This window comes from Podarcis filfolensis (genome assembly GCF_964270895.1).
Source record: "Podarcis filfolensis genome assembly, chromosome: W".
Lineage (NCBI taxonomy): Eukaryota > Metazoa > Chordata > Lepidosauria > Squamata > Lacertidae > Podarcis > Podarcis filfolensis.
This window is the reverse complement of record NC_139619.1, coordinates 31,144,454-31,216,054: the sequence shown is the minus strand read 5'-3', so window position 1 is coordinate 31,216,054 and position 71,601 is coordinate 31,144,454.

The following is a 71,601-nucleotide window of genomic DNA, read 5'->3' as shown; positions in this document are numbered from 1 at the left end:
AGCACTTATTCTAGCTCTATTTCAGGCTCGGCCTGTGTGTCAGCCTTTGTCTCTGTTTCACGCTGTTTCTCTGTTTCAGGCTCCGACGCTGTTTCAAGCCCTGTATCTGCCTCTGCCTCTGTTTCAGGCTCTGGCACTCTATCAAGCACTGTTTCTGGCTCTGGCTCTCTTTCAGGCTCTGGTTCTGAATTAGGGTTTTGTTCTGGCTCTGGCTGTGTCTCTGGCTCTGGCTGTGTCTCTGCTTCAGGCTCCTACGCTGTATCAAGCACTGTATCAGGCTCTGCCTCTCCCTCTGTCCCTGGCTACGTTTAAGCGTCAGGCTCAGTTTCAGACAGTGTCTCTGTTTCAGGATCCAGCACTCTATCAAGCACTATTTCAGACTCAGGCTGTGGCTGTGGATCTCGGCTGTGGCTCTAGGCTCCGTCTGTGGCTCTGTCTGTGGCTCTGGCTCTCTTTCAGGGTCTGGTTCTGAATGAAGATCTGGTTCTGACTCTGATTCAGGGTCTCATGATGGCTCTTCCTCTGCCTCTGACACAGCTATGTTTCAGAGTCTGGCTCTCTTTCAGGCTCTGGTTCTGAATTAGGGTTTTGTTCTGGCTCTGGCTGTGTCTCTGGCTCTGGCTCCAGCTCCAGCTCCGGCACTGTATCAAGTACTGTTGCAGACTCAGGCTGTGGCTGCAGCTATGTTTTGCGCTCCGGCCCTGTATCAAGCCCTATTTCTGGCTCTGGCTCCGGCTCTGGCTCCGGCTCCGGCTCCGGCTCCGGCTCCGGCTCCGGCTCCGGCTCCGGCTCCGGCTCCGGCTCCGGCTCCGGCTCCGGCTCCGGCTCCGGCTCTGGCTCTGGCTCTGGCTCTGATTCATGGTCTCCCTCTGACTCTGATTCAGGGTCTCGCTCTGGCTCTGGCACTCTATCAAGGACTGTTTCAGACTCAGGCTGTGGCTGTGGCTCTGCCTCTGTTTCACGCTCAGGCTCTGTTTGAGGCTATGTCTCTGTTTCAGGCTCCAGCACTGTATCAAGTACTGTTGCAGACTCAGGTTGTGGCTCTAGGTTGTGGCTGTGGCTGTTGCTCTGGTTCTGGCTGTGGCTCTTTTTCAGGCTCTGGTTCTGAATGAGGGCTTGGTTATGGCACTGATTCAGGGTCTCGCTCTGTCTCTGGCTGTGTCTCGGTTGCACCTCAAACGGTGGTTTGTTGTTGTTGTTGTTATTTTCTTTCTGGGGTGGGACAAATGTTTAGTTGGGGCGGGGATCATTTTAAGTTTAGCATAATTGTTTCTTGCTTTGTTTTTCTTTTACTATTTTTTTAGGTTATTGTATAGTTTGTATTTTGCTTTTTAAGGGGAAAGGGTCAGGGCTGCCTGGGAGGGGGCCTCAGCCAACAGAAGGGCTGGGGCAGGTTCCCTACGGGGGGATGTATTGGAACACCCAATCTCTATTATCGCGGGTGGGAGGAGCAGTTGCGCTAAGACCAGACCACGTCTTTACCGAAGATCTGGTTCTGACTCTGATTCTGATTCTCTGATTCTGGCTCTCTATCAAGGGCTGTTTCAGACTCAGGCTGTGGCTGTGGCTGTTGCTCTGGTTCTGGCTCTGGCTCTTTCTCAGGCTCTGGTTCTGAATGAGGGCTTGGTTCTGGCACTGATTCAGGGTCTCGCTCTGGCTCTGGCTCTGGCACTCTGTCAAGGACTATTTCAGACTTAGGCTGTGGCTGTGGCTCTGGCTCTGTTTCCATTCTTACAATGGAATGTACACAAAACAATAATCCTTTCTATATAAATTTTCCAATACATTCTGAAAACATAATAAATCCTTAATTGTTGTCCACCTCCTTTTAGTTCCTTTATCACTCGAATGCTAGCACGGAGTCAAAACTATTATTGTATTTTTGAACATATCTTGTATAATATTGCGTCTTTATTTTCCCATAATTAAGATAGCCATGCCACCCAAAACGGGTGTCATGACCTTCTAGATCTAAAATATCCCAATTTTTTAAATAAATACCAATCTTTCAACCAGAGAAGACATGAGGCTTCGTAATATAGCTTCAAATCCGGTAACCCGTAGCCACCTCTTTCTACAGTATCTATTAATATCCCATGCTTTACTCTTGGTCTTTTACCCTTCCACAAAAATTTAGAAATTTCTTTTTGCCACTTGTTGATACCGCTGGTCTTTCCTGTAATTGGAATCGTTTGGAATAGAAAGAGTAGCTTCGGTAAAACTATCATTTTAATTACCGAAATACGGCCCAGGAATGATAAATTTAACCTTGTCCGCGTCTCCAACTGTCTTTTGATATCTTTCCAACAATTGGTATAGTTATCTTCATATAAGTTAATATTCTTTGGTGTTATCCATAATCCTAAATACTTGATTTTGGGGTAGATTTTAATGTGTAATATTTGTTCTAATTCTGCTTTTTCATCTGGCGACATATTTTTAACTAATAGTTTTGTCTTGTTTAAATTCATTTTGAACCCCGCAACTTTACCGTAGCCATATATTATTTCCAACGCCTTTCTTAAACTCTGTTTTGGTTGCTCTGTAGTTATAATTATAAATCGTCAGCAAATGCCCTCATTTTGTAACTTCTATTTCCCAGCATAATCCCTTTTATTTCTTTTTCTTCCCTAATTTGTTTACATAAAACTTCCAATGTTAATATGAAAATTAAGGGGGCTAGTGGGCAACCTTGTCTGACCCCTTTACAGATTTCACACTCCTGTGATAAATTTCCATTGATTATGATTTTAGCTTTTTGTTTTGATTATATTGCTTCAATCCCTTTTATATACTGTATACCAAAATCCATATGGTGTAATAGACCTTTCATAAATTTCCAGGATACCCTGTCGAAAGCTTTTTCTGCATCTATAGCCATTAAGACTGCCTTCTTTTCTATTCTTAAGTCTAAATACGCTAATAAGTTTATAATGTTTCTAGTGTTGCTATAAATGTGCCTCCCGGGCAAAAAGCCAGCTTGGTCATTGTGTATCATCATCTGGAAGACTTTTTTTGATCTTTCGGCTAAAATATTTGCATATAATTTATACTCGTTATTTAGAAGTGCGATAGGCCTATAGTTGTTAATAAGTAGATTGTCCGTTCCCTGTTTTGGAATTAATGCAATAAGGCTGTCTTTCCAGGAATCCGGCATGGTTCCGTCTTTTAAGATACTTCTTAATGGGTCAGACAGTAAGTCCTCAATTTTTTTATAATATATTGCCGGTAGGCCGTCTGGCCCTGGTGGCTTTCCTATCTTTGCTTCCTTAATTGCTCTTTGAATTGCATACGATGTAATACGGGCATTCGACAGTTCTTTTTGTTCTTTAGTAAGTTTTGGAAGACAGTTCTGTTCTAAATGTTCTTTAACTTCTTCTGTTGTTTCATTTCCTTCCTTATAGATTTCTCTAAAGAATTCGAGAAATCGTTTCTCTATTTCTTTAGGGTTGTTTATTATTTTGCCTTCGCACTTAACTCTATTTATAAGCCTTTCTGCCTCTCTCTTCTTTAATTGCCATGCTAATAACCAGGCTCAGGTTCTGTTTCAGGCTGTGTCTCTGTTTCAGGCTCCGGCGCTGTATCAACCACTGTTGCAGACTCAGGCTGTGGCACTATGGCTGTAGCTGTGGCTCTGGTTCTGTTTCAGGCTCTGGCACTGTATCAAGCACTGTTTCAGGCTCAGGCTCAGGCTCAGGCTTCTGCTCTTTATTAGGCTTTGTCTCAGTCTTTGGCTCTAGCACTTATTCTAGCTCTATTTCAGGCTCGGCCTGTGTGTCAGCCTTTGTCTCTGTTTCACGCTGTTTCTCTGTTTCAGGCTCCGACGCTGTTTCAAGCCCTGTATCTGCCTCTGCCTCTGTTTCAGGCTCTGGCACTCTATCAAGCACTGTTTCTGGCTCTGGCTCTCTTTCAGGCTCTGGTTCTGAATTAGGGTTTTGTTCTGGCTCTGGCTGTGTCTCTGGATCTGGCTGTGTCTCTGCTTCAGGCTCCTACGCTGTATCAAGCACTGTATCAGGCTCTGCCTCTCCCTCTGTCCCTGGCTACGTTTAAGCGTCAGGCTCAGTTTCAGACAGTGTCTCTGTTTCAGGATCCAGCACTCTATCAAGCACTATTTCAGACTCAGGCTGTGGCTGTGGATCTCGGCTGTGGCTCTAGGCTCCGTCTGTGGCTCTGTCTGTGGCTCTGGTTCTCTTTCAGGGTCTGGTTCTGAATGAAGATCTGGTTCTGACTCTGATTCAGCGTCTCATGATGGCTCTTCCTCTGCCTCTGACACAGCTATGTTTCAGAGTCTGGCTCTCTTTCAGGCTCTGGTTCTGAATTAGGGTTTTGTTCTGGCTCTGGCTGTGTCTCTGGCTCTGGCTCCAGCTCCAGCTCCAGCTCCAGCTCCGGCACTGTATCAAGTACTGTTGCAGACTCAGGCTGTGGCTCTAGGCTGTGGCTGCAGCTATGTTTTGCGCTCCAGCCCTGTATCAAGCCATATTTCTGGCTCTGGCTCTGGCTCTGGCTCTGGCTCTGGCTCTGGCTCTGGCTCTGGCTCTGGCTCTGGCTCTGGCTCTGGCTCTGGCTCTGGCTCTGGCTCTGGCTCTGGCTCTGGCTCTGGCTCTGAATGAGGCTCTGGCTCTGGCTCTGATTCATGGTCTCCCTCTGACTCTGATTCAGGGTCTCGCTCTGGCTCTGGCACTCTATCAAGGACTGTTTCAGACTCAGGCTGTGGCTGTGGCTCTGCCTCTGTTTCACGCTCAGGCTCTGTTTCAGGCTTTGTCTCTGTTTCAGGCTCCAGCACTGTATCAAGTACTGTTGCAGACTCAGGTTGTGGCTCTAGGCTGTGGCTGTGGCTGTTGCTCTGGTTCTGGCTGTGGCTCTTTTTCAGGCTCTGGTTCTGAATGAGGGCTTGGTTATGGCACTGATTCAGGGTCTCGCTCTGTCTCTGGCTGTGTCTCTGTTGCACCTCAAACGGTGGTTTGTTGTTGTTGTTGTTATTTTCTTTCTGGGGTGGGACAAATGTTTAGTTGGGGCGGGGATCATTTTAAGTTTAGCATAATTGTTTCTTGCTTTGTTTTTCTTTTACTATTTTTTTAGGTTATTGTATAGTTTGTATTTTGCTTTTTAAGGGGAAAGGGTCAGGGCTGCCTGGGAGGGGGCCTCAGCCAACAGAAGGGCTGGGGCAGGTTCCCTACGGGGGGATGTATTGGAACACCCAATCTCTGTTATCGCGGGTGGGAGGAGCAGTTGCGCTAAGACCAGACCACGTCTTTTCCGAAGATCTGGTTCTGACTCTGATTCTGATTCTCTGATTCTGGCTCTCTATCAAGGGCTGTTTCAGACTCAGGCTGTGGCTGTGGCTGTTGCTCTGGTTCTGGCTCTGGCTCTTTCTCAGGCTCTGGTTCTGAATGAGGGCTTGGTTCTGGCACTGATTCAGGGTCTCGCTCTGGCTCTGGCTCTGGCTCTGGCACTCTGTCAAGGACTATTTCAGACTTAGGCTGTGGCTGTGGCTCTGGCTCTGTTTCCATTCTTACAATGGAATGTACACAAAACAATAATCCTTTCTATATAAATTTTCCAATACATTCTGAAAACATAATAAATCCTTAATTGTTGTCCACCTCCTTTTAGTTCCTTTATCACTCGAATGCTAGCACGGAGTCAAAACTATTATTGTATTTTTGAACATATCTTGTATAATATTGCGTCTTTATTTTCCCATAATTAAGATAGCCATGCCACCCAAAACGGGTGTCATGACCTTCTAGATCTAAAATATCCCAATTTTTTAAATAAATACCAATCTTTCAACCAGAGAAGACATGAGGCTTCGTAATATAGCTTCAAATCCGGTAACCCGTAGCCACCTCTTTCTACAGTATCTATTAATATCCCATGCTTTACTCTTGGTCTTTTACCCTTCCACAAAAATTTAGAAATTTCTTTTTGCCACTTGTTGATACCGCTGGTCTTTCCTGTAATTGGAATCGTTTGGAATAGAAAGAGTAGCTTCGGTAAAACTATCATTTTAATTACCGAAATACGGCCCAGGAATGATAAATTTAACCTTGTCCGTGTCTCCAACTGTCATTTGATATCTTTCCAACAATTGGTATAGTTATCTTCATATAAGTTAATATTCTTTGGTGTTATCCATAATCCTAAATACTTGATTTTGGGGTAGATTTTAATCTGTAATATTTGTTCTAATTCTGCTTTTTCATCTGGCGACATATTTTTAACTAATAGTTTTGTCTTGTTTAAATTCATTTTGAACCCCGCAACTTTACCGTAGCCATATATTATTTCCAACGCCTTTCTTAAACTCTGTTTTGGTTGCTCCGTAGTTATAATTAAATCGCCAGCAAATGCCCTCATTTTGTAACTTCTATTTCCCAGCATAATCCCTTTTATTTCTTTTTCTTCCCTAATTTGTTTACATAAAACTTCCCATGTTAATATGAAAATTAAGGGGGCTAGTGGGCAACCTTGTCTGACCCCTTTACAGATTTCACACTCCTGTGATAAATTTCCATTGATTATGATTTTAGCTTTTTGTTTTGATTATATTGCTTCAATCCCTTTTATATACTGTATACCAAAATCCATATGGTGTAATAGACCTTTCATAAATTTCCAGGATACCCTGTCGAAAGCTTTTTCTGCATCTATAGCCATTAAGACTGCCTTCTTTTCTATTCTTAAGTCTAAATGCGCTAATAAGTTTATAATGTTTCTAGTGTTGCTATAAATGTGCCTCCCGGGCAAAAAGCCAGCTTGGTCATTGTGTATCATCATCTGGAAGACTTTTTTTGATCTTTCGGCTAAAATATTTGCATATAATTTATACTCGTTATTTAGAAGTGCGATAGGCCTATAGTTGTTAATAAGTAGATTGTCCGTTCCCTGTTTTGGAATTAATGCAATAAGGCTGTCTTTCCAAGAATCCGGCATGGTTCCGTCTTTTAAGATACTTCTTAATGGGTCAGACAGTAAGTCCTCAATTTTTTTATAATATATTGCCGGTAGGCCGTCTGGCCCTGGTGGCTTTCCTATCTTTGCTTCCTTAATTGCTCTTTGAATTGCGTACGATGTAATAGGGGCATTCGACAGTTCTTTTTGTTCTTTAGTAAGTTTCGGAAGACAGTTCTGTTCTAAATGTTCTTTAACTTCTTCTGTTGTTTCATTTCCTTCCTTATAGATTTCTCTAAAGAATTCGAGAAATCGTTTCTCTATTTCTTTAGGGTTGTTTATTATTTTGCCTTCGCACTTAACTCTATTTATAAGCCTTTCTGCCTCTCTCTTCTTTAATTGCCATGCTAATAACCAGGCTCAGGTTCTGTTTCAGGCTGTGTCTCTGTTTCAGGCTCCGGCGCTGTATCAACCACTGTTGCAGACTCAGGCTGTGGCACTATGGCTGTAGCTGTGGCTCTGGTTCTGTTTCAGGCTCTGGCACTGTATCAAGCACTGTTTCAGGCTCAGGCTCAGGCTCAGGCTTCTGCTCTTTATTAGGCTTTGTCTCAGTCTTTGGCTCTAGCACTTATTCTAGCTCTATTTCAGGCTCGGCCTGTGTGTCAGCCTTTGTCTCTGTTTCACGCTGTTTCTCTGTTTCAGGCTCCGACGCTGTTTCAAGCCCTGTATCTGCCTCTGCCTCTGTTTCAGGCTCTGGCACTCTATCAAGCACTGTTTCTGGCTCTGGCTCTCTTTCAGGCTCTGGTTCTGAATTAGGGTTTTGTTCTGGCTCTGGCTGTGTCTCTGGATCTGGCTGTGTCTCTGCTTCAGGCTCCTACGCTGTATCAAGCACTGTATCAGGCTCTGCCTCTCCCTCTGTCCCTGGCTACGTTTAAGCGTCAGGCTCAGTTTCAGACAGTGTCTCTGTTTCAGGATCCAGCACTCTATCAAGCACTATTTCAGACTCAGGCTGTGGCTGTGGATCTCGGCTGTGGCTCTAGGCTCCATCTGTGGCTCTGTCTGTGGCTCTGGCTCTCTTTCAGGGTCTGGTTCTGAATGAAGATCTGGTTCTGACTCTGATTCAGGGTCTCATGATGGCTCTTCCTCTGCCTCTGACACAGCTATGTTTCAGAGTCTGGCTCTCTTTCAGGCTCTGGTTCTGAATTAGGGCTTTGTTCTGGCTCTGGCTGTGTCTCTGGCTCTGGCTCCAGCTCCAGCTCCAGCTCCGGCACTGTATCAAGTACTGTTGCAGACTCAGGCTGTGGCTCTAGGCTGTGGCTGCAGCTATGTTTTGCGCTCCGGCCCTGTATCAAGCCCTATTTCTGGCTCTGGCTCTGGCTCTGGCTCTGGCTCTGGCTCTGGCTCTGGCACTCTGTCAAGGACTATTTCAGACTTAGGCTGTGGCTGTGGCTGTGGCTGTGGCTCTGGCTCTGTTTCCATTCTTACAATGGAATGTACACAAAACAATAATCCTTTCTATATAAATTTTCCAATACATTCTGAAAACATAATAAATCCTTAATTGTTGTCCACCTCCTTTTAGTTCCTTTATCACTCGAATGCTAGCATGGAGTCAAAAGTATTATTGTGTTTTTGAACATATCTTGTATAATATTGCGTCTTTATTTTCCCATAATTAAGATAGCCATGCCACCCAAAACGGGTGTCATGACCTTCTAGATCTAAAATATCCCAATTTTTTTAATAAATACCAATCTTTCAACCAGAGAAGACATGAGGCTTCGTAATATAGCTTCAAATCCGGTAACCCGTAGCCACCTCTTTCTACAGTATCTATTAATATCTCATGCTTTACTCTTGGTCTTTTACCCTTCCACAAAAATTTAGAAATTTCTTTTTGCCACTTGTTGATACCGCTGGTCTTTCCTGTAATTGGAATCGTTTGGAATAGAAAGAGTAGCTTCGGTAAAACTATCATTTTAATTACCGAAATACGGCCCAGGAATGATAAATTTAACCTTGTCCGTGTCTCCAACTGTCTTTTGATATCTTTCCAACAATTGGTATAATTATCTTCATATAAGTTAATATTCTTTGGTGTTATCCATAATCCTAAATACTTGATTTTGGGGTAGATTTTAATGTGTAATATTTGTTCTAATTCTGCTTTTTCATCTGGCGACATATTTTTAAGTAATAGTTTTGTCTTGTTTAAATTCATTTTGAACCCCGCAACTTTACCGTAGCCATATATTATTTCCAACGCCTTTCTTAAACTCTGTTTTGGTTGCTCCGTAGTTATAATTATAAATCGTCAGCAAATGCCCTCATTTTGTAACTTCTATTTCCCAGCATAATCCCTTTTATTTCTTTTTCTTCCCTAATTTGTTTACATAAAACTTCCAATGTTAATATGAAAATTAAGGGGGCTAGTGGGCAACCTTGTCTGACCCCTTTACAGATTTCACACTCCTGTGATAAATTTCCATTGATTATGATTTTAGCTTTTTGTTTTGATTATATTGCTTCAATCCCTTTTATATACTGTATACCAAAATCCATATGGTGTAATAGACCTTTCATAAATTTCCAGGATACCCTGTCGAAAGCTTTTTCTGCATCTATAGCCATTAAGACTGCCTTCTTTTCTATTCTTAAGTCTAAATACGCTAATAAGTTTATAATGTTTCTAGTGTTGCTATAAATGTGCCTCCCGGGCAAAAAGCCAGCTTGGTCATTGTGTATCATCATCTGGAAGACTTTTTTTGATCTTTCGGCTAAAATATTTGCATATAATTTATACTCGTTATTTAGAAGTGCGATAGGCCTATAGTTGTTAATAAGTAGATTGTCCGTTCCCTGTTTTGGAATTAATGCAATAAGGCTGTCTTTCCAGGAATCCGGCATGGTTCCGTCTTTTAAGATACTTCTTAATGGGTCAGACAGTAAGTCCTCAATTTTTTTATAATATATTGCCGGTAGGCCGTCTGGCCCTGGTGGCTTTCCTATCTTTGCTTCCTTAATTGCTCTTTGAATTGCATACGATGTAATAGGGGCATTCGACAGTTCTTTTTGTTCTTTAGTAAGTTTCGGAAGACAGTTCTGTTCTAAAGGTTCTTTAACTTCTTCTGTTGTTTCATTTCCTTCCTTATAGATTTCTCTAAAGAATTCGAGAAATCGTTTCTCTATTTCTTTAGGGTTGTTTATTATTTTGCCTTCGCACTTAACTCTATTTATAAGCCTTTCTGCCTCTCTCTTCTTTAATTGCCATGCTAATAACCAGGCTCAGGTTCTGTTTCAGGCTGTGTCTCTGTTTCAGGCTCCGGCGCTGTATCAACCACTGTTGCAGACTCAGGCTGTGGCACTATGGCTGTAGCTGTGGCTCTGGTTCTGTTTCAGGCTCTGGCACTGTATCAAGCACTGTTTCAGGCTCAGGCTCAGGCTCAGGCTTCTGCTCTTTATTAGGCTTTGTCTCAGTCTTTGGCTCTAGCACTTATTCTAGCTCTATTTCAGGCTCGGCCTGTGTGTCAGCCTTTGTCTCTGTTTCACGCTGTTTCTCTGTTTCAGGCTCCGACGCTGTTTCAAGCCCTGTATCTGCCTCTGCCTCTGTTTCAGGCTCTGGCACTCTATCAAGCACTGTTTCTGGCTCTGGCTCTCTTTCAGGCTCTGGTTCTGAATTAGGGTTTTGTTCTGGCTCTGGCTGTGTCTCTGGATCTGGCTGTGTCTCTGCTTCAGGCTCCTACGCTGTATCAAGCACTGTATCAGGCTCTGCCTCTCCCTCTGTCCCTGGCTACGTTTAAGCGTCAGGCTCAGTTTCAGACAGTGTCTCTGTTTCAGGATCCAGCACTCTATCAAGCACTATTTCAGACTCAGGCTGTGGCTGTGGATCTCGGCTGTGGCTCTAGGCTCCGTCTGTGGCTCTGTCTGTGGCTCTGGCTCTCTTTCAGGGTCTGGTTCTGAATGAAGATCTGGTTCTGACTCTGATTCAGGGTCTCATGATGGCTCTTCCTCTGCCTCTGACACAGCTATGTTTCAGAGTCTGGCTCTCTTTCAGGCTCTGGTTCTGAATTAGGGTTTTGTTCTGGCTCTGGCTGTGTCTCTGGCTCTGGCTCCAGCTCCAGCTCCGGCACTGTATCAAGTACTGTTGCAGACTCAGGCTGTGGCTGCAGCTATGTTTTGCGCTCTGGCCCTGTATCAAGCCCTATTTCTGGCTCTGGCTCTGGCTCTGGCTCTGGCTCCGGCTCCGGCTCCGGCTCCGGCTCCGGCTCCGGCTCCGGCTCCGGCTCCGGCTCCGGCTCTGGCTCCGGCTCTGGCTCTGGCTCTGATTCATGGTCTCCCTCTGACTCTGATTCAGGGTCTCGCTCTGGCTCTGGCACTCTATCAAGGACTGTTTCAGACTCAGGCTGTGGCTGTGGCTCTGCCTCTGTTTCACGCTCAGGCTCTGTTTGAGGCTATGTCTCTGTTTCAGGCTCCAGCACTGTATCAAGTACTGTTGCAGACTCAGGTTGTGGCTCTAGGTTGTGGCTGTGGCTGTTGCTCTGGTTCTGGCTGTGGCTCTTTTTCAGGCTCTGGTTCTGAATGAGGGCTTGGTTATGGCACTGATTCAGGGTCTCGCTCTGTCTCTGGCTGTGTCTCGGTTGCACCTCAAACGGTGGTTTGTTTTTGTTGTTGTTATTTTCTTTCTGGGGTGGGACAAATGTTTAGTTGGGGCGGGGATCATTTTAAGTTTAGCATAATTGTTTCTTGCTTTGTTTTTCTTTTACTATTTTTTTAGGTTATTGTATAGTTTGTATTTTGCTTTTTAAGGGGAAAGGGTCAGGGCTGCCTGGGAGGGGGCCTCAGCCAACAGAAGGGCTGGGGCAGGTTCCCTACGGGGGGATGTATTGGAACACCCAACCTCTGTTATCGCGGGTGGGAGGAGCAGTTGCGCTAAGACCAGACCACGTCTTTACCGAAGATCTGGTTCTGACTCTGATTCTGATTCTCTGATTCTGGCTCTCTATCAAGGGTTGTTTCAGACTCAGGCTGTGGCTCTGGCTGTTGCTCTGGTTCTGGCTCTGGCTCTTTCTCAGGCTCTGGTTCTGAATGAGGGCTTGGTTCTGGCACTGATTCAGGGTCTCGCTCTGGCTCTGGCTCTAGCACTCTGTCAAGGACTATTTCAGACTTAGGCTGTGGCTGTGGCTCTGGCTCTGTTTCCATTCTTACAATGGAATGTACACAAAACAATAATCCTTTCTATATAAATTTTCCAATACATTCTGAAAACATAATAAATCCTTAATTGTTGTCCACCTCCTTTTAGTTCCTTTATCACTCGAATGCTAGCACGGAGTCAAAAGTATTATTGTGTTTTTGAACATATCTTGTATAATATTGCGTCTTTATTTTCCCATAATTAAGATAGCCATGCCACCCAAAACGGGTGTCATGACCTTCTAGATCTAAAATATCCCAATTTTTTTAATAAATACCAATCTTGCAACCAGAGAAGACATGAGGCTTCGTAATATAGCTTCAAATCGGGTAACCCGTAGCCACCTCTTTCTACAGTATCTATTAATATCTCATGCTTTACTCTTGGTCTTTTACCCTTCCACAAAAATTTAGAAATTTCTTTTTGCCACTTGTTGATACCGCTGGTCTTTCCTGTAATTGGAATCGTTTGGAATAGAAAGAGTAGCTTCGGTAAAACTATCATTTTAATTACCGAAATACGGCCCAGGAATGATCAATTTAACCTTGTCCGTGTCTCCAACTGTCTTTTGATATCTTTCCAACAATTGGTATAGTTATCTTCATATAAGTTAATATTCTTTGGTGTTATCCATAATCCTAAATACTTGATTTTGGGGTAGATTTTAATGTGTAATATTTGTTCTAATTCTGCTTTTTCATCTGGCGACATATTTTTAACTAATAGTTTTGTCTTGTTTAAATTCATTTTGAACCCCGCAACTTTACCGTAGCCATATATTATTTCCAACGCCTTTCTTAAACTCTGTTTTGGTTGCTCCGTAGTTATAATTATAAATCGTCAGCAAATGCCCTCATTTTGTAACTTCTATTTCCCAGCATAATCCCTTTTATTTCTTTTTCTTCCCTAATTTGTTTACATAAAACTTCCAATGTTAATATGAAAATTAAGGGGGCTAGTGGGCAACCTTGTCTGACCCCTTTACAGATTTCACACTCCTGTGATAAATTTCCATTGATTATGATTTTAGCTTTTTGTTTTGATTATTTTGCTTCAATCCCTTTTATATACTGTATACCAAAATCCATATGGTGTAATAGACCTTTCATAAATTTCCAGGATACCCTGTCGAAAGCTTTTTCTGCATCTATAGCCATTAAGACTGCCTTCTTTTCTATTCTTAAGTCTAAATACGCTAATAAGTTTATAATGTTTCTAGTGTTGCTATAAATGTGCCTCCCGGGCAAAAAGCCAGCTTGGTCATTGTGTATCATCATCTGGAAGACTTTTTTTGATCTTTCGGCTAAAATATTTGCATATAATTTATACTCGTTATTTAGAAGTGCGATAGGCCTATAGTTGTTAATAAGTAGATTGTCCGTTCCCTGTTTTGGAATTAATGCAATAAGGCTGTCTTTCCAGGAATCCGGCATGGTTCCGTCTTTTAAGATACTTCTTAATGGGTCAGACAGTAAGTCCTCAATTTTTTTATAATATATTGCCGGTAGGCCGTCTGGCCCTGGTGGCTTTCCTATCTTTGCTTCCTTAATTGCTCTTTGAATTGCATACGATGTAATAGGGGCATTCGACAGTTCTTTTTGTTCTTTAGTAAGTTTCGGAAGACAGTTCTGTTCTAAATGTTCTTTAACTTCTTCTGTTGTTTCATTTCCTTCCTTATAGATTTCTCTAAAGAATTCGAGAAATCGTTTCTCTATTTCTTTAGGGTTGTTTATTATTTTGCCTTCGCACTTAACTCTATTTATAAGCCTTTCTGCCTCTCTCTTCTTTAATTGCCATGCTAATAACCAGGCTCAGGTTCTGTTTCAGGCTGTGTCTCTGTTTCAGGCTCCGGCGCTGTATCAACCACTGTTGCAGACTCAGGCTGTGGCAGTATGGCTGTAGCTGTGGCTCTGGTTCTGTTTCAGGCTCTGGCACTGTATCAAGCACTGTTTCAGGCTCAGGCTCAGGCTCAGGCTTCTGCTCTTTATTAGGCTTTGTCTCAGTCTTTGGCTCTAGCACTTATTCTAGCTCTATTTCAGGCTCGGCCTGTGTGTCAGCCTTTGTCTCTGTTTCACGCTGTTTCTCTGTTTCAGGCTCCGACGCTGTTTCAAGCCCTGTATCTGCCTCTGCCTCTGCTTCAGGCTCTGGCACTCTATCAAGCACTGTTTCTGGCTCTGGCTCTCTTTCAGGCTCTGGTTCTGAATTAGGGTTTTGTTCTGGCTCTGGCTGTGTCTCTGGATCTGGCTGTGTCTCTGCTTCAGGCTCCTACGCTGTATCAAGCACTGTATCAGGCTCTGCCTCTCCCTCTGTCCCTGGCTACGTTTAAGCGTCAGGCTCAGTTTCAGACAGTGTCTCTGTTTCAGGATCCAGCACTCTATCAAGCACTATTTCAGACTCAGGCTGTGGCTGTGGATCTCGGCTGTGGCTCTAGGCTCCGTCTGTGGCTCTGTCTGTGGCTCTGGCTCTCTTTCAGGGTCTGGTTCTGAATGAAGATCTGGTTCTGACTCTGATTCAGGGTCTCATGATGGCTCTTCCTCTGCCTCTGACACAGCTATGTTTCAGAGTCTGGCTCTCTTTCAGGCTCTGGTTCTGAATTAGGGTTTTGTTCTGGCTCTGGCTGTGTCTCTGGCTCTGGCTCCAGCTCCAGCTCCAGCTCCGGCACTGTATCAAGTACTGTTGCAGACTCAGGCTGTGGCTCTAGGCTGTGGCTGCAGCTATGTTTTGCGCTCCGGCCCTGTATCAAGCCCTATTTCTGGCTCTGGCTCTGGCTCTGGCTCTGGCTCTGGCTCTGGCTCTGGCTCTGGCTCTGGCTCTGGCTCTGGCTCTGGCTCTGGCTCTGATTCATGGTCTCCCTCTGACTCTGATTCAGGGTCTCGCTCTGGCTCTGGCACTCTATCAAGGACTGTTTCAGATTCAGGCTGTGGCTGTGGCTCTGCCTCTGTTTCACGCTCAGGCTCTGTTTGAGGCTATGTCTCTGTTTCAGGCTCCAGCACTGTATCAAGTACTGTTGCAGACTCAGGTTGTGGCTCTAGGCTGTGGTTGTGGCTGTTGCTCTGGTTCTGGCTGTGGCTCTTTTTCAGGCTCTGGTTCTGAATGAGGGCTTGGTTATGGCACTGATTCAGGGTCTCGCTCTGTCTCTGGCTGTGTCTCTGTTGCACCTCAAACGGTGGTTTGTTGTTGTTGTTGTTATTTTCTTTCTGGGGTGGGACAAATGTTTAGTTGGGGCGGGGATCATTTTAAGTTTAGCATAATTGTTTCTTGCTTTGTTTTTCTTTTACTATTTTTTAGGTTATTGTATAGTTTGTATTTTGCTTTTTAAGGGGAAAGGCTCAGGGCTGCTTGGGAGGGGGCCTCAGCCAAAAGAATTGCTGGGGCAGGTTCCCTACGGGGGGATATATTGGAACACCCAATCTCTGTTATCGCGGGTGGGAGGAGCAGTTGCGCTAAGACCAGACCACGTCTTTACCGAAGATCTGGTTCTGACTCTGATTCTGATTATCTGATTCTGGCTCTCTATCAAGGGTTGTTTCAGACTCAGGCTGTGGCTGTGGCTGTTGCTCTGGTTCTGGCTCTGGCTCTTTCTCAGGCTCTGGTTCTGAATGAGGGCTTGGTTCTGGCACTGATTCAGGGTCTCGCTCTGGCTCTGGCTCTGGCACTCTGTCAAGGACTATTTCAGACTTAGGCTGTGGCTGTGGCTCTGGCTCTGTTTCCATTCTTACAATGGAATGTACACAAAACAATAATCCTTTCTATATAAATTTTCCAATACATTCTGAAAACATAATAAATCCTTAATTGTTGTCCACCTCCGTTTAGTTCCTTTATCACTCGAATGCTAGCACGGAGTCAAAACTATTATTGTATTTTTGAACATATCTTGTATAATATTGCGTCTTTATTTTCCCATAATTAAGATAGCCATGCCACCCAAAACGGGTGTCATGACCTTCTAGATCTAAAATATCCCAATTTTTTAAATAAATACCAATCTTTCAACCAGAGAAGACATGAGGCTTCGTAATATAGCTTCAAATCCGGTAACCCGTAGCCACCTCTTTCTACAGTATCTATTAATATCCCATGCTTTACTCTTGGTCTTTTACCCTTCCACAAAAATTTAGAAATTTCTTTTTGCCACTTGTTGATACCGCTGGTCTTTCCTGTAATTGGAATCGTTTGGAATAGAAAGAGTAGCTTCGGTAAAACTATCATTTTAATTACCGAAATACGGCCCAGGAATGATAAATTTAACCTTGTCCGTGTCTCCAACTGTCTTTTGATATCTTTCCAACAATTGGTATAGTTATCTTCATATAAGTTAATATTCTTTGGTGTTATCCATAATCCTAAATACTTGATTTTGGGGTATATTTTAATGTGTAATATTTGTTCTAATTCTGCTTTTTCATCTGGCGACATATTTTTAACTAATAGTTTTGTCTTGTTTAAATTCATTTTGAACCCCGCAACTTTACCGTAGCCATATATTATTTCCAACGCCTTTCTTAAACTCTGTTTTGGTTGCTCCGTAGTTATAATTATAAATCGTCAGCAAATGCCCTCATTTTGTAACTTCTATTTCCCAGCATAATCCCTTTTATTTCTTTTTCTTCCCTAATTTGTTTACATAAAACTTCCCATGTTAATATGAAAATTAAGGGGGCTAGTGGGCAACCTTGTCTGACCCCTTTACAGATTTCACACTCCTGTGATAAATTTCCATTGATTATGATTTTAGCTTTTTGTTTTGATTATATTGCTTCAATCCCTTTTATATACTGTATACCAAAATCCATATGGTGTAATAGACCTTTCATAAATTTCCAGGATACCCTGTCGAAAGCTTTTTCTGCATCTATAGCCATTAAGACTGCCTTCTTTTCTATTCTTAAGTCTAAATGCGCTAATAAGTTTATAATGTTTCTAGTGTTGCTATAAATGTGCCTCCCGGGCAAAAAGCCAGTTTGGTCATTGTGTATCATCATCTGGAAGACTTTTTTTGATCTTTCGGCTAAAATATTTGCATATAATTTATACTCGTTATTTAGAAGTGCGATAGGCCTATAGTTGTTAATAAGTAGATTGTCCGTTCCCTGTTTTGGAATTAATGCAATAAGGCTGTCTTTCCAAGAATCCGGCATGGTTCCGTCTTTTAAGATACTTCTTAATGGGTCAGACAGTAAGTCCTCAATTTTTTTATAATATATTGCCGGTAGGCCGTCTGGCCCTGGTGGCTTTCCTATCTTTGCTTCCTTAATTGCTCTTTGAATTTCGTACGATTTAATAGGGGCATTCGACAGTTCTTTTTGTTCTTTAGTAAGTTTCGGAAGACAGTTCTGTTCTAAATGTTCTTTAACTTCTTCTGTTGTTTCATTTCCTTCCTTATAGATTTCTCTAAAGAATTCGAGAAATCGTTTCTCTATTTCTTTAGGGTTGTTTATTATTTTGCCTTCGCACTTAACTCTATTTATAAGCCTTTCTGCCTCTCTCTTCTTTAATTGCCATGCTAATAACCAGGCTCAGGTTCTGTTTCAGGCTGTGTCTCTGTTTCAGGCTCCGGCGCTGTATCAACCACTGTTGCAGACTCAGGCTGTGGCACTATGGCTGTAGCTGTGGCTCTGGTTCTGTTTCAGGCTCTGGCACTGTATCAAGCACTGTTTCAGGCTCAGGCTCAGGCTCAGGCTTCTGCTCTTTATTAGGCTTTGTCTCAGTCTTTGGCTCTAGCACTTATTCTAGCTCTATTTCAGGCTCGGCCTGTATGTCAGCCTTTGTCTCTGTTTCACGCTGTTTCTCTGTTTCAGGCTCCGATGCTGTTTCAAGCCCTGTATCTGCCTCTGCCTCTGCTTCAGGCTCTGGCACTCTATCAAGCACTGTTTCTGGCTCTGGCTCTCTTTCAGGCTCTGGTTCTGAATTAGGGTTTTGTTCTGGCTCTGGCTGTGTCTCTGGATCTGGCTGTGTCTCTGCTTCAGGCTCCTACGCTGTATCAAGCACTGTATCAGGCTCTGCCTCTCCCTCTGTCCCTGGCTACGTTTAAGCGTCAGGCTCAGTTTCAGACAGTGTCTCTGTTTCAGGATCCAGCACTCTATCAAGCACTATTTCAGACTCAGGCTGTGGCTGTGGATCTCGGCTGTGGCTCTAGGCTCCGTCTGTGGCTCTGTCTGTGGCTCTGGCTCTCTTTCAGGGTCTGGTTCTGAATGAAGATCTGGTTCTGACTCTGATTCAGGGTCTCATGATGGCTCTTCCTCTGCCTCTGACACAGCTATGTTTCAGAGTCTGGCTCTCTTTCAGGCTCTGGTTCTGAATTAGGGCTTTGTTCTGGCTCTGGCTGTGTCTCTGGCTCTGGCTGTGTCTCTGGCTCTGGCTCCAGCTCCAGCTCCAGCTCCGGCACTGTATCAAGTACTGTTGCAGACTCAGGCTGTGGCTCTAGGCTGTGGCTGCAGCTATGTTTTGCGCTCCGGACCTGTATCAAGCCCTATTTCTGGCTCTGGCTCTGGCTCTGGCTCTGGCTCTGGCTCTGGCTCTGGCTCTGGCTCTGGCTCTGGCTCTGGCTCTGATTCATGGTCTCCCTCTGACTCTGATTCAGGGTCTCGCTCTGGCTCTGGCACTCTATCAAGGACTGTTTCAGACTCAGGCTGTGGCTGTGGCTCTGCCTCTGTTTCACGCTCAGGCTCTGTTTGAGGCTATGTGACTTTTTCTGGCTCCAGCACTGTATCAAGTACTGTTGCAGACTCAGGCTGTGGCTCTAGGCTGTGGCTGTTGCTCTGGTTCTGGCTGTGGCTCTTTTTCAGGCTCTGGTTCTGAATGAGGGCTTGGTTATGGCACTGATTCAGGGTCTCGCTCTGTCTCTGGCTGTGTCTCTGTTGCACCTCAAACGGTGGTTTGTTGTTGTTGTTGTTATTTTCTTTCTGGGGTGGGACAAATGTTTAGTTGGGGCGGGGATCATTTTAAGTTTAGCATAATTGTTTCTTGCTTTGTTTTTCTTTTACTATTTTTTTAGGTTATTGTATAGTTTGTATTTTGCTTTTTAAGGGGAAAGGGTCAGGGCTGCTTGGGAGGGGGCCTCAGCCAAAAGAATTGCTGGGGCAGGTTCCCTACGGGGGGATGTATTGGAACACCCAATCTCTGTTATCGCGGGTGGGAGGAGCAGTTGCGCTAAGACCAGACCACGTCTTTACCGAAGATCTGGTTCTGACTCTGATTCTGATTCTCTGATTCTGGCTCTCTATCAAGGGCTGTTTCAGACTCAGGCTGTGGCTGTGGCTGTTGCTCTGGTTCTGGCTCTGGCTCTTTCTCAGGCTCTGGTTCTGAATGAGGGCTTGGTTCTGGCACTGATTCAGGGTCTCGCTCTGGCTCTGGCTCTGGCACTCTGTCAAGGACTATTTCAGACTTAGGCTGTGGCTGTGGCTCTGGCTCTGTTTCCATTCTTACAATGGAATGTACACAAAACAATAATCCTTTCTATATAAATTTTCCAATACATTCTGAAAACATAATAAATCCTTAATTGTTGTCCACCTCCTTTTAGTTCCTTTATCACTCGAATGCTAGCACGGAGTCAAAAGTATTATTGTGTTTTTGAACATATCTTGTATAATATTGCGTCTTTATTTTCCCATAATTAAGATAGCCATGCCACCCAAAACGGGTGTCATGACCTTCTAGATCTAAAATATCCCAATTTTTTTAATAAATACCAATCTTTCAACCAGAGAAGACATGAGGCTTCGTAATATAGCTTCAAATCCGGTAACCCGTAGCCACCTCTTTCTACAGTATCTATTAATATCTCATGCTTTACTCTTGGTCTTTTACCCTTCCACAAAAATTTATAAATTTCTTTTTGCCACTTGTTGATACCGCTGGTCTTTCCTGTAATTGGAATCGTTTGGAATAGAAAGAGTAGCTTCGGTAAAACTATCATTTTAATTACCGAAATACGGCCCAGGAATGATAAATTTAACCTTGTCCGTGTCTCCAACTGTCATTTGATATCTTTCCAACAATTGGTATAATTATCTTCATATAAGTTAATATTCTTTGGTGTTATCCATAATCCTAAATACTTGATTTTGGGGTAGATTTTAATGTGTAATATTTGTTCTAATTCTGCTTTTTCATCTGGCGACATATTTTTAACTAATAGTTTTGTCTTGTTTAAATTCATTTTGAACCCCGCAACTTTACCGTAGCCATATATTATTTCCAACGCCTTTCTTAAACTCTGTTTTGGTTGCTCCGTAGTTATAATTATAAATCGTCAGCAAATGCCCTCATTTTGTAACTTCTATTTCCCAGCATAATCCCTTTTATTTCTTTTTCTTCCCTAATTTGTTTACATAAAACTTCCAATGTTAATATGAAAATTAAGGGGGATAGTGGGCAACCTTGTCTGACCCCTTTACAGATTTCACACTCCTGTGATAAATTTCCATTGATTATGATTTTAGCTTTTTGTTTTGATTATATTGCTTCAATCCCTTTTATATACTGTATACCAAAATCCATATGGTGTAATAGACCTTTCATAAATTTCCAGGATAGCCTGTCGAAAGCTTTTTCTGCATCTATAGCCATTAAGACTGCCTTCTTTTCTATTCTTAAGTCTAAATGCGCTAATAAGTTTATAATGTTTCTAGTGTTGCTATAAATGTGCCTCCCGGGCAAAAAGCCAGCTTGGTCATTGTGTATCATCATCTGGAAGACTTTTTTTGATCTTTCGGCTAAAATATTTGCATATAATTTATACTCGTTATTTAGAAGTGCGATAGGCCTATAGTTGTTAATAAGTAGATTGTCCGTTCCCTGTTTTGGAATTAATGCAATAAGGCTGTCTTTCCAAGAATCCGGCATGGTTCCGTCTTTTAAGATACTTCTTAATGGGTCAGACAGTAAGTCCTCAATTTTTTTTATAATATATTGCCGGTAGGCCGTCTGGCCCTGGTGGCTTTCCTATCTTTGCTTCCTTAATTGCTCTTTGAATTTCGTACGATGTAATAGGGGCATTCGACAGTTCTTTTTGTTTTTTAGTAAGTTTCGGAAGACATTTCTGTTCTAAATGTTCTTTAACTTCTTCTGTTGTTTCATTTCCTTCCTTATAGATTTCTCTAAAGAATTCGAGAAATCGTTTCTCTATTTCTTTAGGGTTGTTTATTATTTTGCCTTCGCACTTAACTCTATTTATAAGCCTTTCTGCCTCTCTCTTCTTTAATTGCCATGCTAATAACCAGGCTCAGGTTCTGTTTCAGGCTGTGTCTCTGTTTCAGGCTCCGGCGCTGTATCAACCACTGTTGCAGACTCAGGCTGTGGCACTATGGCTGTAGCTGTGGCTCTGGTTCTGTTTCAGGCTCTGGCACTGTATCAAGCACTGTTTCAGGCTCAGGCTCAGGCTCAGGCTTCTGCTCTTTATTAGGCTTTGTCTCAGTCTTTGGCTCTAGCACTTATTCTAGCTCTATTTCAGGCTCGGCCTGTGTGTCAGCCTTTGTCTCTGTTTCACGCTGTTTCTCTGTTTCAGGCTCCGACGCTGTTTCAAGCCCTGTATCTGCCTCTGCCTCTGTTTCAGGCTCTGGCACTCTATCAAGCACTGTTTCTGGCTCTGGCTCTCTTTCAGGCTCTGGTTCTGAATTAGGGTTTTGTTCTGGCTCTGGCTGTGTCTCTGGCTCTGGCTGTGTCTCTGGCTCTGGCTCTGGCTCTGGCTCTGGCTCTGGCTCTGGCTCCATCTCCATCTCCAGCTCCAGCTCCAGCTTTAGCTCCGGCACTGTATCAAGTACTGTTGCAGACTCAGGCTGTGGCTCTAGGCTGTGGCTGCAGCTATGTTTTGCGCTCCAGCCCTGTATCAAGCCCTATGTCTGGCTCTGGCTCCGGCTCCGGCTCCGGCTCCGGCTCCGGCTCCGGCTCCGGCTCCGGCTCCGGCTCCGGCTCTGGCTCTGGCTCTGGCTCTGGCTCTGGCTCTGATTCATGGTCTCACTCTGACTCTGATTCAGGGTCTCGCTCTGGCTCTGGCTCTGGCTCTGGCTCTGGCTCTGGCTCTGATTCATGGTCTCCCTCTGACTCTGATTCAGGGTCTCGCTCTGGCTCTGGCACTCTATCAAGGACTGTTTCAGACTCAGGCTGTGGCTGTGGCTCTGCCTCTGTTTCACGCTCAGGCTCTGTTTGAGGCTATGTCTCTGTTTCAGGCTCCAGCACTGTATCAAGTACTGTTGCAGACTCAGGTTGTGGCTCTAGGCTGTGGCTGTGGCTGTTGCTCTGGTTCTGGCTGTGGCTCTTTTTCAGGCTCTGGTTCTGAATGAGGGCTTGGTTATGGCACTGATTCAGGGTCTCGCTCTGTCTCTGGCTGTGTCTCTGTTGCACCTCAAACGGTGGTTTGTTGTTGTTGTTGTTATTTTCTTTCTGGGGTGGGACAAATGTTTAGTTGGGGCGAGGATCATTTTAAGTTTAGCATAATTGTTTCTTGCTTTGTTTTTCTTTTACTATTTTTTTAGGTTATTGTATAGTTTGTATTTTGCTTTTTAAGGGGAAAGGGTCAGGGCTGCCTGGGAGGGGGCCTCAGCCAACAGAAGGGCTGGGGCAGGTTCCCTACGGGGGGATGTATTGGAACACCCAATCTCTGTTATCGCGGGTGGGAGGAGCAGTTGCGCTAAGACCAGACCACGTCTTTACCGAAGATCTGGTTCTGACTCTGATTCTGATTCTCTGATTCTGGCTCTCTATCAAGGGCTGTTTCAGACTCAGGCTGTGGCTGTGGCTGTTGCTCTGGTTCTGGCTCTGGCTCTTTCTCAGGCTCTGGTTCTGAATGAGGGCTTGGTTCTGGCACTGATTCAGGGTCTCGCTCTGGCTCTGGCTCTGGCTCTGGCACTCTGTCAAGGACTATTTCAGACTTAGGCTGTGGCTGTGGCTCTGGCTCTGTTTCCATTCTTACAATGGAATGTACACAAAACAATAATCCTTTCTATATAAATTTTCCAATACATTCTGAAAACATAATAAATCCTTAATTGTTGTCCACCTCCTTTTAGTTCCTTTATCACTCGAATGCTAGCACGGAGTCAAAACTATTATTGTATTTTTGAACATATCTTGTATAATATTGCGTCTTTATTTTCCCATAATTAAGATAGCCATGCCACCCAAAACGGGTGTCATGACCTTCTAGATCTAAAATATCCCAATTTTTTTAATAAATACCAATCTTTCAACCAGAGAAGACATGAGGCTTCGTAATATAGCTTCAAATCCGGTAACCCGTAGCCACCTCTTTCTACAGTATCTATTAATATCCCATGCTTTACTCTTGGTCTTTTACCCTTCCACAAAAATTTAGAAATTTCTTTTTGCCACTTGTTGCTACCGCTGGTCTTTCCTGTAATTGGAATCGTTTGGAATAGAAAGAGTAGCTTCGGTAAAACTATCATTTTAATTACCGAAATACGGCCCAGGAATGATAAATTTAACCTTGTCCGTGTCTCCAACTGTCATTTGATATCTTTCCAACAATTGGTATAATTATCTTCATATAAGTTAATATTCTTTGGTGTTATCCATAATCCTAAATACTTGATTTTGGGGTAGATTTTAATGTGTAATATTTGTTCTAATTCTGCTTTTTCATCTGGCGACATATTTTTAACTAATAGTTTTGTCTTGTTTAAATTCATTTTGAACCCCGCAACTTTACCGTAGCCATATATTATTTCCAACGCCTTTCTTAAACTCTGTTTTGGTGGCTCTGTAGTTATAATTATAAATCGTCAGCAAATGCCCTCATTTTGTAACTTCTATTTCCCAGCATAATCCCTTTTATTTCTTTTTCTTCACTAATTTGTTTACATAAAACTTCCAATGTTAATATGAAAATTAAGGGGGCTAGTGGGCAACCTTGTCTGACCCCTTTACAGATTTCACACTCCTGTGATAAATTTCCATTGATTATGATTTTAGCTTTTTGTTTTGATTATATTGCTTCAATCCCTTTTATATACTGTATACCAAAATCCATATGGTGTAATAGACCTTTCATAAATTTCCAGGATACCCTGTCGAAAGCTTTTTCTGCATCTATAGCCATTAAGACTGCCTTCTTTTCTATTCTTAAGTCTAAATGCGCTAATAAGTTTATAATGTTTCTAGTGTTGCTATAAATGTGCCTCCCGGGCAAAAAGCCAGCTTGGTCATTGTGTATCATCATCTGGAAGACTTTTTTTGATCTTTCGGCTAAAATATTTGCATATAATTTATACTCGTTATTTAGAAGTGCGATAGGCCTATAGTTGTTAATAAGTAGATTGTCCGTTCCCTGTTTTGGAATTAATGCAATAAGGCTGTCTTTCCAAGAATCCGGCATGGTTCCGTCTTTTAAGATACTTCTTAATGGGTCAGACAGTAAGTCCTCAATTTTTTTATAATATATTGCCGGTAGGCCGTCTGGCCCTGGTGGCTTTCCTATCTTTGCTTCCTTAATTGCTCTTTGAATTTCGTACGATGTAATAGGGGCATTCGACAGTTCTTTTTGTTTTTTAGTAAGTTTCGGAAGACAGTTCTGTTCTAAATGTTCTTTAACTTCTTCTGTTGTTTCATTTCCTTCCTTATAGATTTCTCTATAGAATTCGAGAAATCGTTTCTCTATTTCTTTAGGGTTGTTTATTATTTTGCCTTCGCACTTAACTCTATTTATAAGCCTTTCTGCCTCTCTCTTCTTTAATTGCCATGCTAATAACCAGGCTCAGGTTCTGTTTCAGGCTGTGTCTCTGTTTCAGGCTCCGGCGCTGTATCAACCACTGTTGCAGACTCAGGCTGTGGCACTATGGCTGTAGCTGTGGCTCTGGTTCTGTTTCAGGCTCTGGCACTGTATCAAGCACTGTTTCAGGCTCAGGCTCAGGCTCAGGCTTCTGCTCTTTATTAGGCTTTGTCTCAGTCTTTGGCTCTAGCACTTATTCTAGCTCTATTTCAGGCTCGGCCTGTGTGTCAGCCTTTGTCTCTGTTTCACGCTGTTTCTCTGTTTCAGGCTCCGACGCTGTTTCAAGCCCTGTATCTGCCTCTGCCTCTGTTTCAGGCTCTGGCACTCTATCAAGCACTGTTTCTGGCTCTGGCTCTCTTTCAGGCTCTGGTTCTGAATTAGGGTTTTGTTCTGGCTCTGGCTGTGTCTCTGGCTCTGGCTGTGTCTCTGGCTCTGGCTCTGGCTCTGGCTCTGGCTCTGGCTCTGGCTCTGGCTCTGGCTCCATCTCCATCTCCAGCTCCAGCTCCAGCTCCAGCTTTAGCTCCGGCACTGTATCAAGTACTGTTGCAGACTCAGGCTGTGGCTCTAGGCTGTGGCTGCAGCTATGTTTTGCGCTCCAGCCCTGTATCAAGCCCTATGTCTGGCTCTGGCTCCGGCTCCGGCTCCGGCTCCGGCTCCGGCTCTGGCTCTGGCTCTGGCTCTGGCTCTGGCTCTGGCTCTGGCTCTGGCTCTGGCTCTGGCTCTGGCTCTGGCTCTGGCTCTGATTCATGGTCTCACTCTGACTCTGATTCAGGGTCTCGCTCTGGCTCTGGCTCTGGCTCTGGCTCTGGCTCTGATTCATGGTCTCCCTCTGACTCTGATTCAGGGTCTCGCTCTGGCTCTGGCACTCTATCAAGGACTGTTTCAGACTCAGGCTGTGGCTGTGGCTCTGCCTCTGTTTCACGCTCAGGCTCTGTTTGAGGCTATGTCTCTGTTTCAGGCTCCAGCACTGTATCAAGTACTGTTGCAGACTCAGGTTGTGGCTCTAGGCTGTGGCTGTGGCTGTTGCTCTGGTTCTGGCTGTGGCTCTTTTTCAGGCTCTGGTTCTGAATGAGGGCTTGGTTATGGCACTGATTCAGGGTCTCGCTCTGTCTCTGGCTGTGTCTCTGTTGCACCTCAAACGGTGGTTTGTTGTTGTTGTTGTTATTTTCTATCTGGGGTGGGACAAATGTTTAGTTGGGGCGGGGATCATTTTAAGTTTAGCATAATTGTTTCTTGCTTTGTTTTTCTTTTACTATTTTTTTAGGTTATTGTATAGTTTGTATTTTGCTTTTTAAGGGGAAAGGGTCAGGGCTGCTTGGGAGGGGGCCTCAGCCAAAAGAATTGCTGGGGCAGGTTCCCTACGGGGGGATGTATTGGAACACCCAATCTCTGTTATCGCGGGTGGGAGGAGCAGTTGCGCTAAGACCAGACCACGTCTTTACCGAAGATCTGGTTCTGACTCTGATTCTGATTCTCTGATTCTGGCTCTCTATCAAGGGCTGTTTCAGACTCAGGCTGTGGCTGTGGCTGTTGCTCTGGTTCTGGCTCTGGCTCTTTCTCAGGCTCTGGTTCTGAATGAGGGCTTGGTTCTGGCACTGATTCAGGGTCTCGCTCTGGCTCTGGCTCTGGCACTCTGTCAAGGACTATTTCAGACTTAGGCTGTGGCTGTGGCTCTGGCTCTGTTTCCATTCTTACAATGGAATGTACACAAAACAATAATCCTTTCTATATAAATTTTCCAATACATTCTGAAAACATAATAAATCCTTAATTGTTGTCCACCTCCTTTTAGTTCCTTTATCACTCGAATGCTAGCACGGAGTCAAAAGTATTATTGTGTTTTTGAACATATCTTGTATAATATTGCGTCTTTATTTTCCCATAATTAAGATAGCCATGCCACCCAAAACGGGTGTCATGACCTTCTAGATCTAAAATATCCCAATTTTTTTAATAAATACCAATCTTTCAACCAGAGAAGACATGAGGCTTCGTAATATAGCTTCAAATCCGGTAACCCGTAGCCACCTCTTTCTACAGTATCTATTAATATCTCATGCTTTACTCTTGGTCTTTTACCCTTCCACAAAAATTTAGAAATTTCTTTTTGCCACTTGTTGATACCGCTGGTCTTTCCTGTAATTGGAATCGTTTGGAATAGAAAGAGTAGCTTCGGTAAAACTATCATTTTAATTACCGAAATACGGCCCAGGAATGATAAATTTAACCTTGTCCGTGTCTCCAACTGTCATTTGATATCTTTCCAACAATTGGTATAATTATCTTCATATAAGTTAATATTCTTTGGTGTTATCCATAATCCTAAATACTTGATTTTGGGGTAGATTTTAATGTGTAATATTTGTTCTAATTCTGCTTTTTCATCTGGCGACATATTTTTAACTAATAGTTTTGTCTTGTTTAAATTCATTTTGAACCCCGCAACTTTACCGTAGCCATATATTATTTCCAACGCCTTTCTTAAACTCTGTTTTGGTTGCTCCGTAGTTATAATTATAAATCGTCAGCAAATGCCCTCATTTTGTAACTTCTATTTCCCAGCATAATCCCTTTTATTTCTTTTTCTTCCCTAATTTGTTTACATAAAACTTCCAATGTTAATATGAAAATTAAGGGGGATAGTGGGCAACCTTGTCTGACCCCTTTACAGATTTCACACTCCTGTGATAAATTTCCATTGATTATGATTTTAGCTTTTTGTTTTGATTATATTGCTTCAATCCCTTTTATATACTGTATACCAAAATCCATATGGTGTAATAGACCTTTCATAAATTTCCAGGATACCCTGTCGAAAGCTTTTTCTGCATCTATAGCCATTAAGACTGCCTTCTTTTCTATTCTTAAGTCTAAATGCGCTAATAAGTTTATAATGTTTCTAGTGTTGCTATAAATGTGCCTCCCGGGCAAAAAGCCAGCTTGGTCATTGTGTATCATCATCTGGAAGACTTTTTTTGATCTTTCGGCTAAAATATTTGCATATAATTTATACTCGTTATTTAGAAGTGCGATAGGCCTATAGTTGTTAATAAGTAGATTGTCCGTTCCCTGTTTTGGAATTAATGCAATAAGGCTGTCTTTCCAAGAATCCGGCATGGTTCCGTCTTTTAAGATACTTCTTAATGGGTCAGACAGTAAGTCCTCAATTTTTTTATAATATATTGCCGGTAGGCCGTCTGGCCCTGGTGGCTTTCCTATCTTTGCTTCCTTAATTGCTCTTTGAATTTCGTACGATGTAATAGGGGCATTCGACAGTTCTTTTTGTTTTTTAGTAAGTTTCGGAAGACAGTTCTGTTCTAAATGTTCTTTAACTTCTTCTGTTGTTTCATTTCCTTCCTTATAGATTTCTCTAAAGAATTCGAGAAATCGTTTCTCTATTTCTTTAGGGTTGTTTATTATTTTGCCTTCGCACTTAACTCTATTTATAAGCCTTTCTGCCTCTCTCTTCTTTAATTGCCATGCTAATAACCAGGCTCAGGTTCTGTTTCAGGCTGTGTCTCTGTTTCAGGCTCCGGCGCTGTATCAACCACTGTTGCAGACTCAGGCTGTGGCACTATGGCTGTAGCTGTGGCTCTGGTTCTGTTTCAGGCTCTGGCACTGTATCAAGCACTGTTTCAGGCTCAGGCTCAGGCTCAGGCTTCTGCTCTTTATTAGGCTTTGTCTCAGTCTTTGGCTCTAGCACTTATTCTAGCTCTATTTCAGGCTCGGCCTGTGTGTCAGCCTTTGTCTCTGTTTCACGCTGTTTCTCTGTTTCAGGCTCCGACGCTGTTTCAAGCCCTGTATCTGCCTCTGCCTCTGTTTCAGGCTCTGGCACTCTATCAAGCACTGTTTCTGGCTCTGGCTCTCTTTCAGGCTCTGGTTCTGAATTAGGGTTTTGTTCTGGCTCTGGCTGTGTCTCTGGCTCTGGCTGTGTCTCTGGCTCTGGCTCTGGCTCTGGCTCTGGCTCTGGCTCTGGCTCCGGCTCCATCTCCATCTCCAGCTCCAGCTCCAGCTCCAGCTTTAGCTCCGGCACTGTATCAAGTACTGTTGCAGACTCAGGCTGTGGCTCTAGGCTGTGGCTGCAGCTATGTTTTGCGCTCCAGCCCTGTATCAAGCCCTATGTCTGGCTCTGGCTCCGGCTCCGGCTCCGGCTCCGGCTCCGGCTCCGGCTCTGGCTCTGGCTCTGGCTCTGGCTCTGGCTCTGGCTCTGGCTCTGGCTCTGATTCATGGTCTCACTCTGACTCTGATTCAGGGTCTCGCTCTGGCTCTGGCTCTGGCTCTGGCTCTGGCTCTGGCTCTGATTCATGGTCTCCCTCTGACTCTGATTCAGGGTCTCGCTCTGGCTCTGGCACTCTATCAAGGACTGTTTCAGACTCAGGCTGTGGCTGTGGCTCTGCCTCTGTTTCACGCTCAGGCTCTGTTTGAGGCTATGTCTCTGTTTCAGGCTCCAGCACTGTATCAAGTACTGTTGCAGACTCAGGTTGTGGCTCTAGGCCTTGGCTGTGGCTGTTGCTCTGGTTCTGGCTGTGGCTCTTTTTCAGGCTCTGGTTCTGAATGAGGGCTTGGTTATGGCACTGATTCAGGGTCTCGCTCTGTCTCTGGCTGTGTCTCTGTTGCACCTCAAACGGTGGTTTGTTGTTGTTGTTGTTATTTTCTTTCTGGGGTGGGACAAATGTTTAGTTGGGGCGGGGATCATTTTAAGTTTAGCATAATTGTTTCTTGCTTTGTTTTTCTTTTACTATTTTTTTAGGTTATTGTATAGTTTGTATTTTGCTTTTTAAGGGGAAAGGGTCAGGGCTGCTTGGGAGGGGGCCTCAGCCAAAAGAATTGCTGGGGCAGGTTCCCTACGGGGGGATGTATTGGAACACCCAATCTCTGTTATCGCGGGTGGGAGGAGCAGTTGCGCTAAGACCAGACCACGTCTTTACCGAAGATCTGGTTCTGACTCTGATTCTGATTCTCTGATTCTGGCTCTCTATCAAGGGCTGTTTCAGACTCAGGCTGTGGCTGTGGCTGTTGCTCTGGTTCTGGCTCTGGCTCTTTCTCAGGCTCTGGTTCTGAATGAGGGCTTGGTTCTGGCACTGATTCAGGGTCTCGCTCTGGCTCTGGCTCTGGCACTCTGTCAAGGACTATTTCAGACTTAGGCTGTGGCTGTGGCTGTGGCTCTGGCTCTGTTTCCATTCTTACAATGGAATGTACACAAAACAATAATCCTTTCTATATAAATTTTCCAATACATTCTGAAAACATAATAAATCCTTAATTGTTGTCCACCTCCTTTTAGTTCCTTTATCACTCGAATGCTAGCACGGAGTCAAAAGTATTATTGTGTTTTTGAACATATCTTGTATAATATTGCGTCTTTATTTTCCCATAATTAAGATAGCCATGCCACCCAAAACGGGTGTCATGACCTTCTAGATCTAAAATATCCCAATTTTTTTAATAAATACCAATCTTTCAACCAGAGAAGACATGAGGCTTCGTAATATAGCTTCAAATCCGGTAACCCGTAGCCACCTCTTTCTACAGTATCTATTAATATCTCATGCTTTACTCTTGGTCTTTTACCCTTCCACAAAAATTTAGAAATTTCTTTTTGCCACTTGTTGATACCGCTGGTCTTTCCTGTAATTGGAATCGTTTGGAATAGAAAGAGTAGCTTCGGTAAAACTATCATTTTAATTACCGAAATACGGCCCAGGAATGATAAATTTAACCTTGTCCGTGTCTCCAACTGTCATTTGATATCTTTCCAACAATTGGTATAATTATCTTCATATAAGTTAATATTCTTTGGTGTTATCCATAATCCTAAATACTTGATTTTGGGGTAGATTTTAATGTGTAATATTTGTTCTAATTCTGCTTTTTCATCTGGCGACATATTTTTAACTAATAGTTTTGTCTTGTTTAAATTCATTTTGAACCCCGCAACTTTACCGTAGCCATATATTATTTCCAACGCCTTTCTTAAACTCTGTTTTGGTTGCTCCGTAGTTATAATTATAAATCGTCAGCAAATGCCCTCATTTTGTAACTTCTATTTCCCAGCATAATCCCTTTTATTTCTTTTTCTTCCCTAATTTGTTTACATAAAACTTCCAATGTTAATATGAAAATTAAGGGGGATAGTGGGCAACCTTGTCTGACCCCTTTACAGATTTCACACTCCTGTGATAAATTTCCATTGATTATGATTTTAGCTTTTTGTTTTGATTATATTGCTTCAATCCCTTTTATATACTGTATACCAAAATCCATATGGTGTAATAGACCTTTCATAAATTTCCAGGATACCCTGTCGAAAGCTTTTTCTGCATCTATAGCCATTAAGACTGCCTTCTTTTCTATTCTTAAGTCTAAATGCGCTAATAAGTTTATAATGTTTCTAGTGTTGCTATAAATGTGCCTCCCGGGCAAAAAGCCAGCTTGGTCATTGTGTATCATCATCTGGAAGACTTTTTTTGATCTTTCGGCTAAAATATTTGCATATAATTTATACTCGTTATTTAGAAGTGCGATAGGCCTATAGTTGTTAATAAGTAGATTGTCCGTTCCCTGTTTTGGAATTAATGCAATAAGGCTGTCTTTCCAAGAATCCGGCATGGTTCCGTCTTTTAAGATACTTCTTAATGGGTCAGACAGTAAGTCCTCAATTTTTTTTATAATATATTGCCGGTAGGCCGTCTGGCCCTGGTGGCTTTCCTATCTTTGCTTCCTTAATTGCTCTTTGAATTTCGTACGATGTAATAGGGGCATTCGACAGTTCTTTTTGTTTTTTAGTAAGTTTCGGAAGACAGTTCTGTTCTAAATGTTCTTTAACTTCTTCTGTTGTTTCATTTCCTTCCTTATAGATTTCTCTAAAGAATTCGAGAAATCGTTTCTCTATTTCTTTAGGGTTGTTTATTATTTTGCCTTCGCACTTAACTCTATTTATAAGCCTTTCTGCCTCTCTCTTCTTTAATTGCCATGCTAATAACCAGGCTCAGGTTCTGTTTCAGGCTGTGTCTCTGTTTCAGGCTCCGGCGCTGTATCAACCACTGTTGCAGACTCAGGCTGTGGCACTATGGCTGTAGCTGTGGCTCTGGTTCTGTTTCAGGCTCTGGCACTGTATCAAGCACTGTTTCAGGCTCAGGCTCAGGCTCAGGCTTCTGCTCTTTATTAGGCTTTGTCTCAGTCTTTGGCTCTACCACTTATTCTAGCTCTATTTCAGGCTCGGCCTGTGTGTCAGCCTTTGTCTCTGTTTCACGCTGTTTCTCTGTTTCAGGCTCCGACGCTGTTTCAAGCCCTGTATCTGCCTCTGCCTCTGTTTCAGGCTCTGGCACTCTATCAAGCACTGTTTCTGGCTCTGGCTCTCTTTCAGGCTCTGGTTCTGAATTAGGGTTTTGTTCTGGCTCTGGCTGTGTCTCTGGCTCTGGCTGTGTCTCTGGCTCTGGCTCTGGCTCTGGCTCTGGCTCTGGCTCTGGCTCTGGCTCTGGCTCCATCTCCATCTCCAGCTCCAGCTCCAGCTCCAGCTTTAGCTCCGGCACTGTATCAAGTACTGTTGCAGACTCAGGCTGTGGCTCTAGGCTGTGGCTGCAGCTATGTTTTGCGCTCCAGCCCTGTATCAAGCCCTATGTCTGGCTCTGGCTCCGGCTCCGGCTCCGGCTCCGGCTCCGGCTCCGGCTCCGGCTCCGGCTCCGGCTCCGGCTCCGGCTCCGGCTCCGGCTCTGGCTCTGGCTCTGGCTCTGGCTCTGGCTCTGATTCATGGTCTCACTCTGACTCTGATTCAGGGTCTCGCTCTGGCTCTGGCTCTGGCTCTGGCTCTGGCTCTGGCTCTGATTCATGGTCTCCCTCTGACTCTGATTCAGGGTCTCGCTCTGGCTCTGGCACTCTATCAAGGACTGTTTCAGACTCAGGCTGTGGCTGTGGCTCTGCCTCTGTTTCACGCTCAGGCTCTGTTTGAGGCTATGTCTCTGTTTCAGGCTCCAGCACTGTATCAAGTACTGTTGCAGACTCAGGTTGTGGCTCTAGGCTGTGGCTGTGGCTGTTGCTCTGGTTCTGGCTGTGGCTCTTTTTCAGGCTCTGGTTCTGAATGAGGGCTTGGTTATGGCACTGATTCAGGGTCTCGCTCTGTCTCTGGCTGTGTCTCTGTTGCACCTCAAACGGTGGTTTGTTGTTGTTGTTGTTATTTTCTTTCTGGGGTGGGACAAATGTTTAGTTGGGGCGGGGATCATTTTAAGTTTAGCATAATTGTTTCTTGCTTTGTTTTTCTTTTACTATTTTTTTAGGTTATTGTATAGTTTGTATTTTGCTTTTTAAGGGGAAAGGGTCAGGGCTGCTTGGGAGGGGGCCTCAGCCAAAAGAATTGCTGGGGCAGGTTCCCTACGGGGGGATGTATTGGAACACCCAATCTCTGTTATCGCGGGTGGGAGGAGCAGTTGCGCTAAGACCAGACCACGTCTTTACCGAAGATCTGGTTCTGACTCTGATTCTGATTCTCTGATTCTGGCTCTCTATCAAGGGCTGTTTCAGACTCAGGCTGTGGCTGTGGCTGTTGCTCTGGTTCTGGCTCTGGCTCTTTCTCAGGCTCTGGTTCTGAATGAGGGCTTGGTTCTGGCACTGATTCAGGGTCTCGCTCTGGCTCTGGCTCTGGCACTCTGTCAAGGACTATTTCAGACTTAGGCTGTGGCTGTGGCTCTGGCTCTGTTTCCATTCTTACAATGGAATGTACACAAAACAATAATCCTTTCTATATAAATTTTCCAATACATTCTGAAAACATAATAAATCCTTAATTGTTGTCCACCTCCTTTTAGTTCCTTTATCACTCGAATGCTAGCACGGAGTCAAAAGTATTATTGTGTTTTTGAACATATCTTGTATAATATTGCGTCTTTATTTTCCCATAATTAAGATAGCCATGCCACCCAAAACGGGTGTCATGACCTTCTAGATCTAAAATATCCCAATTTTTTTAATAAATACCAATCTTTCAACCAGAGAAGACATGAGGCTTCGTAATATAGCTTCAAATCCGGTAACCCGTAGCCACCTCTTTCTACAGTATCTATTAATATCTCATGCTTTACTCTTGGTCTTTTACCCTTCCACAAAAATTTAGAAATTTCTTTTTGCCACTTGTTGATACCGCTGGTCTTTCCTGTAATTGGAATCGTTTGGAATAGAAAGAGTAGCTTCGGTAAAAGTATCATTTTAATTACCGAAATACGGCCCAGGAATGATAAATTTAACCTTGTCCGTGTCTCCAACTGTCATTTGATATCTTTCCAACAATTGGTATAATTATCTTCATATAAGTTAATATTCTTTGGTGTTATCCATAATCCTAAATACTTGATTTTGGGGTAGATTTTAATGTGTAATATTTGTTCTAATTCTGCTTTTTCATCTGGCGACATATTTTTAACTAATAGTTTTGTCTTGTTTAAATTCATTTTGAACCCCGCAACTTTACCGTAGCCATATATTATTTCCAACGCCTTTCTTAAACTCTGTTTTGGTTGCTCCGTAGTTATAATTATAAATCGTCAGCAAATGCCCTCATTTTGTAACTTCTATTTCCCAGCATAATCCCTTTTATTTCTTTTTCTTCCCTAATTTGTTTACATAAAACTTCCAATGTTAATATGAAAATTAAGGGGGATAGTGGGCAACCTTGTCTGACCCCTTTACAGATTTCACACTCCTGTGATAAATTTCCATTGATTATGATTTTAGCTTTTTGTTTTGATTATATTGCTTCAATCCCTTTTATATACTGTATACCAAAATCCATATGGTGTAATAGACCTTTCATAAATTTCCAGGATACCCTGTCGAAAGCTTTTTCTGCATCTATAGCCATTAAGACTGCCTTCTTTTCTATTCTTAAGTCTAAATACGCTAATAAGTTTATAATGTTTCTAGTGTTGCTATAAATGTGCCTCCCGGGCAAAAAGCCAGCTTGGTCATTGTGTATCATCATCTGGAAGACTTTTTTTGATCTTTCGGCTAAAATATTTGCATATAATTTATACTCGTTATTTAGAAGTGCGATAGGCCTATAGTTGTTAATAAGTAGATTGTCCGTTCCCTGTTTTGGAATTAATGCAATAAGGCTGTCTTTCCAAGAATCCGGCATGGTTCCGTCTTTTAAGATACTTCTTAATGGGTCAGACAGTAAGTCCTCAATTTTTTTATAATATATTGCCGGTAGGCCGTCTGGCCCTGGTGGCTTTCCTATCTTTGCTTCCTTAATTGCTCTTTGAATTTCGTACGATGTAATAGGGGCATTCGACAGTTCTTTTTGTTTTTTAGTAAGTTTCGGAAGACAGTTCTGTTCTAAATGTTCTTTAACTTCTTCTGTTGTTTCATTTCCTTCCTTATAGATTTCTCTAAAGAATTCGAGAAATCGTTTCTCTATTTCTTTAGGGTTGTTTATTATTTTGCCTTCGCACTTAACTCTATTTATAAGCCTTTCTGCCTCTCTCTTCTTTAATTGCCATGCTAATAACCAGGCTCAGGTTCTGTTTCAGGCTGTGTCTCTGTTTCAGGCTCCGGCGCTGTATCAACCACTGTTGCAGACTCAGGCTGTGGCACTATGGCTGTAGCTGTGGCTCTGGTTCTGTTTCAGGCTCTGGCACTGTATCAAGCACTGTTTCAGGCTCAGGCTCAGGCTCAGGCTTCTGCTCTTTATTAGGCTTTGTCTCAGTCTTTGGCTCTACCACTTATTCTAGCTCTATTTCAGGCTCGGCCTGTGTGTCAGCCTTTGTCTCTGTTTCACGCTGTTTCTCTGTTTCAGGCTCCGACGCTGTTTCAAGCCCTGTATCTGCCTCTGCCTCTGTTTCAGGCTCTGGCACTCTATCAAGCACTGTTTCTGGCTCTGGCTCTCTTTCAGGCTCTGGTTCTGAATTAGGGTTTTGTTCTGGCTCTGGCTGTGTCTCTGGATCTGGCTGTGTCTCTGCTTCAGGCTCCTACGCTGTATCAAGCACTGTATCAGGCTCTGCCTCTCCCTCTGTCCCTGGCTACGTTTAAGCGTCAGGCTCAGTTTCAGACAGTGTCTCTGTTTCAGGATCCAGCACTCTATCAAGCACTATTTCAGACTCAGGCTGTGGCTGTGGATCTCGGCTGTGGCTCTAGGCTCCGTCTTTGGCTCTGTCTGTGGCTCTGGCTCTCTTTCAGGGTCTGGTTCTGAATGAAGATCTGGTTCTGACTCTGATTCAGGGTCTCATGATGGCTCTTCCTCTGCCTCTGACACAGCTATGTTTCAGAGTCTGGCTCTCTTTCAGGCTCTGGTTCTGAATTAGGGTTTTGTTCTGGCTCTGGCTGTGTCTCTGGCTCTGGCTCCAGCTCCAGCTCCAGCTCCGGCTCCGGCACTGTATCAAGTACTGTTGCAGACTCAGGCTGTGGCTCTAGGCTGTGGCTGCAGCTATGTTTTGCGCTCCAGCCCTGTATCAAGCCCTATTTCTGGCTCTGGCTCTGGCTCTGGCTCTGGCTCTGGCTCTGGCTCTGGCTCTGGCTCTGGCTCTGGCTCTGGCTCTGGCTCTGGCTCTGGCTCTGATTCATGGTCTCCCTCTGACTCTGATTCAGGGTCTCGCTCTGGCTCTGGCACTCTATCAAGGACTGTTTCAGACTCAGGCTGTGGCTGTGGCTCTGCCTCTGTTTCACGCTCAGGCTCTGTTTGAGGCTATGTCTCTGTTTCAGGCTCCAGCACTGTATCAAGTACTGTTGCAGACTCAGGTTGTGGCTCTAGGCTGTGGCTGTGGCTGTTGCTCTGGTTCTGGCTGTGGCTCTTTTTCAGGCTCTGGTTCTGAATGAGGGCTTGGTTATGGCACTGATTCAGGGTCTCGCTCTGTCTCTGGCTGTGTCTCTGTTGCACCTCAAACGGTGGTTTGTTGTTGTTGTTGTTATTTTCTTTCTGGGGTGGTACAAATGTTTAGTTGGGGCGAGGATCATTTTAAGTTTAGCATAATTGTTTCTTGCTTTGTTTTTCTTTTACTATTTTTTTAGGTTATTGTATAGTTTGTATTTTGCTTTTTAAGGGGAAAGGGTCAGGGCTGCCTGGGAGGGGGCCTCAGCCAACAGAAGGGCTGGGGCAGGTTCCCTACGGGGGGATGTATTGGAACACCCAATCTCTGTTATCGCGGGTGGGAGGAGCAGTTGCGCTAAGACCAGACCACGTCTTTACCGAAGATCTGGTTCTGACTCTGATTCTGATTCTCTGATTCTGGCTCTCTATCAAGGGCTGTTTCAGACTCAGGCTGTGGCTGTGGCTGTTGCTCTGGTTCTGGCTCTGGCTCTTTCTCAGGCTCTGGTTCTGAATGAGGGCTTGGTTCTGGCACTGATTCAGGGTCTCGCTCTGGCTCTGGCTCTGGCACTCTGTCAAGGACTATTTCAGACTTAGGCTGTGGCTGTGGCTCTGGCTCTGTTTCCATTCTTACAATGGAATGTACACAAAACAATAATCCTTTCTATATAAATTTTCCAATACATTCTGAAAACATAATAAATCCTTAATTGTTGTCCACCTCCTTTTAGTTCCTTTATCACTCGAATGCTAGCACGGAGTCAAAACTATTATTGTATTTTTGAACATATCTTGTATAATATTGCGTCTTTATTTTCCCATAATTAAGATAGCCATGCCACCCAAAACGGGTGTCATGACCTTCTAGATCTAAAATATCCCAATTTTTTTAATAAATACCAATCTTTCAACCAGAGAAGACATGAGGCTTCGTAATATAGCTTCAAATCCGGTAACCCGTAGCCACCTCTTTCTACAGTATCTATTAATATCCCATGCTTTACTCTTGGTCTTTTACCCTTCCACAAAAATTTAGAAATTTCTTTTTGCCACTTGTTGATACCGCTGGTCTTTCCTGTAATTGGAATCGTTTGGAATAGAAAGAGTAGCTTCGGTAAAACTATCATTTTAATTACCGAAATACGGCCCAGGAATGATAAATTTAACCTTGTCCGTGTCTCCAACTGTCTTTTGATATCTTTCCAACAATTGGTATAGTTATCTTCATATAAGTTAATATTCTTTGGTGTTATCCATAATCCTAAATACTTGATTTTGGGGTAGATTTTAATGTGTAATATTTGTTCTAATTCTGCTTTTTCATCTGGCGACATATTTTTAACTAATAGTTTTGTCTTGTTTAAATTCATTTTGAACCCCGCAACTTTACCGTAGCCATATATTATTTCCAACGCCTTTCTTAAACTCTGTTTTGGTTGCTCCGTAGTTATAATTATAAATCGTCAGCAAATGCCCTCATTTTGTAACTTCTATTTCCCAGCATAATCCCTTTTATTTCTTTTTCTTCCCTAATTTGTTTACATAAAACTTCCAATGTTAATATGAAAATTAAGGGGGCTAGTGGGCAACCTTGTCTGACCCCTTTACAGATTTCACACTCCTGTGATAAATTTCCATTGATTATGATTTTAGCTTTTTGTTTTGATTATATTGCTTCAATCCCTTTTATATACTGTATACCAAAATCCATATGGTGTAATAGACCTTTCATAAATTTCCAGGATACCCTGTCGAAAGCTTTTTCTGCATCTATAGCCATTAAGACTGCCTTCTTTTCTATTCTTAAGTCTAAATACGCTAATAAGTTTATAATGTTTCTAGTGTTGCTATAAATGTGCCTCCCGGGCAAAAAGCCAGCTTGGTCATTGTGTATCATCATCTGGAAGACTTTTTTTGATCTTTCGGCTAAAATATTTGCATATAATTTATACTCGTTATTTAGAAGTGCGATAGGCCTATAGTTGTTAATAAGTAGATTGTCCGTTCCCTGTTTTGGAATTAATGCAATAAGGCTGTCTTTCCAAGAATCCGGCATGGTTCCGTCTTTTAAGATACTTCTTAATGGGTCAGACAGTAAGTCCTCAATTTTTTTATAATATATTGCCGGTAGGCCGTCTGGCCCTGGTGGCTTTCCTATCTTTGCTTCCTGAATTGCTCTTTGAATTTCGTACGATGTAATAGGGACATTCGACAGTTATTTTTGTTCTTTAGTAAGTTTCGGAAGACAGTTCTGTTCTAAATGTTCTTTAACTTCTTCTGTTGTTTCATTTCCTTCCTTATAGATTTCTCTAAAGAATTCGAGAAATCGTTTCTCTATTTCTTTAGGGTTGTTTATTATTTTGCCTTCGCACTTAACTCTATTTATAAGCCTTTCTGCCTCTCTCTTCTTTAATTGCCATGCTAATAACCAGGCTCAGGTTCTGTTTCAGGCTGTGTCTCTGTTTCAGGCTCCGGCGCTGTATCAACCACTGTTGCAGACTCAGGCTGTGGCACTATGGCTGTAGCTGTGGCTCTGGTTCTGTTTCAGGCTCTGGCACTGTATCAAGCACTGTTTCAGGCTCAGGCTCAGGCTCAGGCTTCTGCTCTTTATTAGGCTTTGTCTCAGTCTTTGGCTCTACCACTTATTCTAGCTCTATTTCAGGCTCGGCCTGTGTGTCAGCCTTTGTCTCTGTTTCACGCTGTTTCTCTGTTTCAGGCTCCGACGCTGTTTCAAGCCCTGTATCTGCCTCTGCCTCTGTTTCAGGCTCTGGCACTCTATCAAGCACTGTTTCTGGCTCTGGCTCTCTTTCAGGCTCTGGTTCTGAATTAGGGTTTTGTTCTGGCTCTGGCTGTGTCTCTGGATCTGGCTGTGTCTCTGCTTCAGGCTCCTACGCTGTATCAAGCACTGTATCAGGCTCTGCCTCTCCCTCTGTCCCTGGCTACGTTTAAGCGTCAGGCTCAGTTTCAGACAGTGTCTCTGTTTCAGGATCCAGCACTCTATCAAGCACTATTTCAGACTCAGGCTGTGGCTGTGGATCTCGGCTGTGGCTCTAGGCTCCGTCTGTGGCTCTGTCTGTGGCTCTGGCTCTCTTTCAGGGTCTGGTTCTGAATGAAGATCTGGTTCTGACTCTGATTCAGGGTCTCATGATGGCTCTTCCTCTGCCTCTGACACAGCTATGTTTCAGAGTCTGGCTCTCTTTCAGGCTCTGGTTCTGAATTAGGGTTTTGTTCTGGCTCTGGCTGTGTCTCTGGCTCCGGCTCCAGCTCCAGCTCCAGCTCCAGCTCCGGCACTCTATCAAGTACTGTTGCAGACTCAGGCTGTGGCTCTAGGCTGTGGCTGCAGCTATGTTTTGCGCTCCGGCCCTGTATCAAGCCCTATTTCTGGCTCTGGCTCTGGCTCTGGCTCTGGCTCTGGCTCTGGCTCTGGCTCTGGCTCTGGCTCTGGCTCTGGCTCTGGCTCTGGCTCTGGCTCTGGCTCTGGCTCTGATTCATGGTCTCCCTCTGACTCTGATTCAGGGTCTCGCTCTGGCTCTGGCACTCTATCAAGGACTGTTTCAGACTCAGGCTGTGGCTGTGGCTGTGGCTCTGCCTCTGTTTCACGCTCAGGCTCTGTTTGAGGCTATGTCTCTGTTTCAGGCTCCAGCACTGTATCAAGTACTGTTGCAGACTCAGGTTGTGGCTCTAGGCTGTGGCTGTGGCTGTTGCTCTGGTTCTGGCTGTGGCTCTTTTTCAGGCTCTGGTTCTGAATGAGGGCTTGGTTATGGCACTGATTCAGTGTCTCGCTCTGTCTCTGGCTGTGTCTCTGTTGCACCTCAAACGGTGGTTTGTTGTTGTTGTTGTTATTTTCTTTCTGGGGTGGGACAAATGTTTAGTTGGGGCGGGGATCATTTTAAGTTTAGCATAATTGTTTCTTGCTTTGTTTTTCTTTTACTATTTTTTTAGGTTATTGTATAGTTTGTATTTTGCTTTTTAAGGGGAAAGGGTCAGGGCTGCCTGGGAGGGGGCCTCAGCCAACAGAAGGGCTGGGGCAGGTTCCCTACGGGGGGATGTATTGGAACACCCAATCTCTGTTATCGCGGGTGGGAGGAGCAGTTGCGCTAAGACCAGACCACGTCTTTACCGAAGATCTGGTTCTGACTCTGATTCTGATTCTCTGATTCTGGCTCTCTATCAAGGGCTGTTTCAGACTCAGGCTGTGGCTGTGGCTGTTGCTCTGGTTCTGGCTCTGGCTCTTTCTCAGGCTCTGGTTCTGAATGAGGGCTTGGTTCTGGCACTGATTCAGGGTCTCGCTCTGGCTCTGGCTCTGGCACTCTGTCAAGGACTATTTCAGACTTAGGCTGTGGCTGTGGCTCTGGCTCTGTTTCCATTCTTACAATGGAATGTACACAAAACAATAATCCTTTCTATATAAATTTTCCAATACATTCTGAAAACATAATAAATCCTTAATTGTTGTCCACCTCCTTTTAGTTCCTTTATCACTCGAATGCTAGCACGGAGTCAAAACTGTTATTGTATTTTTGAACATATCTTGTATAATATTGCGTCTTTATTTTCCCATAATTAAGATAGCCATGCCACCCAAAACGGGTGTCATGACCTTCTAGATCTAAAATATCCCAATTTTTTTAATAAATACCAATCTTTCAACCAGAGAAGACATGAGGCTTCGTAATATAGCTTCAAATCCGGTAACCCGTAGCCACCTCTTTCTACAGTATCTATTAATATCTCATGCTTTACTCTTGGTCTTTTACCCTTCCACAAAAATTTAGAAATTTCTTTTTGCCACTTGTTGATACCGCTGGTCTTTCCTGTAATTGGAATCGTTTGGAATAGAAAGAGTAGCTTCGGTAAAACTATCATTTTAATTACCGAAATACGGCCCAGGAATGATAAATTTAACCTTGTCCGTGTCTCCAACTGTCTTTTGATATCTTTCCAACAATTGGTATAGTTATCTTCATATAAGTTAATATTCTTTGGTGTTATCCATAATCCTAAATACTTGATTTTGGGGTAGATTTTAATGTGTAATATTTGTTCTAATTCTGCTTTTTCATCTGGCGACATATTTTTAACTAATAGTTTTGTCTTGTTTAAATTCATTTTGAACCCCGCAACTTTACCGTAGCCATATATTATTTCCAACGCCTTTCTTAAACTCTGTTTTGGTTGCTCCGTAGTTATAATTATAAATCGTCAGCAAATGCCCTCATTTTGTAACTTCTATTTCCCAGCATAATCCCTTTTATTTCTTTTTCTTCCCTAATTTGTTTACATAAAACTTCCTATGTTAATATGAAAATTAAGGGGGCTAGTGGGCAACCTTGTCTGACCCCTTTACAGATTTCACACTCCTGTGATAAATTTCCATTGATTATGATTTTAGCTTTTTGTTTTGATTATATTGCTTCAATCCCTTTTATATACTGTATACCAAAATCCATATGGTGTAATAGACCTTTCATAAATTTCCAGGATACCCTGTCGAAAGCTTTTTCTGCATCTATAGCCATTAAGACTGCCTTCTTTTCTATTCTTAAGTCTAAATACGCTAATAAGTTTATAATGTTTCTAGTGTTGCTATAAATGTGCCTCCCGGGCAAAAAGCCAGCTTGGTCATTGTGTATCATCATCTGGAAGACTTTTTTTGATCTTTCGGCTAAAATATTTGCATATAATTTATACTCGTTATTTAGAAGTGCGATAGGCCTATAGTTGTTAATAAGTAGATTGTCCGTTCCCTGTTTTGGAATTAATGCAATAAGGCTGTCTTTCCAGGAATCCGGCATGGTTCCGTCTTTTAAGATACTTCTTAATGGGTCAGACAGTAAGTCCTCAATTTTTTTATAATATATTGCCGGTAGGCCGTCTGGCCCTGGTGGCTTTCCTATCGTTGCTTCCTTAATTGCTCTTTGAATTTCGTACGATGTAATAGGGGCATTCGACAGTTCTTTTTGTTCTTTAGTAAGTTTCAGAAGACAGCTCTGTTCTAAAGGTTCTTTAACTTCTTCTGTTGTTTCATTTCCTTCCTTATAGATTTCTCTAAAGAATTCGAGAAATCGTTTCTCTATTTCTTTAGGGTTGTTTATTATTTTGCCTTCACACTTAACTCTATTTATAAGCCTTTCTGCCTCTCTCTTCTTTAATTGCCATGCTAATAACCAGGCTCAGGTTCTGTTTCAGGCTGTGTCTCTGTTTCAGGCTCCGGCGCTGTATCAACCACTGTTGCAGACTCAGGCTGTGGCACTATGGCTGTAGCTGTGGCTCTGGTTCTGTTTCAGGCTCTGACACTGTATCAAGCACTGTTTCAGGCTCAGGCTCAGGCTCAGGCTCAGGCTTCTGCTCTTTATTAGGCTTTGTCTCAGTCTTTGGCTCTAGCACTTATTCTAGCTCTATTTCAGGCTCGGCCTGTGTGTCAGCCTTTGTCTCTGTTTCACGCTGTTTCTCTGTTTCAGGCTCCGACGCTGTTTCAAGCCCTGTATCTGCCTCTGCCTCTGTTTCAGGCTCTGGCACTCTATCAAGCACTGTTTCTGGCTCTGGCTCTCTTTCAGGCTCTGGTTCTGAATTAGGGTTTTGTTCTGGCTCTGGCTGTGTCTCTGGCTCTGGCTGTGTCTCTGGCTCCGGCTCTGGCTCTGGCTCTGGCTCTGGCTCTGGCTCTGGCTCTGGCTCTGGCTCTGGCTCTGGCTCTGGCTCCATCTCCAGCTCCAGCTCCAGCTCCAGCTTTAGCTCCAGCACTGTATCAAGTACTGTTGCAGACTCAGGCTGTGGCTCTAGGCTGTGGCTGCAGCTATGTTTTGCGCTCCGGCCCTGTATCAGGCTCTATGTCTGGCTCTGGCTCTGGCTCTGGCTCTGGCTCTGGCTCTGGCTCTGGCTCTGGCTCTGGCTCTGATTCATGGTCTCACTCTGACTCTGATTCAGGGTCTCGCTCTGGATTTGGCTCTGGCTCTGGCTCTGGCTCTGATTCATGGTCTCACTCTGACTCTGATTCAGGGTCTCGCTCTGGCTCTGGCACTCTATCAAGGACTGTTTCAGACTCAGGCTGTGGCTGTGGCTGTGGCTCTGCCTCTGTTTCACGCTCAGGCTCTGTTTCAGGCTTTGTCTCTGTTTCAGGCTCCAGCACTGTATCAAGTACTGTTGCAGACTCAGGTTGTGGCTCTAGGCTACTTCCGGAGGCGGCGCGACCGGTAATGGCTGCCTTCTCCGAGTAAGGAGAAGGGAGCTCCGCTGTAAACGGGTCGTCCGCTACGGCGAAGCGGAGACCCATTCAGGAAAACCACAGGTGGCAGAAGCCTGTGGTCTCGGGACCCGGCGGGCGCCAGAAGCAGCCCCCAAAACGCTGAAGGGACCCCGTAAGGGGCTCCGGATCGCGGAGGGGGTAGCGGCGCTGTGGGTCGTTGCGCAAACAGCGAAGTGAAGCCGCGTTGCTGTTGCCGGTCAGCGCTGTCCTTTCTTCCTGCAACTTTTCTGAACTTTGGAAACTACAACCCGTGAGTAAATTTGGACATTGAAAACTTTCTGAAACTTTTGTCAACTTTCTGAAACTTTTTGAGAACTTTATGAAACTTTTAAAACTTTTTTAAAAAAGTTGAAATCTGGCTGAAAACGGAGTGAGGATAAGCAGGAAGCCCATCTCCCGCTATACTGAACTTTAAGCAAAGAGCAGGAGGAGTGGAGACAAAAAGTTATGCGTTAACTAAATGCTGGCACCCTGTTAAAGCAGTTTTCTGAGTGAAAGACTTTGAGCTATTGACTTTTGCTGGTTATATTCGGGGTGCATTGATATCCTTCTTCTGTGGCACCAGTGGATTATAAAATAAATAAGAATCTCTGGTGCTGGAGCTGCCTGGATGAGCACCAGTTTGCAACTTTGGATACATTGAATTCAGGTTTTGAAACATTCTGAGTTGGAACTGGATACTTTGAAACTGTTGCAGTCAAGGCACTGTAAGAAACACTGTTTCGCTTTAAGTTTTACTCTGCTAAAAATAATACATTGTGGAGGCGATGGACATGGATTTAAATTTATAAGTTTAACTTGGATTTGATCTTTTCCCTGAAGACGTATTAAGCTCCCTCTAGAGGATTTTGGACTTACAGCAGTGACTTTGTTTTACTTTCCCTTTCCCGGCCTCTGTTTGACTATTGTATCTGGGACTCTGCTTTCTCATGGGAACAACTTGGATTGACCTTGGATTACAGATAACTTTGGAATGAGTGGCGCAAGGAGAAGAGGAAGGACTAAACAAACAACTCTAACTTTATCTGCAGCCTCACAGCGTAGATCTTCTGTGCCGGCCTTGCCTTCCACTTTGCCTCCAGACATAGAGGCGGCCTCCCTAATACAGGCAGGGGAGGGTGAGACAGAGGAGCTGCACCTGGGAGATATGGCTTCAGGGACAAGTAGCTCTGTCTTGGAGAAAATTTTGGAGAAACTGGAGGCTCTGGACAAGAAGGCTGATTTGCATACAGCTAAAATTGAACAGAACACAGAAAGCTTGAATAAGCTGACTGGACAAGTTGCACAGAATGCCCAGTCTATTGGAGAATTAAAGGAGGCTGTAGGTGAAAATCGTAAACTGGCTGAAGATACTAGTCAAAGATTGGAAGAACTTGAGAAAGAAGTAAGACCACTCAGCAAACAAGTTGGAGAACATCAGATTTACTTTTTGATGACAGAACTGCGAAACAGGGAGACCAACTTGAGGATACGGTCAATACCAGAGGTGGAAGAAGATAATTTTATTGAATTTCTAACTAAGGAATTTGCCAAGTTTTGGAAGTTAGAGGAAAAAGACTTTAAAATTGTATCTGCTTTCAGGCTTGGCAGAGTCAGAAGGACAGAGAAGCCCAGAGATTGTTTGATAACACTGAGATCAAAGGAGGAAAGGGACAAGATTTTGGGCCTGCACTACGAAAAGTCACTAGACATTTTGGGCAAGAGAATTGAAATCTACAAGGACATTCCTAAGCAGTTGCTGGACCTTAGATCTAACTACACGGAATTGGCAAGACTGTTGAGAAGCAACGCAATTATCTTCAGGTGGGAGTTTCCACAAGGATTATCCTTTACCTACAGAGGGAGAAAGATCAAAATCAAAACAGTGGAAGATAGAGACAAGTTTTTGGGAGCACACGGAGAAGACCTCCACAAAGGACTTGGATTGCCAGCGCCAGAACTTCCAGAGGAGCCCGCCCCCTCGGATCCTCAAGGACCGGAGAACAAGGTACCACCCCAGAAAGAATAACCAGACCTATCCAGGATGTCTCTGCAGCTTTTGAGCTGGAACATAAATGGCTGTAACAGTCCCGAAAAAAGGTCTAAAATTTTTCATATTTTAAAAAAGGAACAATTGGACATTATATGCTTACAAGAAACACATGTGATTAGGCTCCATAGAAAGGTGTTAATAAATAAAAGGCTTGATAAAAGGCTTGGTCAAGAATTTATATCATCGGATACAGTTAAAAAGAGAGGTGTAGTGATCTATGCAAAAGAGAGCCTTTCACCAAAATTTCTCTTTAAAGATGAAAGTGGAAGAATCCTCGCAATAGAAGTACAGTATCAAGGAGAAAAAAATTTGATATTAGGAATTTATGCTCCAAATGAAGGAAAATCGGATTTTTATAAGAAGTTGCACGAGACCATGCTGGATTATCTGGATTACAACAACGTCATCATGATGGGGGACATGAACGGGGTCGTATCAACAAATATGGATAAGTCACAGAACCAGAACATTACTAAAGAGGGAAGACTACCTAAGACCTTTTTTGAAATGACTGACAATATGGACTGGGTTGACATCTGGAGAGTTAGAAACCCCCTGGGAAGAGAAGGAACATTCTTTTCTGAAGCTCAACTGACTTGGACACGAATCGACCAAATATGGATAACTAGAAGTCTGGCACCTAAGGTGAGGAAGGTGGAAATCTGCCCCAAAACATGCTCCGACCATAACGCCTTGAGAATGGATATGACATTGATCCCAATCGGCTCCTTTAGATGGAAGATGAATGATGGCCTGTTTAGAGACCAAAGAATTGTAAAGAAGGCCCAAAAAACCTTAAAGGATTATTTTGAGATTAATTTGAACACTACGGTGGAAAAAAGAACTATCTGGGATGCAAGTAAAGCTGTGATGAGAGGGTTCTTGATTCAACAGAATTCCTTAAAGAAAAGACTGCAAAATGAAAAGAAAGATAAAATTCTGGAAAGTATCAAAGAGTTGGAGAAGAAGTTAAGATCTAACCCGAAGTCCCAACCGATTCTGAGAGAAATTAAACTTTATCAGGCGCAATATTCCAAGCTGATAAATCAGGAAATAGAATGGAAGATTAAAACAATGAAACAAAAAACTTTTGAATCGGCAAATAAATGTGGGAAACTGCTAGCTTGGCAGTTGAAAAGGAGACAAAGATTAAATACAGTAACAAACTTAGAGGTTGAAGGAAGGAACATTCAGAACCCGGGAGAGATTAGAAAGTGCTTCCAGAGGTATTTTAAAAAGTTATATACTCAAGGGCCACAAGATGAAATAGAGATTACACAATTTTTGGAGAGAAATGGATTAGCAAAGCTGTCAGAAGAAAATAGAACAATTTTAAATGGCAAAATAACACGACAAGAGATTGAACAGGCCATCCTGAGTCTGAAACAGGGCAAATCACCAGGGCCAGATGGACTGACCTCTAACTACTATAAGACATTGAAGGATTATTTGATACAACCTTTGTTGGAGGTCAGTAATGAAATAATGGAGGGGAAGAAGGCGCCTGAATCGTGGAAAGAAGCATTTATCACATTGATTCCAAAGTCAGAAACTGAAAAGACACAACTCAAGAATTACCGTCCCATCTCCCTTTTAAATGTGGATTACAAAATATTTGCAGATGTTTTGGCACGAAGATTTAAGAAAGTTTTAAGTGAGATAATCCATAAAGACCAGGCAGGCTTTCTCCCGGGCAGACATATGTTTACTAACACAAGGAACATCATAGACATATTGGAACTTTTACAAACAAACATAAACACTAAAGCAGTTTTAATTTTTATAGACGCGGAGAAAGCCTTTGACAACATATCTTGGAAATTTATGAAGGGGAATTTAAAAGAAATGGGAGTGGGACGGGGGTTTGAGAACGGGATTGAGGCAATATATTCAGAACAAAAGGCTAAACTGATAGTTAACAATGTGGTTACAGAAGAGTTTAAAATTGAAAAAGGTACACGACAAGGCTGCCCGATTTCCCCATTACTGTTTATTTCGGTTCTGGAAGTGCTCCTGAATATGATTAGGGGGGACCGGTTGGTGGAAGGGATTCAGGTCGGAGCGAAACAATATAAACTTAAAGCTTTTGCAGATGACCTAGTTTTGACATTACAGGAGCCGGAGTCTAGTTTGAAAAGAGTTCTACAACTGATTCAAAACTTCGGTCGAGTGGCAGGATTTAAGTTAAATAAGCAAAAAACTAAAGTTTTGGGGAAAAACATGACAGATATTGAGTTGGAACAGCTTCAGAAAGAGACAGAACTAAATGTGGTTAAAAAAGTTAAATACCTAGGGGTAAACATAACAGCAAAAAATCTGAGTTTATTTAAAGATAATTATGAAAAATGTTGGTCAGAGATTAAGAGGGACTTGGATAGTTGGTCAAGACTAAAACTTTCTTTGTTAGGCCGAATAGCTGCCATCAAGATGAATGTATTGCCAAAAATGTTATTTTTGTTTCAGACACTGCAGATTGTAGACAAGACAGAGTGTTTCCGGAAGTGGCAGAAAGATATTTCTAAATTTGTCTGGCAGGGCAAAAAGCCCAGAATCAAATTTAAAATATTAACAGATGCGAAAGAAAGAGGGGGCTTTGCCCTGCCAGATTTAAAGTTGTATTATGAAGCTGCAGCTTTCTGCTGGTTGAAAGATTGGTTACTTCTTGAAGATACGGACGTCTTGGATTTGGAAGGTTTTAATAATGCGTTTGGATGGCATGCATATTTATGGTATGATAAAGCTAAGATAAATAAGGCCTTCAAGAACCATATTGTCAGAAAATCAGTTTTTAATGTCTGGACAAAATATAAAGACTTACTGGAGAATAAAACTCCGAGGTGGCTGTCACCCCTGGAGGCTAAGGCTCGGAAAAGAGCCAATATGGAGGCCAACTGGCCAAAATATTGGGAGATAATAGAAAAGGATGGTGACAACTGGAAATTGCAGAGTTTAGAAAAGATGAGAGACAAAGTGCGAGACTGGTTACACTATGCTCAGATTAAAGAAGTGTTTAAAAATGACAAAAAGTTAGGATTCCAAGTGGAAAAGTCAAAGTTAGAAACTGAACTGTTAGAACCTAAGACTAAGGTACTTTCAAGAATGTATAACTTGCTGCTGAAATGGAACACACATGACGAAATGGTAAAATCAACAATGATAAAATGGGCGCAGGATATTGGGTATAATATTATGTTTGAAGATTGGGAAAGGTTGTGGACCTCTGGGCTGAACTTCACTGCATGTAATGCGTTGAAGGAAAATGTGATGAAAATGATGTATAGATGGTACATGACCCCTGTTAAACTGGCTAAAATATACCATTCGTCTGATAGCAAATGTTGGAAATGTAAGGAAAATGAAGGAACATTTTTTCACCTCTGGTGGACCTGCCCTAGAGTGAAGGCCTTTTGGGAGAAGATATATAATGAATTAAAAAAGGTGTTTAAATACACCTTTACTAAGAAACCAGAGGCCTTTCTCCTGGGTATTGTCGGCCAGAGTGTGTTAAAAAAGGACAGAACATTCTTTTTGTACGCAACAACAGCAGCAAGAATATTAATTGCCAAGAATTGGAAAACTCAGGAGCTACCCACTGTGGAAGAATGGCAGATGCAACTGATGGACTATATGCAATTAGCCGAGATGACCGGCAGAATTCGAGACCAGGGAGAAGAAAGGATGGAAGAAGACTGGAGGAAATTTAAGATTTATTTACAAAAATATTGTAATTTGGTTGAGTGTTGAATTGGATGCCAGTGCAGACAATTGTCTACCATTAAATTAGATTTAAGGCTGAATTATATGTCAAACCAAATTAAGATTATTAATTAAGATGAGTTAAATGATAATTTGTTTGAAATTAATTTAATAATGATGTAAGTGTATGCGGGAGGTGTGGGGGAGTCCCATGTAACAATTGAGAGATGTTAAATGGACAATGATAAGTTGTGCTTATCTAATATATGCTTTATTTGAAAACTTCAATAAATATATTATAAAAAAAAAAAAAAAAAAGGTTGTGGCTCTAGGCTGTGGCTGTGGCTGTTGCTCTGGTTCTGGCTGTGGCTCTTTTTAAGGCTCTGGTTCTGAATGAGGGCTTGGTTATGGCACTGATTCAGGGTCTCGCTCTGTCTCTGGCTGTGTCTCTGTTGCACCTCAAACGGTGGTTTGTTGTTGTTGTTGTTATTTTCTTTCTGGGGTGGGACAAATGTTTAGTTGGGGCGGGGATCATTTTAAGTTTAGCATAATTGTTTCTTGCTTTGTTTTTCTTTTACTATTTTTTTAGGTTATTGTATAGTTTGTATTTTGCTTTTTAAGGGGAAAGGGTCAGGGCTGCCTGGGAGGGGGCCTCAGCCAACAGAAGGGCTGGGGCAGGTTCCCTACGGGGGGATGTATTGGAACACCCAATCTCTGTTATCGCGGGTGGGAGGAGCAGTTGCGCTAAGACCAGACCACGTCTTTACCGAAGATCTGGTTCTGACTCTGATTCTGATTCTCTGATTCTGGCTCTCTATCAAGGGCTGTTTCAGACTCAGGCTGTGGCTGTGGCTGTTGCTCTGGTTCTGGCTCTGGCTCTTTCTCAGGCTCTGGTTCTGAATGAGGGCTTGGTTCTGGCACTGATTCAGGGTCTCGCTCTGGCTCTGGCTCTGGCTCTGGCACTCTGTCAAGGACTATTTCAGACTTAGGCTGTGGCTGTGGCTCTGGCTCTGTTTCCATTCTTACAATGGAATGTACACAAAACAATAATCCTTTCTATATAAATTTTCCAATACATTCTGAAAACATAATAAATCCTTAATTGTTGTCCACCTCCTTTTAGTTCCTTTATCACTCGAATGCTAGCACGGAGTCAAAACTATTATTGTGTTTTTGAACATATCTTGTATAATATTGCGTCTTTATTTTCCCATAATTAAGATAGCCATGCCACCCAAAACGGGTGTCATGACCTTCTAGATCTAAAATATCCCAATTTTTTAAATAAATACCAATCTTTCAACCAGAGAAGACATGAGGCTTCGTAATATAGCTTCAAATCCGGTAACCCGTAGCCACCTCTTTCTACAGTATCTATTAATATCCCATGCTTTACTCTTGGTCTTTTACCCTTCCACAAAAATTTAGAAATTTCTTTTTGCCACTTGTTGCTACCGCTGGTCTTTCCTGTAATTGGAATCGTTTGGAATAGAAAGAGTAGCTTCGGTAAAACTATCATTTTAATTACCGAAATACGGCCCAGGAATGATAAATTTAACCTTGTCCGTGTCTCCAACTGTCATTTGATATCTTTCCAACAATTGGTATAATTATCTTCATATAAGTTAATATTCTTTGGTGTTATCCATAATCCTAAATACTTGATTTTGGGGTAGATTTTAATGTGTAATATTTGTTCTAATTCTGCTTTTTCATCTGGCGACATATTTTTAACTAATAGTTTTGTCTTGTTTAAATTCATTTTGAACCCCGCAACTTTACCGTAGCCATATATTATTTCCAACGCCTTTCTTAAACTCTGTTTTGGTTGCTCCGTAGTTATAATTATAAATCGTCAGCAAATGCCCTCATTTTGTAACTTCTATTTCCCAGCATAATCCCTTTTATTTCTTTTTCTTCCCTAATTTGTTTACATAAAACTTCCAATGTTAATATGAAAATTAAGGGGGATAGTGGGCAACCTTGTCTGACCCCTTTACAGATTTCACACTCCTGTGATAAATTTCCATTGATTATGATTTTAGCTTTTTGTTTTGATTATATTGCTTCAATCCCTTTTATATACTGTATACCAAAATCCATATGGTGTAATAGACCTTTCATAAATTTCCAGGATACCCTGTCGAAAGCTTTTTCTGCATCTATAGCCATTAAGACTGCCTTCTTTTCTATTCTTAAGTCTAAATGCGCTAATAAGTTTATAATGTTTCTAGTGTTGCTATAAATGTGCCTCCCGGGCAAAAAGCCAGCTTGGTCATTGTGTATCATCATCTGGAAGACTTTTTTTGATCTTTCGGCTAAAATATTTGCATATAATTTATACTCGTTATTTAGAAGTGCGATAGGCCTATAGTTGTTAATAAGTAGATTGTCCGTTCCCTGTTTTGGAATTAATGCAATAAGGCTGTCTTTCCAAGAATCCGGCATGGTTCCGTCTTTTAAGATACTTCTTAATGGGTCAGACAGTAAGTCCTCAATTTTTTTATAATATATTGCCGGTAGGCCGTCTGGCCCTGGTGGCTTTCCTATCTTTGCTTCCTTAATTGCTCTTTGAATTTCGTACGATGTAATAGGGGCATTCGACAGTTCTTTTTGTTTTTTAGTAAGTTTCGGAAGACAGTTCTGTTCTAAATGTTCTTTAACTTCTTCTGTTGTTTCATTTCCTTCCTTATAGATTTCTCTAAAGAATTCGAGAAATCGTTTCTCTATTTCTTTAGGGTTGTTTATTATTTTGCCTTCGCACTTAACTCTATTTATAAGCCTTTCTGCCTCTCTCTTCTTTAATTGCCATGCTAATAACCAGGCTCAGGTTCTGTTTCAGGCTGTGTCTCTGTTTCAGGCTCCGGCGCTGTATCAACCACTGTTGCAGACTCAGGCTGTGGCACTATGGCTGTAGCTGTGGCTCTGGTTCTGTTTCAGGCTCTGGCACTGTATCAAGCACTGTTTCAGGCTCAGGCTCAGGCTCAGGCTTCTGCTCTTTATTAGGCTTTGTCTCAGTCTTTGGCTCTAGCACTTATTCTAGCTCTATTTCAGGCTCGGCCTGTGTGTCAGCCTTTGTCTCTGTTTCACGCTGTTTCTCTGTTTCAGGCTCCGACGCTGTTTCAAGCCCTGTATCTGCCTCTGCCTCTGTTTCAGGCTCTGGCACTCTATCAAGCACTGTTTCTGGCTCTGGCTCTCTTTCAGGCTCTGGTTCTGAATTAGGGTTTTGTTCTGGCTCTGGCTGTGTCTCTGGCTCTGGCTGTGTCTCTGGCTCTGGCTGTGTCTCTGGCTCTGGCTCTGGCTCTGGCTCTGGCTCCATCTCCATCTCCAGCTCCAGCTCCAGCTCCAGCTTTAGCTCCGGCACTGTATCAAGTACTGTTGCAGACTCAGGCTGTGGCTCTAGGCTGTGGCTGCAGCTATGTTTTGCGCTCCAGCCCTGTATCAAGCCCTATGTCTGGCTCTGGCTCCGGCTCCGGCTCCGGCTCCGGCTCCGGCTCCGGCTCCGGCTCCGGCTCTGGCTCTGGCTCTGGCTCTGGCTCTGGCTCTGGCTCTGGCTCTGGCTCTGGCTCTGGCTCTGATTCATGGTCTCACTCTGACTCTGATTCAGGGTCTCGCTCTGGCTCTGGCTCTGGCTCTGGCTCTGGCTCTGATTCATGGTCTCCCTCTGACTCTGATTCAGGGTCTCGCTCTGGCTCTGGCACTCTATCAAGGACTGTTTCAGACTCAGGCTGTGGCTGTGGCTCTGCCTCTGTTTCACGCTCAGGCTCTGTTTGAGGCTATGTCTCTGTTTCAGGCTCCAGCACTGTATCAAGTACTGTTGCAGACTCAGGTTGTGGCTCTAGGCCTTGGCTGTGGCTGTTGCTCTGGTTCTGGCTGTGGCTCTTTTTCAGGCTCTGGTTCTGAATGAGGGCTTGGTTATGGCACTGATTCAGGGTCTCGCTCTGTCTCTGGCTGTGTCTCTGTTGCACCTCAAACGGTGGTTTGTTGTTGTTGTTGTTATTTTCTTTCTGGGGTGGGACAAATGTTTAGTTGGGGCGGGGATCATTTTAAGTTTAGCATAATTGTTTCTTGCTTTGTTTTTCTTTTACTATTTTTTTAGGTTATTGTATAGTTTGTATTTTGCTTTTTAAGGGGAAAGGGTCAGGGCTGCTTGGGAGGGGGCCTCAGCCAAAAGAATTGCTGGGGCAGGTTCCCTACGGGGGGATGTATTGGAACACCCAATCTCTGTTATCGCGGGTGGGAGGAGCAGTTGCGCTAAGACCAGACCACGTCTTTACCGAAGATCTGGTTCTGACTCTGATTCTGATTCTCTGATTCTGGCTCTCTATCAAGGGCTGTTTCAGACTCAGGCTGTGGCTGTGGCTGTTGCTCTGGTTCTGGCTCTGGCTCTTTCTCAGGCTCTGGTTCTGAATGAGGGCTTGGTTCTGGCACTGATTCAGGGTCTCGCTCTGGCTCTGGCTCTGGCACTCTGTCAAGGACTATTTCAGACTTAGGCTGTGGCTGTGGCTCTGGCTCTGTTTCCATTCTTACAATGGAATGTACACAAAACAATAATCCTTTCTATATAAATTTTCCAATACATTCTGAAAACATAATAAATCCTTAATTGTTGTCCACCTCCTTTTAGTTCCTTTATCACTCGAATGCTAGCACGGAGTCAAAAGTATTATTGTGTTTTTGAACATATCTTGTATAATATTGCGTCTTTATTTTCCCATAATTAAGATAGCCATGCCACCCAAAACGGGTGTCATGACCTTCTAGATCTAAAATATCCCAATTTTTTTAATAAATACCAATCTTTCAACCAGAGAAGACATGAGGCTTCGTAATATAGCTTCAAATCCGGTAACCCGTAGCCACCTCTTTCTACAGTATCTATTAATATCTCATGCTTTACTCTTGGTCTTTTACCCTTCCACAAAAATTTAGAAATTTCTTTTTGCCACTTGTTGATACCGCTGGTCTTTCCTGTAATTGGAATCGTTTGGAATAGAAAGAGTAGCTTCGGTAAAACTATCATTTTAATTACCGAAATACGGCCCAGGAATGATAAATTTAACCTTGTCCGTGTCTCCAACTGTCATTTGATATCTTTCCAACAATTGGTATAATTATCTTCATATAAGTTAATATTCTTTGGTGTTATCCATAATCCTAAATACTTGATTTTGGGGTAGATTTTAATGTGTAATATTTGTTCTAATTCTGCTTTTTCATCTGGCGACATATTTTTAACTAATAGTTTTGTCTTGTTTAAATTCATTTTGAACCCCGCAACTTTACCGTAGCCATATATTATTTCCAACGCCTTTCTTAAACTCTGTTTTGGTTGCTCCGTAGTTATAATTATAAATCGTCAGCAAATGCCCTCATTTTGTAACTTCTATTTCCCAGCATAATCCCTTTTATTTCTTTTTCTTCCCTAATTTGTTTACATAAAACTTCCAATGTTAATATGAAAATTAAGGGGGATAGTGGGCAACCTTGTCTGACCCCTTTACAGATTTCACACTCCTGTGATAAATTTCCATTGATTATGATTTTAGCTTTTTGTTTTGATTATATTGCTTCAATCCCTTTTATATACTGTATACCAAAATCCATATGGTGTAATAGACCTTTCATAAATTTCCAGGATACCCTGTCGAAAGCTTTTTCTGCATCTATAGCCATTAAGACTGCCTTCTTTTCTATTCTTAAGTCTAAATGCGCTAATAAGTTTATAATGTTTCTAGTGTTGCTATAAATGTGCCTCCCGGGCAAAAAGCCAGCTTGGTCATTGTGTATCATCATCTGGAAGACTTTTTTTGATCTTTCGGCTAAAATATTTGCATATAATTTATACTCGTTATTTAGAAGTGCGATAGGCCTATAGTTGTTAATAAGTAGATTGTCCGTTCCCTGTTTTGGAATTAATGCAATAAGGCTGTCTTTCCAAGAATCCGGCATGGTTCCGTCTTTTAAGATACTTCTTAATGGGTCAGACAGTAAGTCCTCAATTTTTTTTATAATATATTGCCGGTAGGCCGTCTGGCCCTGGTGGCTTTCCTATCTTTGCTTCCTTAATTGCTCTTTGAATTTCGTACGATGTAATAGGGGCATTCGACAGTTCTTTTTGTTTTTTAGTAAGTTTCGGAAGACAGTTCTGTTCTAAATGTTCTTTAACTTCTTCTGTTGTTTCATTTCCTTCCTTATAGATTTCTCTAAAGAATTCGAGAAATCGTTTCTCTATTTCTTTAGGGTTGTTTATTATTTTGCCTTCGCACTTAACTCTATTTATAAGCCTTTCTGCCTCTCTCTTCTTTAATTGCCATGCTAATAACCAGGCTCAGGTTCTGTTTCAGGCTGTGTCTCTGTTTCAGGCTCCGGCGCTGTATCAACCACTGTTGCAGACTCAGGCTGTGGCACTATGGCTGTAGCTGTGGCTCTGGTTCTGTTTCAGGCTCTGGCACTGTATCAAGCACTGTTTCAGGCTCAGGCTCAGGCTCAGGCTTCTGCTCTTTATTAGGCTTTGTCTCAGTCTTTGGCTCTACCACTTATTCTAGCTCTATTTCAGGCTCGGCCTGTGTGTCAGCCTTTGTCTCTGTTTCACGCTGTTTCTCTGTTTCAGGCTCCGACGCTGTTTCAAGCCCTGTATCTGCCTCTGCCTCTGTTTCAGGCTCTGGCACTCTATCAAGCACTGTTTCTGGCTCTGGCTCTCTTTCAGGCTCTGGTTCTGAATTAGGGTTTTGTTCTGGCTCTGGCTGTGTCTCTGGATCTGGCTGTGTCTCTGCTTCAGGCTCCTACGCTGTATCAAGCACTGTATCAGGCTCTGCCTCTCCCTCTGTCCCTGGCTACGTTTAAGCGTCAGGCTCAGTTTCAGACAGTGTCTCTGTTTCAGGATCCAGCACTCTATCAAGCACTATTTCAGACTCAGGCTGTGGCTGTGGATCTCGGCTGTGGCTCTAGGCTCCGTCTGTGGCTCTGGCTGTGGCTCTGGCTCTCTTTCAGGGTCTGGTTCTGAATGAAGATCTGGTTCTGACTCTGATTCAGGGTCTCATGATGGCTCTTCCTCTGCCTCTGACACAGCTATGTTTCAGAGTCTGGCTCTCTTTCAGGCTCTGGTTCTGAATTAGGGTTTTGTTCTGGCTCTGGCTGTGTCTCTGGCTCTGGCTCCAGCTCCAGCTCCAGCTCCGGCACTGTATCAAGTACTGTTGCAGACTCAGGCTGTGGCTCTAGGCTGTGGCTGCAGCTATGTTTTGCGCTCCGGACCTGTATCAAGCCCTATTTCTGGCTCTGGCTCTGGCTCTGGCTCTGGCTCTGGCTCTGGCTCTGGCTCTGGCTCTGGCTCTGGCTCTGGCTCTGGCTCTGGCTCTGGCTCTGATTCATGGTCTCCCTCTGACTCTGATTCAGGGTCTCGCTCTGGCTCTGGCACTCTATCAAGGACTGTTTCAGACTCAGGCTGTGGCTGTGGCTCTGCCTCTGTTTCACGCTCAGGCTCTGTTTGAGGCTATGTCTCTGTTTCAGGCTCCAGCACTGTATCAAGTACTGTTGCAGACTCAGGTTGTGGCTCTAGGCTGTGGCTGTTGCTCTGGTTCTGGCTGTGGCTCTTTTTCAGGCTCTGGTTCTGAATGAGGGCTTGGTTATGGCACTGATTCAGGGTCTCGCTCTGTCTCTGGCTGTGTCTCGGTTGCACCTCAAACGGTGGTTTGTTGTTGTTGTTGTTATTTTCTTTCTGGGGTGGGACAAATGTTTAGTTGGGGCGGGGATCATTTTAAGTTTAGCATAATTGTTTCTTGCTTTGTTTTTCTTTTACTATTTTTTAGGTCATTGTATAGTTTGTATTTTGCTTTTTAAGGGGAAAGGGTCAGGGCTGCTTGGGAGGGGGCCTCAGCCAAAAGAATTGCTGGGGCAGGTTCCCTACGGGGGGATATATTGGAACACCCAATCTCTGTTATCGCGGGTGGGAGGAGCAGTTGCGCTAAGACCAGACCACGTCTTTACCGAAGATCTGGTTCTGACTCTGATTCTGATTCTCTGATTCTGGCTCTCTATCAAGGGCTGTTTCAGACTCAGGCTGTGGCTGTGGCTGTTGCTCTGGTTCTGGCTCTGGCTCTTTCTCAGGCTCTGGTTCTGAATGAGGGCTTGGTTCTGGCACTGATTCAGGGTCTCGCTCTGGCTCTGGCTCTGGCACTCTGTCAAGGACTATTTCAGACTTAGGCTGTGGCTGTGGCTCTGGCTCTGTTTCCATTCTTACAATGGAATGTACACAAAACAATAATCCTTTCTATATAAATTTTCCAATACATTCTGAAAACATAATAAATCCTTAATTGTTGTCCACCTCCTTTTAGTTCCTTTATCACTCGAATGCTAGCACGGAGTCAAAAGTATTATTGTGTTTTTGAACATATCTTGTATAATATTGCGTCTTTATTTTCCCATAATTAAGATAGCCATGCCACCCAAAACGGGTGTCATGACCTTCTAGATCTAAAATATCCCAATTTTTTAAATAAATACCAATCTTTCAACCAGAGAAGACATGAGGCTTCGTAATATAGCTTCAAATCCGGTAACCCGTAGCCACCTCTTTCTACAGTATCTATTAATATCCCATGCTTTACTCTTGGTCTTTTACCCTTCCACAAAAATTTAGAAATTTCTTTTTGCCACTTGTTGATACCGCTGGTCTTTCCTGTAATTGGAATCGTTTGGAATAGAAAGAGTAGCTTCGGTAAAACTATCATTTTAATTACCGAAATACGGCCCAGGAATGATAAATTTAACCTTGTCCGTGTCTCCAACTGTCTTTTGATATCTTTCCAACAATTGGTATAGTTATCTTCATATAAGTTAATATTCTTTGGTGTTATCCATAATCCTAAATACTTGATTTTGGGGTAGATTTTAATGTGTAATATTTGTTCTAATTCTGCTTTTTCATCTGGCGACATATTTTTAACTAATAGTTTTGTCTTGTTTAAATTCATTTTGAACCCCGCAACTTTACCGTAGCCATATATTATTTCCAACGCCTTTCTTAAACTCTGTTTTGGTGGCTCTGTAGTTATAATTATAAATCGTCAGCAAATGCCCTCATTTTGTAACTTCTATTTCCCAGCATAATCCCTTTTATTTCTTTTTCTTCCCTAATTTGTTTACATAAAACTTCCAATGTTAATATGAAAATTAAGGGGGCTAGTGGGCAACCTTGTCTGACCCCTTTACAGATTTCACACTCCTGTGATAAATTTCCATTGATTATGATTTTAGCTTTTTGTTTTGATTATATTGCTTCAATCCCTTTTATATACTGTATACCAAAATCCATATGGTGTAATAGACCTTTCATAAATTTCCAGGATACCCTGTCGAAAGCTTTTTCTGCATCTATAGCCATTAAGACTGCCTTCTTTTCTATTCTTAAGTCTAAATACGCTAATAAGTTTATAATGTTTCTAGTGTTGCTATAAATGTGCCTCCCGGGCAAAAAGCCAGCTTGGTCATTGTGTATCATCATCTGGAAGACTTTTTTTGATCTTTCGGCTAAAATATTTGCATATAATTTATACTCGTTATTTAGAAGTGCGATAGGCCTATACTTGTTAATAAGTAGATTGTCCGTTCCCTGTTTTGGAATTAATGCAATAAGGCTGTCTTTCCAGGAATCCGGCATGGTTCCGTCTTTTAAGATACTTCTTAATGGGTCAGACAGTAAGTCCTCAATTTTTTTATAATATATTGCCGGTAGGCCGTCTGGCCCTGGTGGCTTTCCTATCGTTGCTTCCTTAATTGCTCTTTGAATTTCGTACGATGTAATAGGGGCATTCGACAGTTCTTTTTGTTCTTTAGTAAGTTTCAGAAGACAGTTCTGTTCTAAAGGTTCTTTAACTTCTTCTGTTGTTTCATTTCCTTCCTTATAGATTTCTCTAAAGAATTCGAGAAATCGTTTCTCTATTTCTTTAGGGTTGTTTATTATTTTGCCTTCACACTTAACTCTATTTATAAGCCTTTCTGCCTCTCTCTTCTTTAATTGCCATGCTAATAACCAGGCTCAGGTTCTGTTTCAGGCTGTGTCTCTGTTTCAGGCTCCGGCGCTGTATCAACCACTGTTGCAGACTCAGGCTGTGGCACTATGGCTGTAGCTGTGGCTCTGGTTCTGTTTCAGGCTCTGACACTGTATCAAGCACTGTTTCAGGCTCAGGCTCAGGCTCAGGCTCAGGCTTCTGCTCTTTATTAGGCTTTGTCTCAGTCTTTGGCTCTAGCACTTATTCTAGCTCTATTTCAGGCTCGGCCTGTGTGTCAGCCTTTGTCTCTGTTTCACGCTGTTTCTCTGTTTCAGGCTCCGACGCTGTTTCAAGCCCTGTATCTGCCTCTGCCTCTGTTTCAGGCTCTGGCACTCTATCAAGCACTGTTTCTGGCTCTGGCTCTCTTTCAGGCTCTGGTTCTGAATTAGGGTTTTGTTCTGGCTCTGGCTGTGTCTCTGGCTCTGGCTGTGTCTCTGGCTCTGGCTCTGGCTCTGGCTCTGGCTCTGGCTCTGGCTCTGGCTCTGGCTCTGGCTCTGGCTCTGGCTCTGGCTCTGGCTCTGGCTCTGGCTCTGGCTCCATCTCCATCTCCAGCTCCAGCTCCAGCTTTAGCTCCAGCACTGTATCAAGTACTGTTGCAGACTCAGGCTGTGGCTCTAGGCTGTGGCTGCAGCTATGTTTTGCGCTCCGGCCCTGTATCAAGCCCTATGTCTGGCTCTGGCTCCGGCTCCGGCTCCGGCTCTGGCTCTGGCTCTGGCTCTGGCTCTGGCTCTGGCTCTGGCTCTGGCTCTGGCTCTGATTCATGGTCTCACTCTGACTCTGATTCAGGGTCTCGCTCTGGATTTGGCTCTGGCTCTGGCTCTGGCTCTGATTCATGGTCTCACTCTGACTCTGATTCAGGGTCTCGCTCTGGCTCTGGCACTCTATCAAGGACTGTTTCAGACTCAGGCTGTGGCTGTGGCTCTGCCTCTGTTTCACGCTCAGGCTCTGTTTGAGGCTATGTCTCTGTTTCAGGCTCCAGCACTGTATCAAGTACTGTTGCAGACTCAGGTTGTGGCTCTAGGCTGTGGCTGTGGCTGTTGCTCTGGTTCTGGCTGTGGCTCTTTTTCAGGCTCTGGTTCTGAATGAGGGCTTGGTTATGGCACTGATTCAGGGTCTCGCTCTGTCTCTGGCTGTGTCTCTGTTGCACCTCAAACGGTGGTTTGTTGTTGTTGTTGTTATTTTCTTTCTGGGGTGGGACAAATGTTTAGTTGGGGCGGGGATCATTTTAAGTTTAGCATAATTGTTTCTTGCTTTGTTTTTCTTTTACTATTTTTTTAGGTTATTGTATAGTTTGTATTTTGCTTTTTAAGGGGAAAGGGTCAGGGCTGCTTGGGAGGGGGCCTCAGCCAAAAGAATTGCTGGGGCAGGTTCCCTACGGGGGGATGTATTGGAACACCCAATCTCTGTTATCGCGGGTGGGAGGAGCAGTTGCGCTAAGACCAGACCACGTCTTTACCGAAGATCTGGTTCTGACTCTGATTCTGATTCTCTGATTCTGGCTCTCTATCAAGGGCTGTTTCAGACTCAGGCTGTGGCTGTGGCTGTTGCTCTGGTTCTGGCTCTGGCTCTTTCTCAGGCTCTGGTTCTGAATGAGGGCTTGGTTCTGGCACTGATTCAGGGTCTCGCTCTGGCTCTGGCTCTGGCACTCTGTCAAGGACTATTTCAGACTTAGGCTGTGGCTGTGGCTCTGGCTCTGTTTCCATTCTTACAATGGAATGTACACAAAACAATAATCCTTTCTATATAAATTTTCCAATACATTCTGAAAACATAATAAATCCTTAATTGTTGTCCACCTCCTTTTAGTTCCTTTATCACTCGAATGCTAGCACGGAGTCAAAAGTATTATTGTGTTTTTGAACATATCTTGTATAATATTGCGTCTTTATTTTCCCATAATTAAGATAGCCATGCCACCCAAAACGGGTGTCATGACCTTCTAGATCTAAAATATCCCAATTTTTTTAATAAATACCAATCTTTCAACCAGAGAAGACATGAGGCTTCGTAATATAGCTTCAAATCCGGTAACCCGTAGCCACCTCTTTCTACAGTATCTATTAATATCTCATGCTTTACTCTTGGTCTTTTACCCTTCCACAAAAATTTAGAAATTTCTTTTTGCCACTTGTTGATACCGCTGGTCTTTCCTGTAATTGGAATCGTTTGGAATAGAAAGAGTAGCTTCGGTAAAACTATCATTTTAATTACCGAAATACGGCCCAGGAATGATAAATTTAACCTTGTCCGTGTCTCCAACTGTCATTTGATATCTTTCCAACAATTGGTATAATTATCTTCATATAAGTTAATATTCTTTGGTGTTATCCATAATCCTAAATACTTGATTTTGGGGTAGATTTTAATGTGTAATATTTGTTCTAATTCTGCTTTTTCATCTGGCGACATATTTTTAACTAATAGTTTTGTCTTGTTTAAATTCATTTTGAACCCCGCAACTTTACCGTAGCCATATATTATTTCCAACGCCTTTCTTAAACTCTGTTTTGGTTGCTCCGTAGTTATAATTATAAATCGTCAGCAAATGCCCTCATTTTGTAACTTCTATTTCCCAGCATAATCCCTTTTATTTCTTTTTCTTCCCTAATTTGTTTACATAAAACTTCCAATGTTAATATGAAAATTAAGGGGGATAGTGGGCAACCTTGTCTGACCCCTTTACAGATTTCACACTCCTGTGATAAATTTCCATTGATTATGATTTTAGCTTTTTGTTTTGATTATATTGCTTCAATCCCTTTTATATACTGTATACCAAAATCCATATGGTGTAATAGACCTTTCATAAATTTCCAGGATACCCTGTCGAAAGCTTTTTCTGCATCTATAGCCATTAAGACTGCCTTCTTTTCTATTCTTAAGTCTAAATGCGCTAATAAGTTTATAATGTTTCTAGTGTTGCTATAAATGTGCCTCCCGGGCAAAAAGCCAGCTTGGTCATTGTGTATCATCATCTGGAAGACTTTTTTTGATCTTTCGGCTAAAATATTTGCATATAATTTATACTCGTTATTTAGAAGTGCGATAGGCCTATACTTGTTAATAAGTAGATTGTCCGTTCCCTGTTTTGGAATTAATGCAATAAGGCTGTCTTTCCAAGAATCCGGCATGGTTCCGTCTTTTAAGATACTTCTTAATGGGTCAGACAGTAAGTCCTCAATTTTTTTATAATATATTGCCGGTAGGCCGTCTGGCCCTGGTGGCTTTCCTATCTTTGCTTCCTTAATTGCTCTTTGAATTTCGTACGATGTAATAGGGGCATTCGACAGTTCTTTTTGTTTTTTAGTAAGTTTCGGAAGACAGTTCTGTTCTAAATGTTCTTTAACTTCTTCTGTTGTTTCATTTCCTTCCTTATAGATTTCTCTAAAGAATTCGAGAAATCGTTTCTCTATTTCTTTAGGGTTGTTTATTATTTTGCCTTCGCACTTAACTCTATTTATAAGCCTTTCTGCCTCTCTCTTCTTTAATTGCCATGCTAATAACCAGGCTCAGGTTCTGTTTCAGGCTGTGTCTCTGTTTCAGGCTCCGGCGCTGTATCAACCACTGTTGCAGACTCAGGCTGTGGCACTATGGCTGTAGCTGTGGCTCTGGTTCTGTTTCAGGCTCTGGCACTGTATCAAGCACTGTTTCAGGCTCAGGCTCAGGCTCAGGCTTCTGCTCTTTATTAGGCTTTGTCTCAGTCTTTGGCTCTAGCACTTATTCTAGCTCTATTTCAGGCTCGGCCTGTGTGTCAGCCTTTGTCTCTGTTTCACGCTGTTTCTCTGTTTCAGGCTCCGACGCTGTTTCAAGCCCTGTATCTGCCTCTGCCTCTGTTTCAGGCTCTGGCACTCTATCAAGCACTGTTTCTGGCTCTGGCTCTCTTTCAGGCTCTGGTTCTGAATTAGGGTTTTGTTCTGGCTCTGGCTGTGTCTCTGGATCTGGCTGTGTCTCTGCTTCAGGCTCCTACGCTGTATCAAGCACTGTATCAGGCTCTGCCTCTCCCTCTGTCCCTGGCTACGTTTAAGCGTCAGGCTCAGTTTCAGACAGTGTCTCTGTTTCAGGATCCAGCACTCTATCAAGCACTATTTCAGACTCAGGCTGTGGCTGTGGATCTCGGCTGTGGCTCTAGGCTCCGTCTGTGGCTCTGGCTGTGGCTCTGGCTCTCTTTCAGGGTCTGGTTCTGAATGAAGATCTGGTTCTGACTCTGATTCAGGGTCTCATGATGGCTCTTCCTCTGCCTCTGACACAGCTATGTTTCAGAGACTGGCTCTCTTTCAGGCTCTGGTTCTGAATTAGGGTTTTGTTCTGGCTCTGGCTGTGTCTCTGGCTCTGGCTCCAGCTCCAGCTCCAGCTCCGGCACTGTATCAAGTACTGTTGCAGACTCAGGCTGTGGCTCTAGGCTGTGGCTGCAGCTATGTTTTGCGCTCCGGACCTGTATCAAGCCCTATTTCTGGCTCTGGCTCTGGCTCTGGCTCTGGCTCTGGCTCTGGCTCTGGCTCTGGCTCTGGCTCTGGCTCTGGCTCTGGCTCTGGCTCTGGCTCTGGCTCTGGCTCTGGCTCTGGCTCTGGCTCTGATTCATGGTCTCCCTCTGACTCTGATTCAGGGTCTCGCTCTGGCTCTGGCACTCTATCAAGGACTGTTTCAGACTCAGGCTGTGGCTGTGGCTCTGCCTCTGTTTCACGCTCAGGCTCTGTTTGAGGCTATGTGACTTTTTCTGGCTCCAGCACTGTATCAAGTACTGTTGCAGACTCAGGCTGTGGCTCTAGGCTGTGGCTGTTGCTCTGGTTCTGGCTGTGGCTCTTTTTCAGGCTCTGGTTCTGAATGAGGGCTTGGTTATGGCACTGATTCAGGGTCTCGCTCTGTCTCTGGCTGTGTCTCGGTTGCACCTCAAACGGTGGTTTGTTGTTGTTGTTGTTATTTTCTTTCTGGGGTGGGACAAATGTTTAGTTGGGGCGGGGATCATTTTAAGTTTAGCATAATTGTTTCTTGCTTTGTTTTTCTTTTACTATTTTTTAGGTTATTGTATAGTTTGTATTTTGCTTTTTAAGGGGAAAGGGTCAGGGCTGCTTGGGAGGGGGCCTCAGCCAAAAGAATTGCTGGGGCAGGTTCCCTACGGGGGGATATATTGGAACACCCAATCTCTGTTATCGCGGGTGGGAGGAGCAGTTGCGCTAAGACCAGACCACGTCTTTACCGAAGATCTGGTTCTGACTCTGATTCTGATTCTCTGATTCTGGCTCTCTATCAAGGGCTGTTTCAGACTCAGGCTGTGGCTGTGGCTGTTGCTCTGGTTCTGGCTCTGGCTCTTTCTCAGGCTCTGGTTCTGAATGAGGGCTTGGTTCTGGCACTGATTCAGGGTCTCGCTCTGGCTCTGGCTCTGGCACTCTGTCAAGGACTATTTCAGACTTAGGCTGTGGCTGTGGCTCTGGCTCTGTTTCCATTCTTACAATGGAATGTACACAAAACAATAATCCTTTCTATATAAATTTTCCAATACATTCTGAAAACATAATAAATCCTTAATTGTTGTCCACCTCCTTTTAGTTCCTTTATCACTCGAATGCTAGCACGGAGTCAAAAGTATTATTGTGTTTTTGAACATATCTTGTATAATATTGCGTCTTTATTTTCCCATAATTAAGATAGCCATGCCACCCAAAACGGGTGTCATGACCTTCTAGATCTAAAATATCCCAATTTTTTTAATAAATACCAATCTTTCAACCAGAGAAGACATGAGGCTTCGTAATATAGCTTCAAATCCGGTAACCCGTAGCCACCTCTTTCTACAGTATCTATTAATATCTCATGCTTTACTCTTGGTCTTTTACCCTTCCACAAAAATTTAGAAATTTCTTTTTGCCACTTGTTGATACCGCTGGTCTTTCCTGTAATTGGAATCGTTTGGAATAGAAAGAGTAGCTTCGGTAAAACTATCATTTTAATTACCGAAATACGGCCCAGGAATGATAAATTTAACCTTGTCCGTGTCTCCAACTGTCTTTTGATATCTTTCCAACAATTGGTATAATTATCTTCATATAAGTTAATATTCTTTGGTGTTATCCATAATCCTAAATACTTGATTTTGGGGTAGATTTTAATGTGTAATATTTGTTCTAATTCTGCTTTTTCATCTGGCGACATATTTTTAACTAATAGTTTTGCTTGTTTAAATTCATTTTGAACCCCGCAACTTTACCGTAGCCATATATTATTTCCAACGCCTTTCTTAAACTCTGTTTTGGTGGCTCTGTAGTTATAATTATAAATCGTCAGCAAATGCCCTCATTTTGTAACTTCTATTTCCCAGCATAATCCCTTTTATTTCTTTTTCTTCACTAATTTGTTTACATAAAACTTCCAATGTTAATATGAAAATTAAGGGGGCTAGTGGGCAACCTTGTCTGACCCCTTTACAGATTTCACACTCCTGTGATAAATTTCCATTGATTATGATTTTAGCTTTTTGTTTTGATTATATTGCTTCAATCCCTTTTATATACTGTATACCAAAATCCATATGGTGTAATAGACCTTTCATAAATTTCCAGGATACCCTGTCGAAAGCTTTTTCTGCATCTATAGCCATTAAGACTGCCTTCTTTTCTATTCTTAAGTCTAAATACGCTAATAAGTTTATAATGTTTCTAGTGTTGCTATAAATGTGCCTCCCGGGCAAAAAGCCAGCTTGGTCATTGTGTATCATCATCTGGAAGACTTTTTTTGATCTTTCGGCTAAAATATTTGCATATAATTTATACTCGTTATTTAGAAGTGCGATAGGCCTATAGTTGTTAATAAGTAGATTGTCCGTTCCCTGTTTTGGAATTAATGCAATAAGGCTGTCTTTCCAGGAATCCGGCATGGTTCCATCTTTTAAGATACTTCTTAATGGGTCAGACAGTAAGTCCTCAATTTTTTTATAATATATTGCCGGTAGGCCGTCTGGCCCTGGTGGCTTTCCTATCTTTGCTTCCTTAATTGCTCTTTGAATTGCATACGATGTAATAGGGGCATTCGACAGTTCTTTTTGTTCTTTAGTAAGTTTCGGAAGACAGTTCTGTTCTAAATGTTCTTTAACTTCTTCTGTTGTTTCATTTCCTTCCTTATAGATTTCTCTAAAGAATTCGAGAAATCGTTTCTCTATTTCTTTAGGGTTGTTTATTATTTTGCCTTCGCACTTAACTCTATTTATAAGCCTTTCTGCCTCTCTCTTCTTTAATTGCCATGCTAATAACCAGGCTCAGGTTCTGTTTCAGGCTGTGTCTCTGTTTCAGGCTCCGGCGCTGTATCAACCACTGTTGCAGACTCAGGCTGTGGCACTATGGCTGTAGCTGTGGCTCTGGTTCTGTTTCAGGCTCAGGCTCAGGCTCAGGCTTCTGCTCTTTATTAGGCTTTGTCTCAGTCTTTGGCTCTAGCACTTATTCTAGCTCTATTTCAGGCTCGGCCTGTGTGTCAGCCTTTGTCTCTGTTTCACGCTGTTTCTCTGTTTCAGGCTCCGACGCTGTTTCAAGCCCTGTATCTGCCTCTGCCTCTGTTTCAGGCTCTGGCACTCTATCAAGCACTGTTTCTGGCTCTGGCTCTCTTTCAGGCTCTGGTTCTGAATTAGGGTTTTGTTCTGGCTCTGGCTGTGTCTCTGGATCTGGCTGTGTCTCTGCTTCAGGCTCCTACGCTGTATCAAGCACTGTATCAGGCTCTGCCTCTCCCTCTGTCCCTGGCTACGTTTAAGCGTCAGGCTCAGTTTCAGACAGTGTCTCTGTTTCAGGATCCAGCACTCTATCAAGCACTATTTCAGACTCAGGCTGTGGCTGTGGATCTCGGCTGTGGCTCTAGGCTCCGTCTGTGGCTCTGGCTGTGGCTCTGGCTCTCTTTCAGGGTCTGGTTCTGAATGAAGATCTGGTTCTGACTCTGATTCAGGGTCTCATGATGGCTCTTCCTCTGCCTCTGACACAGCTATGTTTCAGAGTCTGGCTCTCTTTCAGGCTCTGGTTCTGAATTAGGGTTTTGTTCTGGCTCTGGCTGTGTCTCTGGCTCTGGCTCCAGCTCCAGCTCCAGCTCCAGCTCCGGCACTGTATCAAGTACTGTTGCAGACTCAGGCTGTGGCTCTAGGCTGTGGCTGCAGCTATGTTTTGCGCTCCGGCCCTGTATCAAGCCCTATTTCTGGCTCTGGCTCTGGCTCTGGCTCTGGCTCTGGCTCTGGCTCTGGCTCTGGCTCTGGCTCTGGCTCTGGCTCTGGCTCTGGCTCTGGCTCTGGCTCTGAATGAGGCTCTGGCTCTGGCTCTGATTCATGGTCTCCCTCTGACTCTGATTCAGGGTCTCGCTCTGGCTCTGGCACTCTATCAAGGACTGTTTCAGACTCAGGCTGTGGCTGTGGCTGTGGCTCTGCCTCTGTTTCACGCTCAGGCTCTGTTTGAGGCTATGTCTCTGTTTCAGGCTCCAGCACTGTATCAAGTACTGTTGCAGACTCAGGTTGTGGCTCTAGGCTGTGGCTGTGGCTGTTGCTCTGGTTCTGGCTGTGGCTCTTTTTCAGGCTCTGGTTCTGAATGAGGGCTTGGTTATGGCACTGATTCAGGGTCTCGCTCTGTCTCTGGCTGTGTCTCTGTTGCACCTCAAACGGTGGTTTGTTGTTGTTGTTGTTATTTTCTTTCTGGGGTGGTACAAATGTTTAGTTGGGGCGAGGATCATTTTAAGTTTAGCATAATTGTTTCTTGCTTTGTTTTTCTTTTACTATTTTTTTAGGTTATTGTATAGTTTGTATTTTGCTTTTTAAGGGGAAAGGGTCAGGGCTGCCTGGGAGGGGGCCTCAGCCAACAGAAGGGCTGGGGCAGGTTCCCTACGGGGGGATGTATTGGAACACCCAATCTCTGTTATCGCGGGTGGGAGGAGCAGTTGCGCTAAGACCAGACCACGTCTTTACCGAAGATCTGGTTCTGACTCTGATTCTGATTCTCTGATTCTGGCTCTCTATCAAGGGCTGTTTCAGACTCAGGCTGTGGCTGTGGCTGTGGCTGTTGCTCTGGTTCTGGCTCTGGCTCTTTCTCAGGCTCTGGTTCTGAATGAGGGCTTGGTTCTGGCACTGATTCAGGGTCTCGCTCTGGCTCTGGCTCTGGCACTCTGTCAAGGACTATTTCAGACTTAGGCTGTGGCTGTGGCTCTGGCTCTGTTTCCATTCTTACAATGGAATGTACACAAAACAATAATCCTTTCTATATAAATTTTCCAATACATTCTGAAAACATAATAAATCCTTAATTGTTGTCCACCTCCTTTTAGTTCCTTTATCACTCGAATGCTAGCACGGAGTCAAAACTATTATTGTATTTTTGAACATATCTTGTATCATATTGCGTCTTTATTTTCCCATAATTAAGATAGCCATGCCACCCAAAACGGGTGTCATGACCTTCTAGATCTAAAATATCCCAATTTTTTAAATAAATACCAATCTTTCAACCAGAGAAGACATGAGGCTTCGTAATATAGCTTCAAATCCGGTAACCCGTAGCCACCTCTTTCTACAGTATCTATTAATATCCCATGCTTTACTCTTGGTCTTTTACCCTTCCACAAAAATTTAGAAATTTCTTTTTGCCACTTGTTGATACCGCTGGTCTTTCCTGTAATTGGAATCGTTTGGAATAGAAAGAGTAGCTTCGGTAAAACTATCATTTTAATTACCGAAATACGGCCCAGGAATGATAAATTTAACCTTGTCCGCGTCTCCAACTGTCTTTTGATATCTTTCCAACAATTGGTATAATTATCTTCATATAAGTTAATATTCTTTGGTGTTATCCATAATCCTAAATACTTGATTTTGGGTTAGATTTTAATGTGTAATATTTGTTCTAATTCTGCTTTTTCATCTGGCGACATATTTTTAACTAATAGTTTTGTCTTGTTTAAATTCATTTTGAACCCCGCAACTTTACCGTAGCCATATATTATTTCCAACGCCTTTCTTAAACTCTGTTTTGGTTGCTCCGTAGTTATAATTATAAATCGTCAGCAAATGCCCTCATTTTGTAACTTCTATTTCCCAGCATAATCCCTTTTATTTCTTTTTCTTCCCTAATTTGTTTACATAAAACTTCCAATGTTAATATGAAAATTAAGGGGGCTAGTGGGCAACCTTGTCTGACCCCTTTACAGATTTCACACTCCTGTGATAAATTTCCATTGATTATGATTTTAGCTTTTTGTTTTGATTATATTGCTTCAATCCCTTTTATATACTGTATACCAAAATCCATATGGTGTAATAGACCTTTCATAAATTTCCAGGATACCCTGTCGAAAGCTTTTTCTGCATCTATAGCCATTAAGACTGCCTTCTTTTCTATTCTTAAGTCTAAATACGCTAATAAGTTTATAATGTTTCTAGTGTTGCTATAAATGTGCCTCCCGGGCAAAAAGCCAGCTTGGTCATTGTGTATCATCATCTGGAAGACTTTTTTTGATCTTTCGGCTAAAATATTTGCATATAATTTATACTAGTTATTTAGAAGTGCGATAGGCCTATACTTGTTAATAAGTAGATTGTCCGTTCCCTGTTTTGGAATTAATGCAATAAGGCTGTCTTTCCAGGAATCCGGCATGGTTCCGTCTTTTAAGATACTTCTTAATGGGTCAGACAGTAAGTCCTCAATTTTTTTATAATATATTGCCGGTAGGCCGTCTGGCCCTGGTGGCTTTCCTATCTTTGCTTCCTTAATTGCTCTTTGAATTGCATACGATGTAATAGGGGCATTCGACAGTTCTTTTTGTTTTTTAGTAAGTTTCGGAAGACAGTTCTGTTCTAAATGTTCTTTAACTTCTTCTGTTGTTTCATTTCCTTCCTTATAGATTTCTCTAAAGAATTCGAGAAATCGTTTCTCTATTTCTTTAGGGTTGTTTATTATTTTGCCTTCGCACTTAACTCTATTTATAAGCCTTTCTGCCTCTCTCTTCTTTAATTGCCATGCTAATAACCAGGCTCAGGTTCTGTTTCAGGCTGTGTCTCTGTTTCAGGCTCCGGCGCTGTATCAACCACTGTTGCAGACTCAGGCTGTGGCACTATGGCTGTAGCTGTGGCTCTGGTTCTGTTTCAGGCTCTGGCACTGTATCAAGCACTGTTTCAGGCTCAGGCTCAGGCTCAGGCTTCTGCTCTTTATTAGGCTTTGTCTCAGTCTTTGGCTCTAGCACTTATTCTAGCTCTATTTCAGGCTCGGCCTGTGTGTCAGCCTTTGTCTCTGTTTCACGCTGTTTCTCTGTTTCAGGCTCCGACGCTGTTTCAAGCCCTGTATCTGCCTCTGCCTCTGTTTCAGGCTCTGGCACTCTATCAAGCACTGTTTCTGGCTCTGGCTCTCTTTCAGGCTCTGGTTCTGAATTAGGGTTTTGTTCTGGCTCTGGCTGTGTCTCTGGATCTGGCTGTGTCTCTGCTTCAGGCTCCTACGCTGTATCAAGCACTGTATCAGGCTCTGCCTCTCCCTCTGTCCCTGGCTACGTTTAAGCGTCAGGCTCAGTTTCAGACAGTGTCTCTGTTTCAGGATCCAGCACTCTATCAAGCACTATTTCAGACTCAGGCTGTGGCTGTGGATCTCGGCTGTGGCTCTAGGCTCCGTCTGTGGCTCTGGCTGTGGCTCTGGCTCTCTTTCAGGGTCTGGTTCTGAATGAAGATCTGGTTCTGACTCTGATTCAGGGTCTCATGATGGCTCTTCCTCTGCCTCTGACACAGCTATGTTTCAGAGTCTGGCTCTCTTTCAGGCTCTGGTTCTGAATTAGGGTTTTGTTCTGGCTCTGGCTGTGTCTCTGGATCTGGCTGTGTCTCTGCTTCAGGCTCCTACGCTGTATCAAGCACTGTATCAGGCTCTGCCTCTCCCTCTGTCCCTGGCTACGTTATAGCGTCAGGCTCAGTTTCAGACAGTGTCTCTTTTTCAGGATCCAGCACTCTATCAAGCACTATTTCAGACTCAGGCTGTGGCTGT